Raw genomic sequence first — 55,582 nt, forward strand, 5'->3', positions numbered from 1 at the left:
CAGTCAGTGTAAGGGCCAACTGGGCATCAGAGAAAGCAGTCAGTGAAATGGCCCACTGTACAGCAGAGAGAGCAGTCAGTATGACAGCCCACTGCATCAGAGACAGCAGCCTGTGTAACAGCCCACTGCATCTGAGACAGCAGTCTGTGTAACAGCCTACTGTGCATCAGAGAGAGCAGACTGTGTAATGACCCACTGCACATGAAAGAAAGCAGTCAGTGTAATGGCCCACTGCATCAGAGAGAGCAGTCAGTGTAGTGGCCCACTGCACATCAGAGAGCAGTCAGTGTAATGGCCCACTGCACATCAGAGAAAGCAGTCAGTGTAACGACCCACTGCACATCAGAGAGAACAGTCAGTGTAATGGCCCACTGCGCATCAGAAAGAGCAGTCAGTGTAATGGCCCACTGCATCAGAGAGAGCAGTCAGTGTAATGGCCCACTGAGTCTGGGCAATGTCATTCAGTGACAATGGTGGGGAGTTTACAGCAGTGGAGTATTTTTGGCATGGCTTGAGTACAGGGAGTATTGGCTTGAGTCTGCTGGGCTATGGAGGGTTTTGCCTTGATCATGCTAGGGGACGGAGTGTTTTTATTTAGCCCCACTGGGGTTTGGAGGGTTTTTGGCTTGGTTCTGCTGGGGTATGGAGCATTTTTGGCTTAGTTCTCCTTGGGTATGGAGGGTTTTTGGCTTGGTTCTGCTGGGAAACTGAACGTTTTGGCTTAGTTCCCCTGGGGTACGGAGGGTTTTGGTTTTATTATTCTGGGGTAATGGTGGACTTAGACTTGGTTATGCTGGGGTGGGGTGGGCTTCACTAACTAGGGTTCCTCCCATCTAAATCCCCCTTAATTAAGGTGACTCACGCTTAATGGATATGGATGTGTGTGTGTGTGTGTGTGTGTGTGTGTGTGTGTATGTGTGTGTGTGTGTGTATGTGTGCGTTTGTGATTATGTGGAATATGATTGTATGTGTGTGTGTGTGTGTGTGTGTGTGTGTGTATGGGGGGGGGTGCCTGTATACATAACCCCTAGGTGAAGACAAAAATCAGGATGCAGTTCCTGGATCAGCTAGGAACATGGTGACTCACTCTGAAGGTAAATGTAACTAATAGCAACCTGAGCCTTCCTTTGACCCATGGCAATGAGGGTTTATACTTTGCATCTGTGTGTTCAAGATATTGAAGCATTACTGGAGATTAAATGTGTGGTAAGTATATATTATGTGTTTAAAATGCCAGAGAGAGGATATAGAAACAGTGTACTCTATTGTTTTCTTTACCCAGCTGGACTAACCTCACCCTTGGTATTGTAACTTAATCTCACTGAATTCTTACCTTTTAATACAAGCAAGGATCAATAAGACTACACTGCTGATGGAACATTGCTTCCAGCAGTGCTTCTGAATGTATTAACACACATCACATAAATATAAAACCTTATAACAACAAGAAAAATATCATTATCACTATCAGAATACATGATAGAATGAACTACACTGGCAGTATACTAAATTAAGTAATGCATGTCTTCTGAAGTAAATCATAATAAAGGAAAATATATAAGAAAAGAAAAATAAGGCTCTCAGGAGACAGCCTGTTCAGACTGTGCAAGTTCCCATAACATTTCCACAAACAATATTTATTTAACATTTGTTATAACATAATATAGCACATTTTACAACCAAAGTTCTCACAAATTGCTGTAAAGAGGCTTTCCAGGAAGGAAATTAAAAGTAAGAATATAAATATGAATTTATGTTATTTAATTACCAGGAATTATATATTACATATAATATATTAATATACTATATATCAATGTAGGAATTAAAAAATGATGGTCCAATCTGGGTAAAAAACAAGCAGAGACAAGACAAAGCAAAGCATTAATGTGACCCCCAAATTCGTTGGACCAATGACCCCTAGTCAGATTGCTATAAATGCATTAAAGGTTTCAGGTCCCCAGGTCTGCCATAATTTATTAGGATCATTAGCTGCTTCTCCAGGAAGTTCTACTGTTTAATGAATGTACAGTGCATTGACTGCAAATGTGCAAAGATTCAAACCAAAAATTACAGAGAACAGCATTCACAGAAAAACACCTAAAGTTATTATTTATATTAAGTAAAAGCTGCTGGATCTTAATGTCTACAAATTAGAGAGAGAATTAGCTTCTAATGAAACATGCATCCTTGTACACCTTGCCCCACCTTCTCCTTCAGGCATGTTGGTCCCTCCTCATAGTCCAGGTATATAAAACCCAGAGCCCAAGTGAACTTCTTACTCAAAGCAACTGTGGACAGTCAGTTCTCAACCCCCACGGTCACCATGGGGATGCCAGGGGAAATATCCACATGCATGCTGATATGGATGGCACTGGCTATTGGATTCGCCACTGCACAGACAGGTTGGTACATTCATTTACATTTAAAATTAACAGGAAACACTGTAAAGTTTGGCCAGAGCTAAAACTTCTATAAAGCAATCATCTCTAAATTAATATAAACTACAATATTTAGCAGTTTGCCTTGGTCGGCTCAGTGACATTTAAAGAGAATTGCAAGTGGCCGTCCATGGCACCATGCCTCTATTCTGTAATTATAGGCTGAATCATATTAAGATAACTTTTGCTTGTAAACGTGATACAGAATACAAATTGCTTTTAATTGATTTCATTCCCAGTTGCTCAGCAAGAAGCACGACTGAACCAACAGAGTGATGATGCTTACAGTGATGAAGTTTATCCTGAACTAACAACAACAGGTTTGTTCAAAACTTCCAATAATCACTGTGGAAAATGTTATTACACAACTGAGAAACAAATATTTAAGAATAAAACATAACACACACAAAAAAAAAAAAAATTCTTTGACTTCTCACCTGAGTTATTGAATTGTATGCCTCTGAAAAGTTCAACTTGTGGTCTACATGTTTCAGCTAGCCCCTCAGTTATTACAATCATCCCTTCAATTACGACGATACCAATAATCTCAGGTAAGGAGTTCTGAAAATGTACTCCTAAGCACAGCTGTTGGCAAAGGACTGCACAGTGAACATAAAAATGTCTTTGGTCTTCCTTGCATCAGGAGTGAGCCCTGCACACAATGGTCAGGTCTGCAGCACGTGGGGGAACTACCACTTCAAGACATTTGATGGGAATGTCTTCCAGCTCCCCTCCACCTGCAACTACATCCTGACCTCACTGTGCAAAGGCTCCTATGAGGACTTCAACATCCAGATGAGACGGCAGGTTTTGAACAATCTACCCACTATCAGCAAAATCACTATGAAGCTGGATGGAACAGTGGTGGAGCTCTTCAAGGGTTCTGTCAATATCAATGGAGAGAAGTGAGCACTTAGTCTTCAAAGTAAAACCATAATTTGATATATAATTGAAAATACCAATAGACTTTTTTGACATCATGCAGTGATCTTATTTGGTTCAGATTCCAGTTCCTGACATGTTTATAAATAGCTGGCAATAATATAAAAAGATAATGGTGGTAATATGGTAGATAATAATAATAGTTCATAGAAAATATGAATTTCTTTTTTTTTTACTATTTGTGCTACTAAGATCTTGCCTCTGTCTCGAGGCTGTGCCCATTTATGACCTCTACATCTTGCAGGGTCAAGCTGCCGTTCAGTCAGTCAGGAGTTGTGATTGAGCAGAGCCCCTCCTACATTAAGATCTCCTCACGGCTGGGGCTGGTTGTCATTTGGAATCAAGATGACTCCCTCTTGGTATGATACATTAAAGTCACTTCAGGCTGAGTTAAACTAAGGGACCAAATGTCCTATAGGACCCATTCAGAGGCCTTGGGGCTGGGAACAGGATATTTCCATCACAGTGGATTATTTATGATGTATGCAAGCATAATGAAAATGATAAGCAAATAAATGGAATCAAGATTACCGTCTCTGTAACAGCAGGTACAAACAAAGAAAAATTCCCTTGTAGTTAAATACTCAGCCAGTAAATTATTCAGTAACAGAACATGAATTCTAATGCACATTAGCCATGCTGAGAGTGAAGGCAAAAATAAACAGGCTAAACCTGTTTTCCTGTTTTCTATACAAGCTGTGAGTTATGTACTGTATGAAGTCTTGGAGTTTTAATATAGTTAAGCACACTGACAGACATAATGTCTAAGCTTGAATCTTAAACTGAATATCAGTGTACATCATACCTCTTAAGTAATAGTGTAAACACGATAATTTATCTTCAAATTATAAGTCATGGTTTATCATGTAGTTCTAATTGGGTTTTATGTACTGAAGGAAATTTCCACTTTTCCATACATTGCACATTTTTACACAGCTGGAGATTGACAACAAATACAGAAACCAGACCTGTGGGCTGTGTGGGGACTTCAATGGTGTACAGTTCTATGATGAGTTCATTAAAGATGGTAAGTCATTAGTGCACCTCTTTGACACAGTACAAAAGCATAAGAGGAAATGCTGGAGTAAGAATATGTATATTTTAATCAAAGTATGCAAAGATTCAAAGATTATTACCTCATAATAAAATTATTTTGAATTAGGATGCAGTGACTTTATCTTAGAATCTTAGAATATCTATATTTTATAATTTTGTTGGCAAAAGCAATATTTGCTTTTCAAAAGCGTGTATTTTTATCCAGGAATATATTGTTACCCAAAAATACTTTTCCACCTCTTTTAGAAATATCAATAAAACAAATCTTGATCTAGAGTATTCCATCTCCGCAGGCATACAATTAAATACTCTTGACTTTTCCAACATTTGGAGGATGGACAGTCCAACAGAAACATGTGATGAACCCACTTTGTTGCCTATGGAGAATTGTGGAGACCTGGTATCTAATTTTTGCATGATTTAACACACAGGACAGAGCATATGCATTAATTGAATGTTTAAATATGATTTCAGTCTGTGATCATTCTTGCTAAGGCTCATCCATTAATATATTCTCGTAATGATGTGGGTATTTCATCACTTCATGTCTCTTTGACTGGTCCTGTCACTCCTCTTGCAGAAACCAGTTTGTGAGCACCTGCTCTCTGGCCCTGCCTTCAGCAGCTGTCAAGACCTGGTGACCAGTGACCCCTTTGTTCAGGCCTGTGTGATGGACCTGTGTCACTGTGACAACAGCAGCAGCTCTTTTTGCCTTTGCAACACCATGTCAGAGTACTCCCGTCAGTGTGTGCATGCAGGCGGGAAGCCCCAGCAGTGGAGGACTGCCCAGTTCTGCTGTACGTGTCATATATACGTCTCATATATACAACTCACTCATACTCACACACACATACTCACACACACACACACACATACCACAGGTGTGTTTCCTAAGTTAATTAAGCACCTAACATTCCAGCATGCTTAGGGTCATGTACAAAATTGCTGGGTTGCTTATAATTATGTCTAGCATAGCTAGAAGACAAGAGTGAGAAGACATTGCTGCCTTTGAAAGGAGTGATTGGTCAGACAGATTTGTCATGTCATGAGCTTCATCTCAATCTGCTGATGTTTCACAAGGAACAATGTCTAAGGTATTAGCATGTAAATCCTAGGGATGAAGACATCTCTAGCAAAGGGCAGCTGTGGTTAGAAGCACACTCCCAAATCATGATTTCCATGAATTAGCTCAAAATGGAAGGCTAAATAGCTGTAACAACTCTAAATTAATTGAATCTAGGCTATGAGTAGTCAATTTCATCAAGAAAGGTCTTTCTCAGAGCAGGTTGCAGTACACATTACTACTACTGCTCATTACACGTAGCAACACACAAAGGCTATATGCTTTATGCAAAGGCAGCAGTGTAGCATAGTTGCAAAGACCAGGACTTTTAACCCAAAGGTTGCTGGTTCAATTCCACGCTGGGGCACTGCTGCTGTAGCTTTGGATAAGGTACATAACCCAGAATTTCCTCAGGAAATATTCAGCTGTATAAATGGATAACATGTATGATGAGATGTGACATGATGAGACGAATCATACCATGTTCTGGACAAATAGATGAGTGAATGTGTGGTGCACACCTAAAGAATCCTACAGGTCTGAGTGCTTGGATCCAACAGTGAAGCATTCTGGCAGTTCTGTAATGGTGTGGGGTGAATACTCCTGGCATGGTTTGGGTGCACTCATCCCGTTAGAAGACAATGTCAATGCTAAGCTCTACTACATAATTCTGAGTGATCACCCCTCACCCTATAGAGAAACATTTCTATCCTAATGGGAGCGTACTCTTCCATGATTACAGTGTCCCATCCACAGACCACGTGCAGTCACCCAGTGGTTTGATATGGATGACAACAATGCTATTCATATACCTTAGCCTTTTCAATCACCAGATCTTAACTTAATGAAACTGTTATGAGAGATTCATCAAGAGAGATCAACAATGAGGTGGAGGTGATCAACTTCCTCTCAAAAGAATAGTGCTGCATCCTTCCTGCAGAATTTCAAACACTGGTAGATCATGGTAGCATGGTGGGTATGAGCTAATCTAGTAGCATATGATGGCCCAACACCGTCCATTTTGGTGTTTCCATCATGGGGATGGATGTTTGACCTACATATGGTCTATATATTACAAAACATATTACAAAATGTTCTATATATTACAAAACATAGTATGTACAAAATATATTACTTATTTTGAGACCACAGACTGATTACAATAGGTATTCATGAAGCCTTCATTTATTTGTAATTATGGCAAAGTTAGCTATATTTATTATTCATTAGAAAATGAGTGCTAGCTTTGTCTCAAGTATTCACTTCCCGATGTTTTCAATATCATGCAGCTAAGTCCTGTCCCTTCAACATGGAATACCAGGAGTGTGGGATTCCATGTACAGATACTTGCTCAAACCCAGACCGGGGCCAGCTCTGCGAGGACCACTGCATTGATGGCTGCTTCTGTCCCCCAGGTATGGCATTTGATCCTGAGCAGCTGGAATGAAAAGCCCACTCCTGCACTTATTATACCCTTAGGTCCTTCTCAGCTTACATAATGTGATGCAAAATAGAAGAAAACATACACTGGATGACATAGAGGAATTTTAGAAAAATTGCTTGGCTATGAACACAAACATGAACAAACTGTGTGTGTCCTCGATAGCTGTTAGTCTAATGATGTCAAAGTCCTTGTTTTTTGACTGGTAAAGGGCGAGACTGCACTTTATATTTTAAACATTCTCTCTGTAAGGGACTGTTTTTGATGACATGGCACAGAGTGGGTGCATTCCAGTGCAACAATGCTCCTGTCGCTATAATGGTAAAATATACACCCCAGGTGAAACTTATACAACCTCCTGCAAGGAATGGTAAGCTACATGCAATCTCAAAATTGACCACAATATTCTACTACTATACAGAATCACTGAATTTTCCTTCGCATATACATTTTTTATGAATTGTGTTTCATCCAATGCTTTAAAGATTGTTGACATGTTCAGAGATTTGATAAATATTTTCTTGTTGTGGGTGGGCAGTATTTGGCTAAACGGAGCTGTTCTTTTAGCACATGTGCTGGAGGTGAGTGGAGCTGCCAAGACTTTGAGTGCCCTGGAACCTGCTCTGTTGAAGGAGGCTCACACATCACTACCTATGATGGGAAAGCCTACACATTCCATGGCCAGTGCACCTATGTTCTCTCTAAGGTAAGTGTCTATAATTACACAAAAAGCAATCAGACCATGTACGCTATATGGCCAAAAGTATGTGGACACCTGACCATCACACCTATATGAGCTTATTGGACATCCCATTCCAAAACCCTGGGCATTAATATGCCCCCCCGCCCCCTACTGCAGCTATAAAAGCCTCCACTCTTCTGGGAAGGCTTTCCACAAGATTTTGGATTGTGTCTGTGGGAATTTCTGCCCATTCAGCCAAAAGACCTAGATTCGTCCATCAGACTGCCAGATAGTGAAGTGTGATTCATCTCCAGTGGCGGCGTGCTTTGCACCATTTCAGCCATGCTCAGCTCCACGCAGCTGCTTGGCCATGGAAACCCATTTCATGAAGCTCCTGACGTACAGTTCTTGTGCTGATGTTGCAGCCAGAGACAGTTTGGAACTCTGTAGTGAGTGATTCAACAGAGGATAGGCGGTTTTTATGTGCTACGCGCTTCAACACTCACCGGCCCCGCTCTGCAAGTTTGCATGGTCTACCGCTTCGTGGCTGAGCTGTTGTTGCTCCTAGACACTTCCACTTGACAATAATAGCACTTACAGTTGATCAAGGCAGATCTAGCAGGGCAGAAATTTCACGAACTGACCTATGGTAAAGATGGCATCCTATGACAGTGCCACATTTAGTGTCACTGAGCTGTCCAGGTCAACCAGTTCTACTTCCAAGGTTTGGCTATGGAGATTACATGGCTATGTTCTTGATTTTATGCACCTGTTAATAATCGGTGTGTCTGAAACACCTGAACTCAATAATTAGGAGGGGTGTCCACATACTTTTGGCCATATAGTGTATCTAAGACATAGCAGTTATAGACTATATTTAAATCAATAAGAGGATTCTCATTACTTTATGAAGCTTGACTTTGCCATCTTAATACAACTCCCAGGGTCTTGAGTAGCTCAGTGGTTAAGTGGCACTTACCTTAGGAAGACTGAGCTCTATGGCTCTACAGCTCCACAGGTTTTCCACCAATCCCACAGTGGTGGAAAAAATTGGCTTTGTGTGTATGTTGGCAGTTAGGGATATTGTAGGTATGTTGTGAGTTGACGTTGTACACTCTCTGGCACCCTGAAATTCCCCAGGTAACTACAAGTTGCTGAGATGACATCAGCTGAGTAGTGCCTGTCCTCCAACAAGCATCCACTCCACTTTTGTGTGGACCTGTAGTGCAAAAAAGTGATTTGCTGTTTGAGGGCAGATGTTGTCGCAGTGAGACAAGTCTAGTTTACAACTGGTGCTTCCAGAATGGTATCATGAAAACTGGTGATTTCATAAAGGGAAAAAAAGCATTAAAAATCAGGATTTTTTTGTGATTTGCCCAGCATGGAAATAGACCCTGCAAGAAGTTTATTTCTATGGAACAGATGCAATTTTCTGCATAGTGTTTCATGGACTCAAAATTTTAGAAATTCCAAAGCTAAATAATTCACAAGATATCAGAATTTGTAACAGAACACTGTATCTCTTGGGAAGTTTGTAAGATGTCAGTACTAGTTCCTCCCTCCTTTGACCCCAGTAACTAAATGCCAAAATCATAAATGGCTTAAAGTTAGGTTGCCTTTCATTTTGTGCAAAGCTTCACTGCCTTATCTTTTCCCTCAGCAATGCAATGGGAGTGATTTTACTGTCCTGGCTGAGATTGTGAGCTGTGGGCTAACTGACACTGAGACGTGTTTGAAAACTGTTACTCTGGCCATCGCAGGAAGTGATGTAAGTTACCCTCATTGACCATGCATTAGTATTATTTTATTTCAGGGTTAAAAACCATTTCAGTAGTGTTGATGCTGCAGTGGGTTTAAGAAGAGGCAGTGGGCCCATTATTTTGACACTGAGGTCCAGTGAATTTATTAAGAAGAAGAAGAAGAAGAAGAAGAAGAAGAAGAAGAAGAATAAACTTTACTTATATAGCACTTCTACATACTCATACAAATTAGACATGAAAGCTGAAGTCAGGATCTACCCCTACATTTTTTACTTACAGTTGACTGTCTTTGATTTAATCTCAAGTGCCTCAGTCTTTGGAGAAGATTTTACACTAGGGAGGAGACTGAGCTTTCTTTACCCAGTAACACGAAGTTGAGTGGCCTTGCATTTTATTGTATGTTAAACTGGTTTAGGCCTACTGACAAAGGAGCCTGGTCTCAGGAAGGCTCATTTACATAAATGTAGGACATTCCGCCTCCTAAATAGAATTGACCCCAACTGTGGTAATGACTCCACTAATGACTTTGCCAAGGGGTAGCACATACAAAGAGAGGAATTGGGGATTAGGAGTCATTGGAATGACCATTCCTGTGGAAACCCCAACATTAATTTTTGTCTTTTCAGATACCAAATCTCCCATGGGAAAAAACAGCATGCTTGTTGTTGTCCATTTTGAAATAAACAGGCTAACCATCTCTCTCTGAGATGGCTATTATTGTGCTTGTGTTTCACACCTGTTGCTGTAGCTGACTGTAGCTAAACATTCACATTGAGGAATGTGCATTGAATGCTGTGCATTCAATGAACAAGCTTGTGTGAACTGAACATGGTACATTCTTTGTTTGTCAAAAAGCTGTTCATATGAAAATCAGCCAAATCAAAAGGCTTTGTGATTTGTTCTGAAGCATATAGAATGACATTAATTAGCTGGGTATTTTGGCTCTATAACCTTAAATATGTGGTGGTTCTAATATTTGAATCTGGCTCCAACTAAGAGAATACATATATTCTACATATTCTATATATAGTGCCCATAAGAAGTATGGACTGTTCGTTTTGTTAATCCAAAAGATGCTTAGAGAGATGGCAGACATATGGTGCGAAGTTATTAGATCTCACTGAGCATTTTGTTTCAGAACAGGAGAAGGCACAACTGTAAGCAAAATAATTTTACAGTATAAAATAATCATGGCAGTGGGTAAATTTGCATTATACCAGGCTTCTAAGAGGTTGCTGTATACTTATATTGTTCTCATTGCTTTAGATGTTTGTGTTTCTGTGACTGCCTGTGATGTTTGCTTACCATTACTGGACTAATGACACAGTCATATCATTAACTGAGTTTGGTTTGATCTTATCTTAAACCAGTTAAGAAACTGAACTGATGTATTATATTTTTCATTATATGGACAAAATCTCTGTTGTGTTTGATAGAATACTATTCTAATACAATGTAATGCAGACTATTTTTGCACTAGAGAAAATAGTCAAATACAAAGTTTTTTATGCTAAAACAGTGTGAAAACATTTATAATCCACAGATCTTCACGGTGCAGGCAAGTGGAAGTGTCTTTGTAAATAGGGTGTTTTCTCAGCTGCCACTTTCTATAGGTAAGCTGTCATGTTGTTTCTGCCATTTTGCTAATAATTAACAGAAATGAATGTCTTCTAACAGATAATGTATAATTCACAGCTCATGTGACTATATTCAAACCCTCCACCTTCTACATCATTATCCAAACCCCTCGTGGCCTTCAGCTGAAAATCCAACTGATACCAGTCATGCAGGTCTACATCACTGCCAGTCATTCCAACAAGGGAAGTACTTGTGGTATGTGTATAATCTATACCATCGTCAAAACTTTGTGGTATGTACATGTCTAAACCCCGAGATATGCACGTGGCATTAGTATACATCCTGTGGTAAAGTATATGGTCTACAGACACTGGTCTTTACTCTGTAGTAAATGTATGGCATTTCCACTAGTATATAATCCATGATATGTGTATGGTCTATACTCTGTTGTATGTATATGGTCTGTACTGTGTGGTATATGTATGGTTTACACCCCAGTCTTTACCCTGTGGTAAGTGTGTGGTATAAAGACTAAGGTATATGGTATATACTCATTCTGGTATGTTCTCACATCTTCAGTCTCTACATGCTGTGCATTGTGTAATATTCCTTCAGATCTTACACAGACTCTGTGTCTGTATCTGGTATCACTCCTTCCACAGGTCTCTGTGGAAACTTTAACGATGTGCAAGCTGATGACTTCAAGGCCAGTTCTGGACTCGTGGAGGGAACCGCTGCAGCTTTTGCTAATACCTGGAAGACACAAGCCAGCTGTCCTGAGGTGAAGAGCAGCTATGAGAACCCCTGCAGTCTGAGTGTGGAGAACGGTAAGGAGTGCCATCCACATTGACTCTTCATGCCTGAAAATTCAAATCCTCTGCTACTTCACTCAAATCTTTCACTTTGAGTGAGGGAGGTATGCCTTTGAATTTACATGACATGCATTTCTAAACAATATGTCAGTGATATAGTATGAAATAAAAGGTACAAAGCCCTGGGTTTCCCCTGAATCTTATCTCTCTATTTCACAGAGCAATATGCTCAGCACTGGTGCTCTATGCTGACAGATCCACAAGGAGTGTTTGCTCCATGCCATGCTGAGATAAGCCCAGGCGCCTATAAAGCAGTGAGTCTAGACAAAATTCTGATGACGGAATGCTTTAAGAAGAAAAAATATAGTCAAGTATGCCTTCAATGTAGTCATTAATTTCAAATTGTTTTTTTTTTTTAAATTGAAATTTTTATGTTTGAAGACCCTGACAATATTTTAGCACATGTGGCTGTTTCTGTTCCTCTTAGACCTGCATGTATGACAGCTGTAACTGTGAGAGGAGTGAGGACTGCATGTGTGCAGTCCTTGCCTCTTACGTCCATGCCTGCACAGCCAGGGGCATCAGCTTGCACGGGTGGCGAGAAACTGTCTGCAGTAAGTAAAACTTTCAGCCAAACCCTGAAACCCTATGGGAAGGTCAGGCCAGTTGACACTGAAAGTGAGACATCTATTCTTGGTTTTCTCAGGGAAATATGCTTCCACCTGTCCCAGCACCATGGTGTATGACTACAGTATGACCAGCTGCCAGCGTAGCTGCCGGTCGCTCAGTGATCCTGACTACACCTGTGAGGTAGATTTTGTACCTGTGGACGGGTGTGGCTGTGCACAGGGAACCTACATGAACCAAGAGGGCAAATGCGTTGCACCTGCAAGCTGTCCCTGCTACTACAAGGGGATAGAGGTGCCCCCTGGAGAGGTCATCAACAAGGATGGAACTATTTGGTAGGTACCTTTCCCTGTGTTAGCAACAGTACTAACATTTCTAAACTCCAGCTGACTCATAGCCACAGCAATATAAATTGTGTTTTTATAAAGAGGGTCGCCTGAGGTAGCCTGTGTGGAAAGTTCTTTGCATGATTACAGTGCATCAGTCCTAGACAGGAGACAGGGAATATGCTCTGAGTTTAAAGCCAAAAACTCAAAATTTCCATTCCTAAGGATTAACCATATCAAATGTCATATGTAGACAATATGACTTACTACTTACATGCAATTAGAGTGTTTGTTTATGTATGTATGTCTTTCAACACACGCACACACACATACATATATGTCATATATTCCATATATGTATGTAAGTGACATTGTGAATGATTTAGTAATTACAAAAGTAATGTAGCTGGTCAGCAGCAGTGTGAAGGTCACCAAGTATATGGTGTTATCCATCCATACATTTTTACATCTGTATATATATATATATATATATATATATATATATATATATATACATACATATATATGTGTGTGTGTGTGTGTGTGCGTGTACAGTGCCTTGAAAAAGTCTTCAGTCCTGTGACAGTGTCCTTCAGTCCTGACAGTGTACCTTGAGTTGTTGTCCTGCTGAAACACCTCCTCCGTAGTTAACACTTTCTAGAAAAGGGGATTAGGTTTTATCTCCATGTATTGTGCAACATTCATCTTCCGATCAATCTTGACCAGATTTCCAGTCCCAGCTGCTGAAAAGTACCTCCATAACATGATGCTACCACCACCTATTTCACTGTGGGGATGGTGTTTCTTGGCTGATGTGCAGAGTTTTCCCTTATGCCACACATATCGCTTATTGTGCGAGCCAAGCAGCCACTTTAGTCTCATCAGACCACAAGACTTGGTGTCGTAACTTTGTAGTATCTTCCACGTGATGTTTTGCAAAGTCTTTACAGGAAAGCTTGTGCTTTTTTCCAGAAAGGGCTTCTTCCTTGCCACTCTGCATAAAGGCCCTTTTTGTGCAATAGCTTGGAGATTGTTGACCCATGGAAATCATTTTCAGTTGCAGCCACTGACTTCTGCAGCTCAGTTAGAGTGCCAATTGGCAGTTTAGGGGGGCGGCCTAATTTCCTACACAGCTGGAGAGCATCAACAAATTGGATGAGTTTATATGAAAAGAACTTGCTCCTGAGGAAGGGCTAGCCTTATAATTAACTAATGTAACAAATTTTTTTTGTGCTGAAAAACTATTGATTTTAAGCTTTACTCACTAACCCCATGAATCATTTTTTAGAGTGTAGGTGCATAACTATCTGCCTATTCTGCATAAAGGCAGATAGGTATGCTAATTAAAGATTGCACAGTAATAAAATTATTTAAGTAAACAATTTGCAATCTTTTTTCATGACAAACTACCTTGAAAATCTAAAAAATAAAAAAATAAAAAATACAGATAAGACCAGTTGTGGGATTTTACCAGGTGTAAGATTTTGCTGGAAAACAGCTGGAAAACTTTATGCTTTATAACAATCCAATTATAAAGGTTTGCCCTAAGATATATACTGTGATATATTGGCCTTGTTAAGAGATATATTTTTAATATGTTTTATGACACTCACTTTGTAGCACTTGCAAGCAAGGGAAACTGAGTTGCATTGGACAAGTTTTACAGCACCATAGTGAGTATAATTCCCTTTTGCCTAACACTCTGTAAAACAATCTGCATGACTGTCATTGAATTGTTATGGCATATATGTAGAAATTTCTCCATGTATTTGCAAAATTTGCATTAAAATCTTCATTCCACTCACAGTGAACATGCAAGTATAGATTCAATATGGGTTCAATAGCAATAATGCTTACATAAATATTCAGCAACCTGAATACAAAACAATTCCATTAAATCAAAGTGTTCATGCAAATTCCAAATCAATAAGAACTTAAACACTGAAACACTGGAGGAGTGTTTGAAATGCTAATGAAATTTATGTATTAGGTCTAATTGTGTGTAGTTGTTGAATGTCACAACAATATTAGTGTAAAATACACCTAGAGCCGTAAGTGAAGCTGAAGAGGCAACATTATATGTGTGATTTTCAAATTTTCTAACAGTAATACAGATCTGTTAGTCATCTCCTGCCTTTTCCTGCAGCTTGCATTGCACCAATGGTATTCTTCAACTGCTCCAGTGCTAGTGCATCCGCCATAGGCTCCGAGTGCCAGAAAAGCTGCAATACACTTGACATGGAGTGTGTAAGTCCACCATTTACTTTCCAAGAGGAGTGACCTACAGCACATAGACCAATGCCAAAGACAGAGAAAATTAAATATGCACGTTTCATTCCAGTGATATTCTTCAATACAATTTAACAAATCTCCAGATAATACACTGCAGCTTTACATCTTTAGTAACAGTATAAAAGCATACTTGAAAAATTAAATAAGTCCTGCACTGTGAATGTTTCTGATGGTATGTTCCCTCATAGATCAGCACAGAGTGCCTCTCTGGCTGTGTGTGTCCCTCTGGGCTGGTGTCAGATGGGAGAGGGGGCTGTATAGCTCAGGCCTCCTGTCCTTGTGTCCACAATGGAGCTCAATATCAACCTGGAGACAAAATTAAAGTTGACTGCAACACCTGGTAAACTTGTCTTGTTTTGATGATTTAACAGATGTTGTGCAGATGTTGTCTTTTTAATATCAATAACAAAAACAATTTTAATATCATTTCACATTTTAAGTCCAAATTTGTATGTCTTTTTCATTGCAGCACCTGCAAGGACAGGAAATGGCAGTGCACATCTAACAAGTGCCATGGTACCTGTGCCATTTATGGAGATGGGCATTACATCACTTTTGATGAAAAAAGGTTTAGCTTCAATGGAGACTGTGAATACACACTCACTCAAGTATGTCTTCATATGTGTTACATATTATCCATTTAAATAGCTGGGTGTTGACTAATGCAATTCCTTGTTAAAAGACACAACATCAATACTTCAATATGGGCTGAATCTACAAATGTCTAGGCTAGGCCCCAGACTGTTGTGCCTGTCACATATGTTACATATCTATATTCCTGAAACCCAATTATCCAATTTGTGCAGGACTACTGTAGCAGCAACAATCTCAACGGCACCTTCAGAGTGATTACTGAGAACATTCCCTGTGGAACAACAGGAACCACATGTTCCAAGGCCATCAAGCTGTACCTAGGGGTGAGGCACACCAGCCAGCTCAAATGTCAGCTTATGTTCATTACTTATGCATGCATTGATGTATTAACAGAAAACTTTTCCAAAGTGGCACACAGAGAGCAGGAAGAGACACGTGTATAATGCAAACAGCTAGAATGTTACCAGTAGCATAGATAGATTTCTGCATCATTTCACACACAAACACTTATGTCAACCATGAATAGTGAAAGTCAAAGTCTTTTATTGCCATTTGCACAGATCACACAGGGTAACTGAGCATTGATATTCTTGAGGTATGCTCTGCTAACATGTAACATTAAAGACTAGTGATTGCACAACATAGAAGGCACTGAGTGCAAAGTAGTTTTTATGTTATAAGAAATTTAAATAAACTAGTGCAAAAAGTTTAATTTAAGCTAAAAAAAAACTGGTTAAAAAAGGAAAAAAAACAAAATGAATATCTATATACAAATGTGCAAATTGTGACATACATATGACAGACAATACAAACAATACAGTACAGTATAGTACAGAGTGTGCAGCATGTACATAAATACAACAGCAGTGAGTTGTTAGTGGGGTGAATGATGACAGTTGAGGAGTCTCATTGTCTGGGGGGAAAAAAAACAGTTTTTCAGTCTGTTTGTGTGTGCTTGTAAGCTCCTGAAGCACCTGCCCGATGGCAGTGTCTGGAACATATTGTGTGCAGGGTGAGTGCAGTCCTTGGTGATTTTGTGGGGCTTCCTCAGACACTGTTTCCTGTAGGTGTCCTGAAGGGCTGGGAGTTTGGTGCCAGTGATGAGCTTTGCTGATCTCGCCACTCTTTGTAAGTTCCTGCAGTCGCGGACAGAACAGCTGCTATACCAGGATGTGATGCAACCACACAGAATGCTCTCAATGGTGCATCAGTAGACGTTGTTGAGGATGCCTGAGGCCATGCCAAACTTCTTGAGCTTCTGCAGGAAGTACAGGCATTGATGAGCTACATCTGTGTGGAGGGACCAGTCATTGGAGATGTCATTGGAGATGTGTACTCCCAGGAATTTGAAGCAGGAGACTCTCTCTCCACCTCAGCTCCATTAATGTATAAGGGGGTGTGCCCTCCCCTCTGCACCCTCCTGTAGTCCACTATCATCTCCTTTGTTTTGCTGACATTTAGAAAAAAGTTGCTGCCGTAGCACCATGCAGCCTGCTCTCTGTAGGCTGTCTCATCATCATCAGAGATGAGGCCTACAATGGTGTCATCAGCAAACTTCACGATGATGTTGGTGCTGTGCCTCGCCACACAGTCGTGTGTAAACAGGGAGTATAGCAGGGGGCTGAGCACACATGCCTGTGGAGCCCCTGTACTGAAGGTGAGAATGGAGGATGTGAGGTTGCCTATTCTTACCACCTGGGGCCTCTCTGTTAGAAAGTCCAGGATCCAGTTGCACAGGTGGTTGTCCAACCTGAGAACCTGTAGTTTTGTGATGAGCTTGGTGGGGATGATGATATTAAAAGCTGAGCTGTAGTCAATGAATAGCATTGAATAGCATGTAGGCATTCCTTTTCTCCAGGTGGCTCAGGGCAGTGTGCAATGTCAAGGCAATGGCGTCTTTAGATCTATTGCTGCAGTAAGCGAACTGAAGGGGGTCCACAGAGATAATTAGAGAGGATCCTATGTGTGTTTTGACTATCCGCTCAAAGCACTTCATGATGACGGAGGTAAGTGCTACTGTGCGGTAGTCATTGAGGCAGGAAGTAGTGGGTTTTTCGGAGACCGGAACAATCATGGTCTTCTTGAAGCAAGAGGGTATCACGGACAGGCCCAAGGAGAGATTGAAGATGTCCATGAATACCTTTGCTAGTTGGCTGGCACATGCCCTCAGTACACAGCCATGGGTGCCATCAGGTCCAGGTGCTTTCATGGAGTTTACCTTTTTGAAGGACCTGCTCACATCTGCTGTTGTCAAGGCTAGTGGAGAGCTGTTTGGGTCAGCTAGGAGTCTCACTGCAGGAATGGTGTTGTTCACCTCAAAGCAAGCATAAAAGGTGTTGAGCTCATCTGGTAGTGAGGCAGATGATCCCAGAATGTTCCTTTTCCTCCCTTTGTAGTCCGTGATGGTGCGTAGCCCAGTCCACATGCGTCTAATGTCCAAACTTTGGTAGCACTCTGCCTCTGTAGTTTCTCTTTGCCTGTCTGATGGCTTCCTGGAGGTCATATCTGGATTTTCTGTAGGCCACAGTTGTAAGCTGCAGAATGTCCTCTCAGCATGGCTTAGACTTCACTGCTGACCCAAGGTTTTTGGTTGAGAAATGCACAGATGGTGATTTTAGGGACGACATCATCTGTGAACTTGCTGATGTAGCCGATGACGGAGTCTGTGTATTGATTGATGTCACCCTCTGCTGCGTCTCAGAACATCTGCCAGTCAGTTGTATTAAAACAGTCTTGTAGCATGTTGAAGGCCTCCTCACTCCACTTATGGACCGTTCTGTTAACTGGTTTTTCTTGTTTCAGTTTTTGTCTGTAAGCTGGCAGCAGTAGAATGCTAATGTGGTCAGATTTTCCAAAGGCAAGGCATGGGGAAATCAATGTGCTGGTGGAATTTCGGGAGAACTAACCTGTGTTTGTCCTGTTGAAGTCCACAGCAACAATGAAAGCAGCCTCAGGATGTGAATGAAATTTCGAGTATGTTGATAGTCTCATACAGTATATCAAAAGCAAGTGATTTGTCGGATTGCAGAGGAATGTAAATGATCGTAAGAATAATCATGCTGAATTCCCTCGGGAGATGGAATGGGCAAACTTTAATAGTTCCAAAACCAGACAGCAGTGTGCTTCTAGGACTGAGATGTCAGTGCCCCAACGGGAATTGATCATAAAACATACCCCTCCACCGTTGCTCTTTCTGGAGTCCAGTGTTCTGTCCTGGCGATGAACTGTGAATCCAAAGGGAGTGATGGCCAAATTTGGGACTGTCACATCAAGCTATGTCTCAGTGAATGCGAGTAGATTAAAGTTCGCAATGTCCCATTGAAATCTGATTCTAGCATGAAGTTCGTCCAACTTAATGTCCAGAGATTGAATGTTGGCTAGCAGGATACTGGGTAGACAAGGGTTAGAGCACCTTTTCCATGTTCGACTCCAGCTCGCATGCCTCTCCTGGTTCTCTTCCTCCGGCATCTTTGTAAACAAAGAGGGAGAGGGGGACAGGCAAGGCCTCCACAGTGTCAATGATTGAAAGTCAGACTTGAGTGAAGATTGTATCTCCAAAAGTGTTTGGTGATTGTACTGTATCAACACCAAAGCGATGGGTGCACATACATACAAAAACAACATAATGCAACAAAATAGAACATGAAAAACATCAGTTTTGTGCAGAGCTACCAGTGAAGCCATGGGTGCAACTGGAATTACTAGCCACTAGCTAGTAATTATTAAACTACATTGTCATCAGCACATAACAATATTTTTCCTTTCAGAACTCTGAGCTAATACTGACAGAAGGAAACTATCAAGTCATCCAGAGAGATGCAGGTGTTGAGGTTCCCTACCGGATACGTACCATGGGGATTTACTTGGTGATTGAAGCTAGCAATGGCCTGATCCTCATGTGGGACAAAAAGACCAGCATGTTCATCAAACTTAGCCCCAAATTTGAGGTAACTGAAGTTCCATCAGTGGCTCAGGTTATTCTGTATTAAATAGCTCAGCACGGCCCATTACAGGCAGATGTTTTTTTCAATTACACCCAGGGCCATGTCTGTGGTCTGTGTGGAAACTATGATGGCAATGGGAACAACGACTTCACCACCAGAAGCCAAGCAGAAGTGACTGATGTCCAGGAGTTTGGGAACAGCTGGAAGCTTTCTCCCAGCTGCCCTGATGCAGAGTACACTAAAGACCCCTGCACATCAAACCCCTACAGGCAGGCCTGGGCACAGAAACAATGTGCCATCATAAATAGTGTGGTGTTCAACACCTGCCACTCACAGGTAACCAGAGCTCAGCAACAGCTTATGGGTCTCCACCAGGCTCACAATTTCTCATTTGTCCTCTGTAAATGCACTAGATATTGTACAGCCACTTCAGCAGAATGTAAATGGTGAGCAGTATTATTTTGTGCCCTGAGAAATAATTCCAACAATACTAAGCAGTCTGGGATGCAATTTGAAACTGTCTAATTTTTTTGTCATTAGGTGGATCCCACTCCATACTATGAGAACTGTGTGAGAGACTCGTGTGCCTGTGACAGTGGTGGAGACTGTGAGTGTTTCTGCACAGCTGTGGCAGCATATGCACAGGCTTGCAATGAGGCTGGAGCCTGCATTACCTGGAGAAGCCCACAAATCTGCCGTGAGTCACAGCAGTACTCTTTTGCCACACATTAAATTGACTATCCAAAGAAAATGGAGTTCACTCTTTATGTGCATTCTACTGTGGACATAAGCATGCATAAGGAGCCCCCACCCGCACTCCCAAGATAAGCGGCCAGTTCAGACAAAGGTTGAATAAGTTGTGCACTGCAGTGGCCATTGTGTGTAACAACAACATTTTTGGTAACTAGACAGTCAAAGTCCAGTGAAAACTAGATTTTTGTGCATTTCCTGAAGAAAATGTGATGTGTGGTTGCCTGCTTGCATTATTCACCATACGTGATATTCGAGTTGCCGTCTCCTTCCTCCCCTCCCATTGTGTCTGGTGTTGGAGCCTGACACGGAGCAGTAACTAGACACCAACTATCTCTGGCTCCATTTAAGATATGTAAATGTAGAGGTGCAAAAAACATTTTTATTCAAATGCGGAAGTAAAATCCTCCTACTGTTCTCATGTATAATTTTGAATGGGGGTAAAATTTGAGCAACTTTTCTAAACCATCATCACAGCACTGAACCGAAGACATTGTGAGAATCTGCACAGGTTGTCCTCTATTGTGGTGTATAATTTATGCATGTAGAGCCAGAATTCATGGATATTCATGGATATATAGCTGTTTAAAAACATATTTTTCAAATGCGGAAGTGAAGTCCTAAGTATCAGTGCATTGGGCTTGCCGTCTTCTCTTCCCCCTTCCTTCAAACACGCTCTGTCTCTTTTTTTTCCATTTTCCATTTTCTCCCCAATTTGGAATGGCCAATTCACCGATTCTGGAATGTCCAATTTGTCATCACTGATGTTCGGTCCCGTTGCACAACCCCCACTGTCAATCCAGGACAGCATGGAGAAGCACGTGCCCTCTTCCGAGACACGTGATGTCAACCGCTATTCTTTTCGCACTGTGGTCCACAAAGCTAGCACAGAGGTGAATCGTAGGAAGACATTTCGTTTGCAGCTTTGGCACATGAACCACAGACGCCCAATCGATGAGCAAGGGTCGCTGTTGCTAATGGGACAGAAGCCCTTGACATACCCACCCCTATCCCTGGCAAAATGTAACCAGTGTGTTCTGCCTGTGCGCTCCCGGTCACTGTCGGCTAGTGACACGGTCGGGTTCAAACCTGGACCGTAGCGACATGCTCTGTCTGTTGTGGTGGAGCCTGACACAGAGCAGTAAATTCACAGCATGTCTCTCTGTTTGGCTCTGTTGCAGCAATTTAAATATCAAATGTTAATTTGGTTAGAGTGAGACTGAATAAATGCTTAAATCTCAAAAAAAAAAACCATTCATCACAGCGCTGAAGACATTGTGAGAATCTGCACGTGTACCTCTGTTTTGATGTATAATTTATGCCTGTAGAGAACGCATGGAGAATACAGATGTTTAAAAAGTTTGTAACAGAAGAGTGAGGGCCTTCAGTAAAATTATAGCATTTTTAAAAAAATATGTTGCATTAAAGCTAGAAGAAGAACAAATAATAATAATACTAATAATAATAAATATAGCCGCAAGTGGCGATTACGGGGTCCAAGCAGATCAGCCGAAAATTAAGAATAAGAATAAGAATAAGAAATACTTTATTAATCCCGAAGGAAAATTGAATGGGTGATGGCTGCCATTGTTCCTGAGTCATCAACTTGTCCTTGAAGACTTTATCAGGACCTTTGACCAAGATACAGTATACAAAATTCTAACTTTATTAGGGAATTGGTTTAGGAGATATGGCCATTCCTTTGCTATAGTGCCACCCATTCATGGATTTACACCAAAATGATCACCTTAAGCCTATTGTCCTATAGATATCAGTTCTCATGTAAATGTGACAGGTAATGTAAATGTTAAATAGGTCAATTTTTTAACCATTGTGAAATACATGTATTATATGCAAGAATGTTTGCCGTTAGAAGAACCCAAATGGTTTTTGCCATCTCAGGTCAGTGGAAGTTAGACCTGAGTCTAAGTGTCTGGGTCAATGAATGTTGATGTGGGTGTAGCCATCTGGAATGTAGCAAAGTGTAGTTTTTGACTGGGGGAGTGGTGGAAAGAGATTTTGCCATGTAATTTTCATACAGATTGCTATTTGACACATCAAAAACAATCCTGCAAAGTGTCATGATGATAGGCTATAGTTAAGTCAGTTTAAGGGCTCCTGAAATTTCATTTGACATTTGACCCACTCATACACTCACACCTATGGGCAATATAGCATGTCCAATTGATATTACCTGAATGTGTTTGGACTGTTGTAGAAAATCAGAATACTCAGAGGAAACCCACATGAACACAGGTACAAGGTATAAACTGAACGCAGATGCACCCCGAACTTGAAACCTCCATATTGTTAGGCAGTAGTGCTACCCATCTGCGCCACTGTACTGCCTCCCACTACATATATGTCAAGCTTAAACATAAGCAGTGCCACAAAAAGCAATGTGCCTTCTTGGGACATTTCAATAAGAAGTGCCAACACTGTTGGAGGAGTGCAATGTTTGGGTATTTGAAAAAATCCAACATGGTGGGAAAAATGACATACCATAGAACATACCATATTAGCTGAATACAATAACATGTCCCTGATTAGAAAAGGACCCCCCATTTTTCAACATCTTTTTTTGGCAAAAGACTTTTTGGAGATCAAATCTTAATTTTAAAGAAAATAATTTCATTTGACATGAATGCTGATCTTTTAAATAAATTGTCACATTTAAATAAAAAGAAATCACATTTGAATGAATAAGTTATTTAAATAAAAATAAAAATAAACTGGTCTACTGGGATTTCCAATACCAGTGAAAAATCTCAGATAAATGGTGCCATCTGCTGTTGATAATGTATAACGACATTAAAAAGTCTAGTCATCCCATGCAAGACAACCCCACTTTTCAGTCCTTGAAGTAGAATAAAAAAACCCTATCTTTCGTTCAGGCCAATATGGAAAGTCCAAGTGTTTCTTCAACACTATTTAGTGTATTAGTTGTGGCAGTAGGGTAAAAGGTGCAGGAGTGCTACAAACTGATTGTATCTTAGCAGCCATGCCATTTGGACATTGAACTATGTGTTCAGTACCCAGTTAGGACCTGACGCGTAATGATGTAATGATCTACAAGAAATTGGTCGCGATATCTGATTTTCTTTGTGTGGTCTGTGCCTTGTGATGTCCATTGGAACAAAATGTGATTAACATGTATATACATGGACACATGGGTGTTTAAACATGTTTTTCAGTATAGCACCCCAGTGACCAAATTTCACTAAACTCAATGTGTTCCACCCAGGCCTCATGGTAAGCATGTCTAAACAAGTTTTATGCTAATGAACAAACGCATTGCAGAGATATCGCCACTCTTCCTTTATGGCTCCTTCACGGGCAAATTTGTGGGTACACTGAGGCCACAGTGTTCAACCTGGCAACTATCCTTTAACAACTTTGAAAGACAATGATCCAAAGATGTAATACACAAAACCACATTGTGCCAAGCTCATCTGGCCAATCGGGGTAATTTTTTTTTACCTGAGTAGTGGGTGACCATAGGAACCTATCTACCAAGTTTGGTAACTCAAGCATCTATAGTTGTTGCTGTGCAAACACTTTTAGGGCAGAAAAAAAGAAAAATCAGAACAAACACAATAGGGTTCCAGCACTACGTGCTTGGACCCCTAATAAGCCACACAAGAACAGTAGTGTGCTTGCCCTTTGGGCAACCACACTAATAAACATACAAAACCAAATTTCTATTTGACATATGTTGAATTTTATATTTCAATCAATTTACATTGATAACCCTCCATAATTAGTGCATAAATTTAAAGTCGAACATTTACCTGTTTAAACATGGCACAATATTCTCTCTTTCATCTGATACTTGGAGGCACAGCTGTCAAGACACATTCTTTAATGAACATTCAACTCAACTGGTGTAGTGAACAAAATAGGAAATATTCTTACCAAAATGTGTTACACTATTACACTGTTATTTGACAAGGAAAATCAGCATGGCAATTCAGATACCTATTTGACAATAACATTCCCTATGGTCTAAATGGTAGCTCCAGACAGTGTACTTATTAGTATTTCTGACCACTTTGCCAGCCAGGTAGATAGTCTCACAAAAGGCTGATGTTGGCTTCTTTTTCACAGTGATTTGCTCAGCTGGCTGCTTATTTGAAGCTTCTTATTCAGATGCTTTGTTTTTCTGTGATAAACCAATCCAAACTACTGTTGGATAGAAGACATGTTTTATTGAAACAAACATGAGATTTGTATTTTTTAGCAATTCAATTTTTGATTTAGAATGAAATTGTCTACACATATCTATGTATTAAAATACACACCACTACACTCACCCTGTTTGATAAATCTGATAGTATATCCACGTCACTTATTTAAATGCCCTTGTCAGATTTTTGCGGCAGCAAAGCACAAAGCCAAATTTGCCCATTAATAACTTGAAACAGTTATCTTTTAAAGTCACAGAGACCACTGCTGCTCAAGCCAGGTCAGATGTTCTGGCATCAGAACACCACATATTACATTGCCACAATCTCCATAACTATACCAAACATCAAGTTTGTCTGATTAACACTGACTCTTCAACAGCATGCTCCAGGTCCAGATCATGGTATATAGTATGAACAATTAAAGAATGAAAAAGAAAGATGTATGGAACCATGAATTGATGAGTTTCCAGTAAAATGCCCCGAGTGAAGCTAATTATGATAACAGATTCAGAATGGGAAAATGCATGGCACTGACTTTCCCCTTCCACACAGCTCTCTTCTGTGATTTCTATAACCCCCCTGACCAATGTGAGTGGCACTACAAGCCCTGTGGAGTTCCCTGCCTAAAGACCTGCAGGAACCCAACAGGCAACTGCTCCAATCATATTCCAGCACTTGAAGGTAAAATTTTACTTCTCTAATCAGATTCCACCACTGAAAAGGAAAGGGTAAAAACCCACTTCTCTGATCAAATTCCAGCTCAACTGTAACAATTCACTTTTCAATTAGCTTTCAGGAACCAAAGGTAACAATTCACTTTCCATTCAACTTCAAGAACTTAAGGGAAAAATTCACCCCTCTAATAAGCATTTGATTCAACATCAGACCAAAAACTTAAGGGACATCATGAGATGAGATGAGATATGATGTAATAATTTTCATATGGGATTTATTTTGATGCCCATAAAAACACCAACATGTACTTACATGATTTAACACTGAGAATTCCTGAAACATCCATGTTAGAGTACCATGTATTTCCCCCCCTGTATTTCAAAGTTTTTATCAGGTGGGGTCACATTGTTTATACAAAAAGAAAAGGATATTAGCATCTACAATATAACAGTTAAAATGAAAGCATGAAATGAAAATGTTGGCATAATCACTTTAGATTTTAGAAAAAACACATTTTCTTCTGTCTCCGCTACAAAGACATGAAACTGCTATAAAAGTAGGTTGAGATGTACATATCAGATGATGAATGGGGACATAACAAACATTACAAAAATGTGACATATAAAAAATGAAGTGAACTGATGATATACAATCACATGTTGTGCATTGACACTGTGGTTTATTTTTATTCGTATAGCCATCTGAATTGTTGAACATTGACACTGATGCTGTGTAAAATGTGAAATAATCATAAATATTGTTAAATTTTATATTCTCCTTACCACCCTCAATGCTTACACAGCATGTATGCTGAAATTATCACATTTCAAACTGGACACAGACTAATGAAGAATTCCTGCTTTTGTCTCTTTTAAAGGGTGCTATCCAATATGTCCTCCAGCCCAGCCATTTTTAGATGAAGCCAAAATGAAGTGTGTGGCAAGGGAACAGTGCAGCTGCTATGATGGAGAGGGAAGGCCTTACATGAACGGACAAAGAGTTCCTTCCACAGAGAATTGCTACACATGGTATGGTCTTTTTATGTAATGCAATGTCATTATACATTCCCTATAGACCATTCCTTATACTTCTCTGTTGTGTCCTAATGTTTTACATATAAAATGCAATGCAATGAAATATTATAATGTAATTATCCTTTTTTTTTTACAGCTACTGTACATTGACAGAAGTACACTGCAGCTATGACATTAATGGTGAAGATAACCTCCAACAACATTTTAGAGCAAACTTACGTACACATACGCTAATCAGAAATGACTGGCAGCATATTTAAATGAATTCGTTTCAAGAAAAGTAAACTGAATTCTTTTGATTTTGCAGCATGTTCCTGTACATACAAAGGGAACATATATGACTATGGAAGTACAATTTACAACACTACTGATGGAGATGGCAGCTGTATCACTGCTGTCTGTGGAGAGAATGGGACAGTTCACAGAGATATGTATCCTTGTGGAACCCCAACCCCAACAATACTGACTTCATCACCACCCCAGACCAAAACATCTGGCAGCACCACACAGAGTTTACCCACAGCACAACAAACATCAGTCTTTGTCTTCTCAACATCTGGTAAGTTCCACAGTGATTTTAAAACTTACAGTTATTTTGCCACTCGAAAATCTATGTATATCTCAAATATACCAATTATGTTAGTGTTCCAATGATATTTGGGGCTGTGAAGTCTACAATACAGCAGCACAGTCACCGATCACAAAATTCTTCACTCTGTCAATAACTTAGTCACAAGTCCCTCAGTAGCTGTAGCAGCTGTAGCCATAAGTACCATACAAAATCTGTAGCAGCACTCTCTGTGACAAACTATGGTTAACTACAATTACAACAATAAAGAATTTCAAGAAACACCTTTACAGAAGCTCACATACAACAGTTCAATCTACTTCACTCCAATTGTTAACGAAATATTGAACTCAGTACATTACAATAGTTCCTCAACAATTTATCAACTCTTTTTCAGTTTCTACTGAGACAACAACAATGCCATCAACTCCAAAACAGGTAACATCTTCACCATCTGAAAAAACATCAACATTTACTACAGCTGAAATCACAACACAAGAAAAAAGAATGACAGCATCAACAAGACAACCCAAGAAAATTACTACAGGTCCATCGTCCATAAAAGTAACCACAAAAACCACAACATCTACATCACAACCTTTACCACCAGCATCAATTCCCATTGTGACAACTGCAAAAGTATCGCCAGTACTAACCTCTTCCGGACCATCAGTGGCTACTGAGACAACTGCTAAGCCATCAACGCAAGGACAAGAAACATCTTCACCGCGTGAAAGACCACAAACAGTTCGTACAACTGAACTCACAAGACCAGAAAAAATTGTGACAGAACCAACAAGACCACCCAAAGAAGTTACTTCTGCCCCTACAACTTCATCAACAGCAGTAATCACAGGAACCACAACATCAAAATCACAACCTTTACCATCAGTGTCAACAACCATCGGTACAACTACTACAGTATCACCAGTAGGAACCTCCTACCAACCTTCAGTGTCTACTGTGACAACAGCTGTGCCAATAAGTCCAAGAGAGGTAATGTCTTCACCGTCTCAAGAAACATCAATAGCCATGACAACTGAAACCACAGAAACCACAACTACATCAAAAGTAGTTCCATCAGCATCAACACCCATTGTGACAACTGCAAAAGTATCGCCAGTACTAACCTCTTCCGGACCATCAGTGGCTACTGAGACAACTGCTAAGCTATCAACGCAAGGACAAGAAACATCTTCACCGCGTGAAAGACCACAAACAGTTCGTACAGCTGAAATCACAACACCAGCAAGAATTGTGACAGAATCAACAGCACGACCCAAAGAGATTACTTCTTTTCCTGCAACTTCATCCACAACAGTAATTACAGAAAGCACAATGTCTACATCACAGTCACCTCCATCAGCATCAACTCCCATTGTGACAACTGAAAAAATATCTCCAGTAGTAACATCTTCCCGATCCTCAGTGTCTACTGAGACAACAGCTGTGCCATCAACTCACAGAGTGGTAACATCTACACCACCTGAAATACCATCAACACGTAGCACAGCTGAAATCACAACACCAGAAAAAATTGTGACAGAATCAACAAGATCACCCAAGGTAGTTACAACTGGCCCAACAACTTCATCCACAACAGTAATTACAGAAAGCACAATGTCTACATCACAGGCACTTCCATCAGCATCAACTCCCGTTGTGACAACTACAACAGTATCGCCAGTAGTAACCTCTTCCCGACCCTCAGTGTCTACTGAGAAAACAGCTGTGCCATCAACTCAACGAGTGGTAACATCTTCACCACCTGAAATACCATCAACACTTAGTACAGCAGAAATCACAACACCAGAAAAAATTGTGACAGAATCAACCAGATCACCCAAGGTAGTTACAACTGGCCTAACGACTTCATCCACAACAGTAATCACAGAAAGCACAACGTCTACATCACAGGCACTTCCATCAGCATCAACTCCCATGGTGACAACTACAACAGTATCTCCAGTAATAATCTCTTCCCGACCTTCATTGTCTACTGAGACAACAGCTGTGCCAATAAGTCCAAGAGAGGAAACGTCTGCACCGACTCAAGAAACATCAATAGCCATGACAGCTGAAATCACAACATCAGAAAAAATGGTGACAGAATCAACAGAACCACCAAAAGAGATTACTTCTTCTACTGCAACTTCATCCACAACATTAATCATAGAAACAAAAGCATCTACATCACAGTCAGTTCCATCAGCATCAACTCCCATTGTGACAACTGCAAAAATATCTCCAGTAGTAACCTCTTCCCCACCCTCAGTGTCTACTGAGACAACAGCTGTGCCATCAACTCATGGAGTGGTAACATCTACACCGCCTGTAATACCATCAACACTTAGCACAGCTGAAATCGCAACACCAGAAAAAATTGTGACAGAATCAACCAGATCTCCCAAGGTAGTTACAACTGGCCCAACAACTTCATCCACAACAGTAATCACAGAAAGCACAATGTCTACATCACAGGCACTTCCATCAGCATCAACTCCCATAGTGACAACTACAACAGTATCACCAGTAGTAACCTCTTCACAACCTTCAATGTCTACTGAGACAACAGCTGTGCCATCAACTCAACTGGTGGAAACATCTTCAGCACTTGAAATACCATCAACACTTAGCACAGCTGAAATCACAACACCAGAAAAAATTGTGACAGAATCAACCAGATCACCCAAGGTAGTTACAACTGGCCCAACAACTTCATCCACAACAGTAATCACAGAAAGCACAATGTCTACATCACAGGCACTTCCATCAGCATCAACTCCCATAGTGACAACTACAACAGTATCACCAGTAGTAACCTCTTCCCAACCTTCAATGTCTACTGAGACAACAGCTGTGCCATCAACTCCACTGGTGGAAACATCTTCAGCACTTGAAATACCATCAACACTTAGCACAGCTGAAATCACAACACCAGAAAAAATTGTGACAGAATCAACCAGATCTCCCAAGGTAGTTACAACTGGCCCAACAACTTCATCCACAACAGTAATCACAGAAAGCACAATGTCTACATCACAGGCACTTCCATCAGCATCAACTCCCATTGTCACAACTGCAAAAATATCTCCAGTAGTAACCTCTTCCCAACCTTCAGTGTCTACTGAGACAACAGCTGTGCCATCAACTCCACTGGTGGAAACATCTTCAGCACTTGAAATACCATCAACACTTAGCACAGCTGAAATCACAACACCAGAAAAAATTGTGACAGAATCAACAAGATCTCCCAAGGTCATTTCAACTGGCCCAACAACTTCATCCACAACAGTAATTACAGAAAGCACAATGTCTACATCACAGGCACTTCCATCAGCATCAACTCCCATTGTGACAACTACAACAGTATCTCCAGTAATAACCTCTTCCCGACCTTCAATGTCTACTGAGACAACAGCTGTGCCATCAACTCACGGAGTGGTAACATCTACACCGTATGAAATACCACCAACGGTTAGCACAGCTGAAATCACAACACCAGAAAAAATTGCGATAGAATCAACAAGATCACCCAAGTTCAGTACAACTGGACCAACAACTTCATCCACAACAGTAATCACAGAAAGCACAACGTCTACATCACAGGCACTTCCATCAGCACCAACTCCCATTGTGACAACGACAACAGTATCACCAGTAGTAACCTCCTCCCAACCTTCAATGTCTACTGAGACAACAGCTGTGCCATCAACTCAACTGGTGAAAACATCTTCAGCACTTGAAATACCATCAAAACGTATCACAGCTGAAATCACAACACCAGAAAAAATTGTGACAGAATCAACAAGATCACCCAAGGTAGTTACAACTGTCCCAACTACTTCATCCACAACAGTAATCACAGAAAGCACAATGTCTACATCACAGGCACTTCCATCAGCATCAACTCCCATAGTGACAACTACAACAGTATCACCAGTAGTAACCTCTTCACAACCTTCAATGTCTACTGAGACAACAGCTGTGCCATCAACTCAACTGGTGGAAACATCTTCAGCACTTGAAATACCATCAACACTTAGCACAGCTGAAATCACAACACCAGAAAAAATTGTGACAGAATCAACCAGATCACCCAAGGTAGTTACAACTGGCCCAACAACTTCATCCACAACAGTAATCACAGAAAGCACAATGTCTACATCACAGGCACTTCCATCAGCATCAACTCCCATAGTGACAACTACAACAGTATCACCAGTAGTAACCTCTTCCCAACCTTCAATGTCTACTGAGACAACAGCTGTGCCATCAACTCCACTGGTGGAAACATCTTCAGCACTTGAAATACCATCAACACTTAGCACAGCTGAAATCACAACACCAGAAAAAATTGTGACAGAATCAACCAGATCTCCCAAGGTAGTTACAACTGGCCCAACAACTTCATCCACAACAGTAATCACAGAAAGCACAATGTCTACATCACAGGCACTTCCATCAGCATCAACTCCCATTGTCACAACTGCAAAAAATATCTCCAGTAGTAACCTCTTCCCGACCCTCAGTGTCTACTGAGACAACAGCTGTGCCATCAACTCAACGAGTGGAAACATCTTCAGCACTTGAAATACCATCAACACTTAGCACAGCTGAAATCACAACACCAGAAAAAATTGTGACAGAATCAACCAGATCTCCCAAGGTAGTTACAACTGGCCCAACAACTTCATCCACAACAGTAATTACAGAAAGCACAATGTCTACATCACAGGCACTTCCATCAGCATCAACTCCCATTGTGACAACTACAACAGTATCTCCAGTAATAACCTCTTCCCGACCTTCAATGTCTACTGAGACAACAGCTGTGCCATCAACTCACGGAGTGGTAACATCTACACCGTATGAAATACCACCAACGGTTAGCACAGCTGAAATCACAACACCAGAAAAAATTGCGATAGAATCAACAAGATCACCCAAGTTCAGTACAACTGGACCAACAACTTCATCCACAACAGTAATCACAGAAAGCACAACGTCTACATCACAGGCACTTCCATCAGCACCAACTCCCATTGTGACAACGACAACAGTATCACCAGTAGTAACCTCCTCCCAACCTTCAATGTCTACTGAGACAACAGCTGTGCCATCAACTCAACTGGTGAAAACATCTTCAGCACTTGAAATACCATCAAAACGTATCACAGCTGAAATCACAACACCAGAAAAAATTGTGACAGAATCAACAAGATCACCCAAGGTAGTTACAACTGTCCCAACTACTTCATCCACAACAGTAATCACAGAAAGCACAATGTCTACATCACAGGCACTTCCATCAGCATCAACTACCATTGTGACAACTACAACAGTATTTCCAGTGATAACCTCTTCCCGACTTTCATTGTCTACTGAGACAACAGCTGTGCCAATAAGTCCAAGAGAGGTAACGTCTTCACAGTCTCAAGAAACATCAATAGCCATTACACCTGAAATCACAACATCAGGAAAAATTATGACAGAATCAACCGAACCACCAAAGAGATTACTTCTTCTGCTGCAACTTCATCCACAACATTAATCATAGAAACAACAGCATCTACATCACAGGCACTTCCATCAGCATCAACTCCCATTGTGACAACTGCAAAAATATCTCCAGTAGTAACCTCTTCCCGACCCTCAGTGTCTACTGAGACAACAGCTGTGCCATCAACTCAACGAGTGGTAACATCTACACCGCCTGTAATACCATCAACACTTAGCACAGCTGAAATCACAACACCAGAAAAAATTGTGACAGAATCAACCAGATCTTCCAAGGTAGTTACAACTGGCCCAACAACTTCATCCACAACAGTAATCACAGAAAGCACAATGTCTACATCACAGGCACTTCCATCAGCATCAACTCCCATAGTGACAACTACAACAGTATCACCAGTAGTAACCTCTTCCCAACCTTCAATGTCTACTGAGACAACAGCTGTGCCATCAACTCCACTGGTGGAAACATCTTCAGCACTTGAAATACCATCAACACTTAGTACAACTGAAATCACAACACCAGAAAAAACTGTAACAGAATCAACAAGATCACCCAAGGTAGTTACAACTGGTCCAACAACTTCATCCACAACAGCAGTCACAGAAACCAGAGCATCTACATCACAGGCACGTCCATCAGCATCAACTCCCATTGTCACAACTGCAAAAATATCTCCAGTAGTAACCTCTTCCCGACCCTCAGTGTCTACTGAGACAACAGCCGTGCCATCAACTCAACGAGTGGAAACATCTTCACCACCTGAAATACCATCAACACTTAGTACAGCTGAAATCACAACACCAGAAAAAATTGTGACAGAATCAACCAGATCACCCAAGGTAGTTACAACTGGTCTAACGACTTCATCCACAACAGTAATCACAGAAAGCACAATGTCTACATCACAGGCACTTCCATCAGCATCAACTCCCATTGTGACAACTACAACAGTATCTCCAGTAATAATCTCTTCCCGACCTTCATTGTCTACTGAGACAACAGCTGTGCCAATAAGTCCAAGAGAGGAAACGTCTGCACCGACTCAAGAAACATCAATAGCCATGACAGCTGAAATCACAACATCAGAAAAAATGGTGACAGAATCAACAGAACCACCAAAAGAGATTACTTCTTCTGCTGCAACTTCATCCACAACATTAATCATAGAAACAACAGCATCTACATCACAGTCAGTTCCATCAGCATCAACTCCCATTGTGACAACTGCAAAAATATCTGCAGTAGTAACCTCTTCCCGACCCTCAGTGTCTACTGAGACAACAGCTGTGCCATCAACTCATGGAGTGGTAACATCTACACCGCCTGTAATACCATCAACACTTGGCACAGCTGAAATCACAACACCAGAAAAAATTGTGACAGAATCAACCAGATCTCCCAAGGTAGTTACAACTGGCCCAACAACTTCATCCACAACAGTAATCACAGAAAGCACAATGTCTACATCACAGGCACTTCCATCAGCATCAACTCCCATAGTGACAACTACAACAGTATCACCAGTAGTAACCTCTTCCCAACCTTCAATGTCTACTGAGACAACAGCTGTGCCAATAACTCCACTGGTGGAAACATCTTCAGCACTTGAAATACCATCAACACTTAGCACAGCTGAAATCACAACACCAGAAAAAATTGTGACAGAATCAACCAGATCACCCAAGGTAGTTACAACTGGCCCAACAACTTCATCCACAACAGTAATCACAGAAAGCACAATGTCTACATCACAGGCACTTCCATCAGCATCAACTCCCATTGTCACAACTGCAAAAATATCTCCAGTAGTAACCTCTTCCCGACCTTCAGTGTCTACTGAGACAACAGCTGTGCTATCCACTCAACTAGTGGAAACATCTTTACCACCTGAAATACCATCAACACTTAGTACAGCAGAAATCACAACACCAGAAAAAATTGTGACAGAATCAACAAGATCTCCCAAGGTCATTTCAACTGGCCCAACAACTTCATCCACAACAGTAATTACAGAAAGCACAATGTCTACATCACAGGCACTTCCATCAGCATCAACTCCCATTGTGACAATTGCAAAATTATCTCCAGCAGTAACCTCTTCCCGACCCTCAGTGTCTACTGAGACAACAGCTGTGCCAATAAGTCCAAGAGAGGAAACGTCTGCACCGACTCAAGAAACATCAATAGCCATGACAGCTGAAATCACAACATCAGAAAAAATGGTGACAGAATCAACAGAACCACCAAAAGAGATTACTTCTTCTACTGCAACTTCATCCACAACATTAATCATAGAAACAACAGCATCTACATCACAGTCAGTTCCATCAGCATCAACTCCCATTGTGACAACTGCAAAAATATCTGCAGTAGTAACCTCTTCCCGACCCTCAGTGTCTACTGAGACAACAGCTGTGCCATCAACTCATGGAGTGGTAACATCTACACCGCCTGTAATACCATCAACACTTAGCACAGCTGAAATCGCAACACCAGAAAAAATTGTGACAGAATCAACCAGATCTCCCAAGGTAGTTACAACTGGCCCAACAACTTCATCCACAACAGTAATCACAGAAAGCACAATGTCTACATCACAGGCACTTCCATCAGCATCAACTCCCATAGTGACAACTACAACAGTATCACCAGTAGTAACCTCTTCCCAACCTTCAATGTCTACTGAGACAACAGCTGTGCCATCAACTCAACTGGTGGAAACATCTTCAGCACTTGAAATACCATCAACACTTAGCACAGCTGAAATTACAACACCAGAAAAAATTGTGACAGAATCAACCAGATCTCCCAAGGTAGTTACAACTGGCCCAACAACTTCATCCACAACAGTAATCACAGAAAGCACAATGTCTACATCACAGGCACTTCCATCAGCATCAACTCCCATGGTGACAACTGCTACAGTATCTCCAGTAGTAACCTCTTCCCGACCCTCAGTGTCTACTGAGACAATAGCTGTGCCAGTAAGTCCAAGAGAGGTAACGTCTGCACCGACTCAAGAAACATCAATAGCCATGACAGCTGAAATCACAACATCAAAACAAATGATGACTGAAACAAGAAAACCACCCAAAGAGATAACTTCTTCTCCTGCAACTTCATCCACAACAGTAATCACAGAAACCACAGCATCTACATCACAGTCCCAGTCCCCTCTATCAGCATCAACTCCCATAGTGACAACTACAACAGTATCACCAGTAGTAACCTCTTCCCAACCTTCAATGTCTACTGAGACAACAGCTGTGCCATCAACTCAACTGGTGGAAACATCTTCAGCACTTGAAATATCATCAACACTTAGCACAGCTGAAATCACAACATCAGAGAAAATTGTGACAGAATCAACAAGATCACCCAAGTTCATTACAACTGGACCAACAACTTCATCCACAACAGTAATCACAGAAAGCACAATGTCTACATCACAGGCACTTCCATCAGCATCAACTCCCATGGTGACAAATGCTACAGTATTTCCAGTAGTAACCTCTTCCCGACGCTCAGTGTCTACTGAGACAACAGCTGTGCCAGTAAGTCCAAGAGAGGTAACGTCTGCACTGACTCAAGAAACATCAATAGCCATGACAGCTGAAATCACAACATCAAAAAAAATGATGACTGAAACAAGAAGACCACCCAAAGAGATAACTTCTTCTCCTGCAACTTCATCCACAACAGTAATCACAGAAACCACAGCATCTACATCACAGTCCCAGTCCCCTCTATCAGCATCAACTCCCATTGTGACAACTGCAAAAATATCTCCAGTAGTAACCTCCTCCCAACCTTCAGTGTCTACTGAGACAACAGCTGTGCCATCAACTCATGGAGTGGTAACATCTACACCGCCTGTAATACCATCAACACTTAGCACAGCTGAAATCACAACACCAGAAAAAATTGTGACAGAATCAACCAGATCTCCCAAGGTAGCTACAACTGGCCCAACAACTTCATCCACAACAGTAATCACAGAAAGCACAATGTCTACATCACAAGCACTTCCATCAGCATCAACTCCCATAGTGACAACTACAACAGTATCACCAGTAGTAACCTCTTCCCAACCTTCAATGTCTACTGAGACAACAGCTGTGCCATCAACTCAACTGGTGGAAACATCTTCAGCACTTGAAATACCATCAACACTTAGCACAGCTGAAATTACAACACCAGAAAAAATTGTGACAGAATCAACCAGATCTCCCAAGGTAGTTACAACTGGCCCAACAACTTCATCCACAACAGTAATCACAGAAAGCACAATGTCTACATCACAGGCACTTCCATCAGCATCAACTCCCATAGTGACAACTACAACAGTATCACCAGTAGTAACCTCTTCCCAACCTTCAATGTCTACTGAGACAACAGCTGTGCCAATAACTCCACTGGTGGAAACATCTTCAGCACTTGAAATACCATCGACACTTAGCACAGCTGAAATCACAACACCAGAAAAAATTGTGACAGAATCAACCAGATCACCCAAGGTAGTTACAACTGGCCCAACAACTTCATCCACAACAGTAATCACAGAAAGCACAATGTCTACATCACAGGCACTTCCATCAGCATCAACTCCCATTGTCACAACTGCAAAAATATCTCCAGTAGTAACCTCTTCCCGACCTTCAGTGTCTACTGAGACAACAGCTGTGCTATCCACTCAACTAGTGGAAACATCTTTACCACCTGAAATACCATCAACACTTAGTACAGCAGAAATCACAACACCAGAGAAAAGTGTGACAGAATCAACAAGATCTCCCAAGGTCATTTCAACTGGCCCAACAACTTCATCCACAACAGTAATTACAGAAAGCAAAACGTCTACATCACAGGCACTTCCATCAGCATCAACTCCCATTGTGACAATTGCAAAATTATCTCCAGCAGTAACTTCTTCCCGACCCTCAGTGTCTACTGAGACAACAGCTGTGCCATCAACTCACGGAGTGGTAACATCTACACAACCTGAAATACCATCAACACTTAGCACAGCTGAAATCACAACACCAGAAAAAATTGTGACAGTATCAACAAGATCACCCAAGGTCCTTACAACTGGCCCAACAACTTCATCCACAACAGTAATCACAGAAAGCACAATGTCTACATCACAGGCACTTCCATCAGCATCAACTCCCATTGTGACAACTACAACAGTATCTCCAGTAATAACCTCTTCCCGACCTTCAATGTCTACTGAGACAACAGCTGTGCCAATAAGTCCAAGAGAGGAAACGTCTGCACCGACTCAAGAAACATCAATAGCCATGACAGCTGAAATCACAACATCAGAAAAAATGGTGACAGAATCAACAGAACCACCAAAAGAGATTACTTCTTCTACTGCAACTTCATCCACAACATTAATCATAGAAACAACAGCATCTACATCACAGTCAGTTCCATCAGCATCAACTCCCATTGTGACAACTGCAAAAATATCTGCAGTAGTAACCTCTTCCCGACCCTCAGTGTCTACTGAGACAACAGCTGTGCCATCAACTCATGGAGTGGTAACATCTACACCGCCTGTAATACCATCAACAGTTAGCACAGCTGAAATCGCAACACCAGAAAAAATTGTGACAGAATCAACCAGATCTCCCAAGGTAGTTACAACTGGCCCAACAACTTCATCCACAACAGTAATCACAGAAAGCACAATGTCTACATCACAGGCACTTCCATCAGCATCAACTCCCATAGTGACAACTACAACAGTATCACCAGTAGTAACCTCTTCCCAACCTTCAATGTCTACTGAGACAACAGCTGTGCCATCAACTCAACTGGTGGAAACATCTTCAGCACTTGAAAAACCATCAACACTTAGCACAGCTGAAATTACAACACCAGAAAAAATTGTGACAGAATCAACCAGATCTTCCAAGGTAGTTACAACTGGCCCAACAACTTCATCCACAACAGTAATCACAGAAAGCACAATGTCTACATCACAGGCACTTCCATCAGCATCAACTCCCATGGTGACAACTGCTACAGTATCTCCAGTAGTAACCTCTTCCCGACCCTCAGTGTCTACTGAGACAACAGCTGTGCCAGTAAGTCCAAGAGAGGTAACGTCTGCACCGACTCAAGAAACATCAATAGCCATGACAGCTGAAATCACAACATCAAAACAAATGATGACTGAAACAAGAAGACCACCCAAAGAGATAACTTCTTCTCCTGCAACTTCATCCACAACAGTAATCACAGAAACCACAGCATCTACATCACAGTCCCAGTCCCCTCTATCAGCATCAACTCCCATTGTGACAACTGCAAAAATATCACCAGTAGTAACCTCCTCCCAACCTTCAGTGTCTACTGAGACAACAGCTGTGCCATCCACTCAACTGGTGGAAACATCTTCAACACTTGAAATACCATCAACACTTAGCACAGCTGAAATCACAACACCAGAAAAAATTGTGACAGAATTAACAAGATCACCCAAGGTAGTTACAACTGTCCCAACAACTTCATCCACAACAGTAATCACAGAAAGCACAATGTCTACATCACAGGCACTTCCATCAGCATCAACTCCCATAGTGACAACTACAACAGTATCACCAGTAGTAACCTCTTCCCAACCTTCAATGTCTACTGAGACAACAGCTGTGCCATCAACTCAACTGGTGGAAACATCTTCAGCACTTGAAATACCATCAACACTTAGCACAGCTGAAATCACAACACCAGAGAAAATTGTGACAGAATCAACAAGATCACCCAAGTTCATTACAACTGGACCAAGAACTTCATCCACAACAGTAATCACAGAAAGCACAATGTCTACATCACAGGCACTTCCATCAGCATCAACTCCCATTGTGACAACTACAACAGTATCGCCAGTAGTAACCTCTTCTCGATCCTCAGTGTCTACGGAGACAACAGCTGTGCCAATTACTCCAAGAGAGTTAACGCCTTCACGATCTCAAGAAACATCAATAGCCACAACAACTGAAATCATAACACCAGAGACAACTTTTACAGAATCATCAAGACCATCCATAGAAGTTACTTCTACCCTTTCAACTTCCTCCACAACAGCATTCACACCAAAACTATTTTCAACTTTCATTGCTCCAATCACACAAACATTGCCTGTAGTGACAGGTGTACTACCTACATCACCGAAACAATCAACAGGTCCACAGGTTTTCAAAACAACTGCTGCATCCACAATCCAGACCCCTAGAGTATTCCCAACAGTAACATCTTCAAGACCTTTTGTTTCAACTGAGACAGCATTTATTCCATCGACAGCAAGAGAAGTAACATCTTCAACCTATGAAACATCAAAAACTACTACAGGTGAAATCACAACTGCTGAGATTATTGTGAGCACAAGTCCCTTACATTGTGTTTGCAAGTATCAAAGTAAAGATTTTTCACGGGGTAAGGCACATTTTCACACTTTTATAGCAGTTATATGTTGTAATACTTTCAATATTAAATTATACTTTACAGTATCTTAATGATTTTTCTCTAATATCCTATCATGCTCCACTTTTTCATTTAAAGACAACTCATGCTAATTTAATTGGTAGAATTTGGCTTGTTTTCATTTTATTTGCTTTTCTCATTTCTTCTGCATCTCTGATTGGACATAGGCATCTCTTGGTCAGGGCTTTGTGTTGCTTATTTTTGAAAAACAATCTCTCATAACATTTACTGTTTATTTTGTAGGGTCATTAATATATAATGAAACAGATGGTGATGGCTGGTGTTTCACTGCTTACTGCACTGCCAAGTGTAAAATAGAGAAGCAGCCAAAACCCTGCCATACCACATTACTACCACCGCTGTCTTCATCTATTACCAATGTGAAACTGACCACATCAGGTCCTATTCTAACACCCACAACAGCAAGTACACAGTCTCCATCCACCGTGAATACAACATCAACTACAACAACCAGCTCACAACCTACACCATCTGGCCCAGACTGTGACAACATACATCCACCACGAAAGGTAAATAAAAACAATAATTAACTAAAATCTAATCTTTTTCAAATCCTCCCCTCTTCTGTGCACACACTGTAAGGGGCATGAGTTAAGTGTGTAAATGCTCTAAATTTCTAAATTATTATTATGGCAGAGTGGTGAGTCTTGGAGGCTTGGGAATTGTACCATAGCATCATGCAGTAATGGCAGTACTACCATAAAGCCAGTGCAGTGCAAACCTGTGATCATGCCTGACTGTGAAAATGACCGTCCCCCAGTTAAGGTGTATGATGAGACTGGATGCTGCTTCCATTATGAATGCGAATGTAAGTTTTTCATTCATTCTGTCTTACATTACATTATATACATTTAGCAGATGATCTTATCAAGAGTGACTTCCAGCACAATAGAATGTAAGTGTATCCATTCAAGCTGAATGAGTAACAGTGTCAGACCAGGCTAAAACACTCCCAGACCATTGAGTGTGAGTATAACACTATTCAAACCCTACCGTAAGTTAACTGTGCAACGTGACTAGACAAGTCACGCATACTACCATATCAATCACTAGATCACAGAATCCAAAATACATAGCAATACTACATGTAAAATAAACAGCAGCTACTACAAGTCTTGAAAATAAAAGCTCCCTGTGGTTTTAACTTTAATTTAAGTTTATTAGTGCTGTATTGATGATGTAGTCATCATTAAGGTATACCTTTGGATGACTGTAGTTACAGTACATCAAGATTATTATGCAATCATAATACTATGTACTATTGTATTATACAATAACTTATTGTTACATTTTTATTTTACTGTCATTGTACAGGTTCATGTGATGGATGGGGGCACACTCACTATGTGACCTTCGATGGAAAATATTACACCTTTCAGGAAAACTGCACTTACATTCTGGTCCAAGAGATCATTTCCAAACATGACAACTTCAGAATCCTCACTGATAACTCCTACTGTGATGTCCCTTATAGCATAGGATGCCACCAGGCTTTGATTGTGTCTTACAAAGCTTATGAAATTGTTCTTACCCAGAAGATAACTCCAAATGCAACCGAAAATGTGGTAACTACCATTTACAAAGATCACAGTACCGATCTGGCATTGCTCCCTAATTTATTGCTGCAGTGACTATAGGTGGTTCCAAAATGGGATCACATAAAGGAGATAAAACATAATATAGTATCATGAATTATGAATATACAACACTAATATGTTGTTTATAACATTACATGTAGAAAAGTTATTTAAATGCATATGTCTTATTTCATTAGGTGTACATCAACCAGAAGCAAATCTTCCCAGCCTACTCTAATGGTGACCTCATCATCATCAGTACTGGAACTGAAATAGTCCTGGAAATCCCTGGTATCCAGGCACAAGTGACATTCAAAGGCACAACATTCAGCATCAACCTGCCATATTCCCTCTTCTACAACAACACAGAGGGGCTCTGTGGTGAGGATAATCTATGGATGCAAGATAATAACATTTTCATCTGAAACTGTTTTAGGAATTAAGAATAACATTCTTCATTTTCAACTCTCTCATACCAACTGTTCTTAAAAGTCTCAAGATTTTTAAAAAATATTAATAGTGTGTTCAGTAAGTTGGACCAATATCAAGTTATCAAATTAATTAGTTTCTATCCACATAAAAAATGTATGGTTAATAAAATTTGCATGCAAACCTTCAAGTAATAATAGTCTGGAAAAGTACTTACATCAAGGCATGGTTCAAACACAGCAATGGCTTCTCTGGTAACCACTATCATAGGGTACAATCTCTCTATATGGTGGAAAACTACTTGCCATATTAAACCAGGCCATACTACATCCTGCTTGGGTCAAAGACTGTGCACTGAAAATGGAGCTAAATGAATTGTTAAAATGGTGAAAAATCCTTAGTGAATGGGCTGTGGTCCTCCCTTTAACCTCTACCAGCCTTACCATCTTGTGAAGTAAATAAATACATGCAGGATAATATTAACAAGTGCATAAGGTAAAGATATTTGTGTGCCAACCATGGCTTGCTAGGAAGTGAGCTGTCCATGCAAATATTAAATTGACTTTTTGGTATGTAACTAATGGCTTTTGTAGTACAAATGCTCAAGCTGAACTCAAGTGGTGATGGCTGTTTTTTTGAAAAGTGGTGAGAACTTCACCATAGTCCATTTTTGCAGGATTAAAAAAAAAAGTCAAATTCCATTACAGTTAATGTACCCACTGTTGCCATGCTATTTCTTCCCTTGTATGTTATCACTTTGCTCTTTATAACTTCTGTCCTTGTGAGCCAGTTTCTACCTTACCGGGTAACCACAGTTAGTAGATCCACAAGGGAACACAATTAGACAACTGTTGCAGGCAAACTATCCACTATCCACTATTCTGTCTACTTTTTCTCACTGTGAACTTAAGTATTCATGCAGTAGGACATCTGAAATAAATATTTATTGAACTGAATATCTGATGGTTTTGCCAAATAAAGCACCTTCCTTCATAATTTCATAAGTTGTATGTATGCAATGTGTACATGTATGTTAGAATTCCTAACTTTGGAAATATAGGTTTAAACTGCAATCTATATCAATGCAGTTGACTGTTGTGAAAAATGTGATTTTTGTAATGAGAAATGTGATTTCCCATGTGATTTGGGTGAATATCCTACCTGTACACACTGAGTCTAATTTAATGCATAAGGTACTTTGGTGTTCCAGATTTACACACGGGATCATATTTCTGTAACACTTAGCAAGGTAGCTACATTGAAGCTGCCGCCAAATATGTCCATCTGTTGAACCATTACAGGAACTCATTCTAACAGTTTGAACTATATTTTTCCTTTTCCCTGTCATTCTTGTGAAGGTACATGTGACAATAAACAGGAAAATGACTGCCAGTTGCCAAATCGCCAGGTTCAATCTTCATGCTCTCACACAGCCCCCCATTGGTACATTCCTGACCAGAAGAATCCCCATTGTTTAACACCACCTACAGTTCCACCTCATACAACATCGGTGGCCCCTGTAACAACTCCAACTCCAACTCCCTGCATGTCAGCACTCTGCGAAATCATGCACAGCAAGTAAGAGTCATAATTCCAAACAATTATGGAAATAAATATTATATTATAGATATCAGTTTGTCTTCATATTTTTCTGTTTGAAAACAACTACACTACAATTGATCTCTTGCTACATTTTTATAGCTTAGTGGATTTCCAAGAAGCATTTTCTGTATTATATTTGTATGAGGCATAGTAGAATTAAACAAACATTTTCTTCTATATGTGTTAAACATAGCAATATGCAGATTGTTCATTTGAAGTGGTTTGCTGTTTTCTCTGTTATAGGGTCTTTGAGAAGTGCTGGAAGGTCATCCCGCCTCAGGCCTTCTATGCTGCGTGTAACTCTGATGATTGCCAAAATAAGATTTCCTGCTCCAGTTTAGAAGCCTATGCGTCCAAGTGTGCAAGTGCTGGAATATGCATTGACTGGAGAAACTCGACAAGTGGAATATGTGGTAAACATGTTTATGAAAATAAAACTGTGAAATTTCTCCATACTGCCAATTTCAGAATTGAGGAGGGAGGTTAGCCCTCATTTAATTATGGGTCAATGTTAAGGAGAGATGTCATTTAAATGTGTGGGTAAATTGGTTCAACCTAAACAGTGATCAGCAGATTCAAGTACAGCAGATTTAGGTACAACAGGTTCTGGTAGAGATGGCATGTCCAGCAGTGTACACGCTGTGGCCCTCCCTCAAGATTCAGAAGCAAGATTGTCTCTACATGATCCGCAGGTGTCTACATGGCTATGCATTGGCAGAACAGTATTAACTTCATCTTAACTTCTTTTCTCATCTAGAGTATAAATGCCCTGATACTAAGGTGTACAGGTCATGTGGCCCTCCAGTGCAGCCCACCTGCAACACCAGGTAAGGCTAAGATTTTAAGCATCCTCCCTTTGACCTTCCTCTGTCTGTAATCCTTTGCAATCATCTGTATCTCATCTGATGAATGTAACAATGAAGTGAAACCAAACTGAATTTGTTATAGTGCATTTTTGCAATTGAGGCTAAGCTCTGTACATATAGCATAATGGATTCTCGAGAAGGAATAAAAAAAAAAAAAAAACAGAAAACCCAAATCAAACTGAGAAATTATTTCCTGACCTCCAGAAGAGACAGTCAAGAGACGCCTGGAAATTAGTGGAAATGTTAATATAGGGATAATACAGAAAAGGCATCAGTTAGTCGCAACAGTTCCATTCTATAGCCAGTGCAGTAGACAGGGGATAGCATGGTGGTCTTGGGCAGAGTGGGAGACCTCCACCTATGACAGTAGATGAAGGGTCAAAACACTTAATCATTTTCAGATATTAATGTATTATTTTACTTTCCTAGTCTTGTTCTGCAATGTACCATTTAGACTGATTTTTTTAAATTAGCTTGTGAAACCTGAAAAGTATTCTTTACCAGAAAGACTGGTGACAAATTACTGTACCAAAGATGATATTTTGAGTGGAAATCACATTTTCAAAAAGAAAAAACTGCAAGGATGCCCGTCATAAATGTCAAAATACAAACATATTTTTACGTGTTCTATAAGGTTGATGATTGTATTGAAGTTCCACACACATATTTACAAGAAATATCTTCAGGCAATCATTATGCATTTAACCAAACTTAGACAAACTGATCCCATCCATGTCTATAAAAATCTCACTTACCACAACCTTTCTGCATCAGCAGTTCACAGCATCCCTCCTCCATGCCATCTCTCCTGTTTCTTTTCCCTAAGTCAGGTCTCACCAACCTTGACCCATGGCCAGGTGTAATCCTTTCATCAGACTCCAAGTCACATACACTCAGTGACCACTTCATTAGGTACACCTGTACACCTGCTCGTTGATGCAAATATCTAATCAGCCAATCATCTGGCAGCAACTCAATGCATAAAATCATGAAGACATAGTCAAGAGGTTCAGTTGCTGTTCAGACCAAACATCAGAAGGGTAGGAAATCTGATTTAAGTGACTTTGACCATAGGATGATTTGATGGTGCCAGGCGGGGTGGTTTGAGTATCTCAGAAACTGCTGATCTCCTGGGATTTTCACACACAACAGTCTCTAGAGTGTATAGAAGATGGTGCGAAAAAAAACATCCAGCAAGCGGCAGTTCCGTGGGTGAAAACGCTTTGTTAACGACAGAGGTCAGAGGAGAACGGCCAGACTTACTGGAAGGTGACAGTAACCCAAATAACCACACATTACAACAGTGCTATGCAGAAAAGCATTTCTGAATACATGTTGAACATTGGGCTACAGCAGCAGAAGACCCATCCGGGTACCACTCCCGTCAGCCAGGAACAGCAAACTCAGGCTACAGTGGGCACAGGCTCACCAAAACTGGATGGTAGATGATTGGAAAAACATTGCCTGGTCTGATGAATCTCGATTTCTGCTGCGACATGCAGAAGGTAGGGTCAGAATTTGGCGTAAACAACATGAATCCATGGATCCATCCTCCCTTGTGTCAATGGTTCAGGCTGGAGGTGGTGGTGTAATGGTGTGGGGAACATTTTCTTGGCACACATTAGGCACCTTAATACCAATTGAGCATCGTTTAAATACCACAGCCTACCTGAATGTTGCTGCTGACCATGTGCATCCCTTTATGACCATGGTCTATCCATCTTCCAATGGCTACTTCCAGCAGGATAATGCGCCATGCCACAAAGCACACGTCATCACAAACTGGTTCCAGGAACATGACAATGAGTTCAATGTACTCCAATGGCCTCCACAGTGATGCTATCATGATGCTATCATATCAACATCTCTTAGAGAGGTGTACCTAATAAAGTAGTCACTGAGTATACATGTACCACCACACCGATATCAATAGCAAACTCTATGATTACAATGTATGGCCATCAAATCTAATAATGTATTTATTTTATTATTCTGTGTAATATTCATTATCTGACCGAAACACAAATAATAACACTTCTGTGATCACAATACAGGTATAATGAGAAGTACATGAATCTCCTTCAGACTCAGCAGATAAACAGCATTGGAATGAAGGAGGGGTGCTTCTGTCCTTCTGGGACAATCCTGTTTAACTCATACATAGACACATGTGTCACCTCCTGTGGTAAGCATTGATTTATATGGATTAACTTTCATAAATGATTTAAAGATTTACTTTTCATATTTTGCCTCCTTAATTCCATTCACACTATATGCGATCAACTTATTGGGCTTATATGATTAATCTGAAAACATACACTGACTGCCATTCTCACCCTTGTTCTTTTCTTTTCAGACTGCACTGGACCTGATGGGAAGCCCAAAATGGTAATACATTATTGTGCTGGCTCGTTTGTCTTGGATCACTGTCATTGCAGGGAAATGTGTTTTAAGCATGCACTGGCATGCTGTGTTTTCCCTGCAGGCTGGGGAAACATGGCAGAGTAACTGTCAGCAGTGTGAGTGTGATGCTGACTCAAACGGTGTCCAGTGCAAGCCTGTAGACTGTCCCATCCATACAAACATTACCTGTGACAAACAAGGTCAAGTGATGCTGAATGAGACAGTGGATTGCTGCCAGCAAAGCAAATGTGGTAAGTGATTTAAGGTGTCAGTGATTCCTCAATGATCAAAGCTTGAATGAATGAAGTGTTTTTTCCTCATTAGTCCATGCCCTGTGGTCTGTACAGGGATAGTCTATAAAAATAGAAAAAATCATCATGTTAGAAGTATAAGGATCCTTGAAAGAGAGTATTTCAGCTTTCCTATGAAAGTAAACATAAACTCAGTTTATCTCCTAGTCAGCATTACCAGTCAAGAGTAAAGTATAAATTAAGCTTAAACATACTGTGTGATTTCCCCTCATTTCTTTTACTTTTTCTCAAACAGTGTGTGATGTGAAACTCTGCCCACTGTCAAACATGTCCTGCCCAGTAGGATTTACTCCAGAAATACACATTCAAGAAGGAAGCTGCTGCCCTGGTTACAAATGCCGTAAGCCTCCATTCATGATGTGGTCTGATCAGTGGTAGCCACAGCCATTATTATATGTTAAGGGATAACATCATCCAAATTAGCTCAACCTTGTGGCATATTGGTGCTATTAATGAATACAGTTCATTTGTTTTGATGAACAGACAGCACACTGATGCTTTTCCAAAAGAGGTAGGAACACCTTCTGCCTAAGTGAAGTTTTAATGTGAAAAGCATGGTGAAAAGATGAAGGTGAAAGCTTGGTAGGAGTACAAATATCCTTCCTCTCTGGCTACATTGCTGTACCCATAGCTAGCTAAGCTTCATAAGGCAGGGAAATATGGACAAAACTACACTCTGTCCATCGCTGAATACATGATTAATATTACTGTGTGTGGGAACAACATCATCCATTACAATCTCATATGCCATTAGCTGCTACTTACAAATTTTAAAATGTTTGAGGAAAATAGCAAGTACTGTACAAAAACAGGGAATTTCCTACTTGCTAAACAACAAAATGGACCTAATGTGTAGTAAAATTTCCTTGTCACTGATATTGCATTGTCTGTGATGTGTTAGTTGTAATGTGATTACTTTATAGTAAAAGCATTGACCTTGACAATGACCTCAGTCCTACATACAAGCATCAGTACTGCTTATGGAATTAAGAAATGCTATCACTGCTCTTCAGATATTCTGCATGCACACAGTACGCACACCATTCGCCAGTGTACAATAAGCTTATTTTGCATTGTTGTGCTTCTCTACAGAGCCCAAATCTGTTTGTGTCTTCAATAACACAGAATATCAGGTAAGAATCAACAAGATACTCTATGAAATTTCCAGGACAACCTTGAAGCGAAAATTTAATGTTTGAATATTTTTACAATAAGCATTTTTACATGAGTTGTTTGTTAGTCTTCTCTGGAATTCTACCAGTACCGTGTGCAAGCAAAGGGAAGCAAGCCTTTATATGGAGGTTTAACACATGGCTACAAACCTGGTGTAGGAAAGAGGGGTACAGGTTTATGTGGCACTGGGACTCCTTTTGGAACAGGGGTGACCTGTACAAGTGGGACGGGTTACACCTGAACCAGAGGGGTACAGCTGCACTGGGACAGCGTATGCTTAGGGTAGCAGAAGGTTATTTAAACTAGGGCTTGGGAGGGCAGGGAGGTTATACAGTGGGATGGGTAGGGATAGACAGACTGCCAGAATAGAACACAACATGGCTAAATATTTTGTCAGTAGTGAGGGAGCCATGATTGTAAATCAGTCAGAGCAGCACTGTAATAGAGGTGGTTTTGAGCAGCTGGGGATAGGGGGAAAGGACAGGAAGTACACACGTGGTACCCTGAAATTCCTCTGTTTAAATGCTAGAAGCATAAAAAATGAAATTTTGGATCTAGAAATTGTCATGAGTAACAGTAATTATGATGTTGCTGGGATTACAGAGATGTGGCTTGGTGCAGGGGATGGTGATGAGTATAATGTAGAGGGATACAAGCTGCTAAGAAAAGATAGAATCAATAGAAGAGGAGGAGGCGTAGCTCTCTATGTAAAGAATAATCTTAATATTCAGGAAATTCCAGGAATGGAGCCCCTTGGTGTTAGTGAAGACATATAGATTAAAATATTGGGGGAAAATGAAAACGGTCTGAATGTTGGAGTATGTTATAGGCCACCAGCCTCAGACAGCAGTGTTAACAGTATGTGCCTTGATAACATTAAACTAGCATGTCAGGAGGGTGAGACAATAGTAATGGAGGACTTCAATTACCCTTCAATTCATTGGGGAGCTGTGTCAGGTCAAGGTAAATTTGAAGAAGAGTTTTTAGATGTTGTAAATGACTGTTTTTTACAGTCTGTTACTCACCCTACAAGAGAGAACACAATTCTAGATCTGGTTCTGTGTAATAATCCTGATAGAATCGGCAGTACTGAGGTAAGGGAACCACTCGGAGCAAGTGACCATAGTGCAGTTACATTTGATGTTTTTTGGCAAGTTACGTCTGCATTCTCCAATGCTAGAGTTTTCAACTTTAGACGAGCTGACTTTATTAAGATTTTATAAGACTTTATACAAGGAATATAAACTGGGTACCTCTTCTAGATGGTAAAACTGTGAAAGAAATGTGGTGCGTACTTAAAACGATTATTCTGGATGTACAGCGTAAATTCATTCTGCAAGTGAGAAAAGGGAAGCTGAAAAAGAAGAACAGTGGATGAATAAGTTCTTACGGGACAGTTTGAAACAAAAAAGGAAATTATTTAGAATATATAAGTTGGAGCTTACAGTTACAGCTCAGAGAGTTACAGAGAATAATAAGATTGAATACAGTAATATGCGAGCTCAAGTTAAGAAAAAAATAAGGGAAGCTAAAAGGCGTTTTGAAACACAGATGCAAAGAGCAACTCTAAATGCTTTTTTCAATACTACAGTCATAAAAGGATAGTTAAGGATGAAATAAGAGGTAGAAACAATAAGGATGGAGTTATGGTTTATGATAACAAAGCTATTGCTGATACCCTAAATAGTTACTTTGGGGAGAGTTTCACTAGTGGTTTTCACATATGCCTTCAGGTGCATTCAATTCTCAGTCTTATGAAGGAAAATGATTTAAATGATGCAGAAGTACTAGATAAACTTCAAAAAATTAAAACAAATAAGGCAGCATGCCCTGATGGAATATATCCAAGAGTTCTCAGGGAACTAGCGGAAGTGGTTTACAAGCCTCTGACAGTTATTTTTAAGCAATCCCTTAAAACTGGAGAAATACCAGATGACTGGAGACATGGCAGTGTAGTACCTATCTACAAGAAAGGAGACCGGACTGATCCAGGAAATTATAGGCCCATCAGCTTAACTTGTATCGCATGCAAAATACTGGAATCCATCATTAGCGATAATTTGGAATTATTCCTTGAACAAAATGGTGTCTTAAATGATAGCCAACATGGTTTTTGCAGAGGGAGGTCATGTTTAACAAACCTCCTGGACTTCTTTGAGGAAGCTACAGCATGTTTGGACTCAAACCAAGCTTATGATATTATCTATTTGGACTTTCAAAAGGCATTTGACAAAGTACCGCATGAGAGACTCATATTGAAAATGAAATCTGCAGGAATTACAGGAGCTATCACTGAGTGGGTTCGAAGTTGGTTGTCTAGTAGAAAGCAGACTGTAACTGTGGGAGGAACTGTTTCACAGCAGGGTCCTGAACAAAGTGGAGTCCCGCAGGGATCGGTTTTGGGGCCTTTGCTATTTCTTATATACATAAATGATCTTGATGCAGACGTTAGTAGTAAATTAGTAAAATTTGCAGATGATACAAAACTAGGGGCCAACAGTATAGAATCAACTAAGGTAATACAGGAAGACCTAAACAGCATCCAAAAGTGGGCAGATACCTGGCAGATGACATTCAATGTAGATAAATGTGAAGTCTTGCATGTGGGAAATAAGAACCTTAAACAAGACTACTTCATGAGGGGAAAAAAACTAGAATGTGCTCAATTTGAAAAAGACTTGGGAGTAATAGTTGACCCAAGCTTAACAGGATCTAGGCGGTGTGCTGTAGCAGTCAAAAAGGCCAACAGGATGCTGGGATATATAGCCAAAAGTATTGATTATAAATCTAAGGAGGTTATAATGAAATTATACAATGCTTTAGTCAGACCTCACTTGGAATACTGTGTGCAGTTCTGGGTATTGCACTATAAGAAAGATATTGAGGTTCTTGAAAAGGTTCAAAGAAGGGCAATTAAATTAGTTCCTGGCATGAAATATAAAAGCTACGAGGAAAGACTCAAGTTACTTAACTATTTAGACTTGGCGAGAGGAGGCTTAGGGGTGATTTCATTTAAGTTTTTAAATATATAAAAGGACGCAATAAGGTTAACTACAGTACATTTTTAGGTTGAGTTCAGTCTGTAGAACAAGGGGACATAAATGAAAACTAGTTAAGTTCCACACTGATATAAAGAAATTTTATTTTACACAAAGAGTTATCAATACATGGAATAGGTTGCCAGGTCATGTAGTTGAAGCAGAGACCCTTGCTGTGTTCAAGGCCAGACTTGATGCAGTTTTGGATACTCCTTAACTGAAATGGCGAGCTTAGTTGGGCGGAATGGCCTGTTCTCATCATAATATGTTCTTATGTTCTTATTCTAATATCTTCCTCTGTGTGAGGGGGTTCAGTTTCCAAATGTGGTGTCCTCTTCCAGCCAGGAGCTAGCATTTCCACAGATGGCTGCAGGCAGTGCCAGTGTGGAGACAGCGCTGCCTCAGACTCTCCACTGCATGCCATTGAGTGCCATCCAACCCCCTGTGATACTCACTGCCAACTGGTAAGTACTTGTGCCATCCAAAACCTACAAAAGGCAAATTTGACATTTCATAACAGCATACACTGCTGCTAATCTTTTCGTACAGAGTAAATGTTTTGTTCTGTGATATTACTTTATATGATACAGTCAGGGAAAGCAACAACAGTTTAACTGCATTCAGCAGTTTTTCTGCATCCCCTGGGTCCACACTGTAGAGGTCAGAAGATCAAGTTTAGCATTGCCGCAATGCTTGTATGTAGTCTGCAGTTTTGACACTTTTGTGAGTCTGTAAGTGTTCAGACAGTTCCTCCTTTTGAGGTCTCCTAAAGATCTCAGAGATCTTGTATTCTTGTTGTCTATCAGAATTTTCAGAATTTACAGTGTCAGACCGAACACAATAATGTTTTAGTATACTTTTTCTTAAACACACTCCTTGAACAAGAATCAGATGCACCAATAGACTAATATTAAGCTGTAAAACTTCAGAAAAATCTGCTCTTTTTAAAACTCAGTGAGAAATGTTGTGTTCATGTGTTGTACAGGGCTTTGAGTACCAGGTGGTTTCTGGGCAGTGCTGTGGAAAGTGTGTGCAGAAGAGCTGTGTCATTGCACTGCCAGACAACACAACACACCTCATCCAGGTGATTGACTGATCCTCTATCCCGACTGATTACATACACTATATGGACAAAAGTATTTGGCCACACCTGTTTTTCATGGTTTGGGCTAGGCCCCTTATCTCCAGTGAAGGGCAATCTTAATGCTTCAGCATACCAAGACATTTTGGACAATGCTATGCTTCCAACTTTGTGGCAACTATACTAACTTCTATTCCAACATGACTGCAAGGACTATAAAGACATGGTTTGATGAGATCGGTGTGGAAGAACTTGACTGGCCTGCACAGAGCCCTGACCTCAACCCCATCGAGCACCTTTGGGATGAACTGGAACGGAGATTGCGAGCCAGGCCTTCTTGTCCAATATCAGTGCCTGACCTCATAAATGCTCTACAGAATGAATGGGCACAAATTCCCAGAAACACTCCAAAATCTTGTGGAAAGCCTTCCAAGAAGAGTGGAAGCTGTTATAGCTGCAAAAGGGGGACCAACTCCATATTGAAGTATATGTATTTGAATACAATGTCATTACAGTCCCTGTTGGTGTAATGGTCAGGCGTCCGAATACTTTTGTCCATATACTTTTGTCCTATACTAAAACACTGAAATAACCTCGACAGAATCATGGAAAGTGGAGGACATTTGCATGAATTGAATGTAATTTTCACTTTTCAATGTTGCAGCCTGGTCAGATCTGGCCTCTTCCTGATGATAAGTGTGTAAAATATAAATGTGAGGAGATAGAGGACCAGCTAGTACCTGTGGAGGTGAAAACGGTCTGCCCTGAGTTCCACCCAAAGGAATGCATCCCTGTGAGTGTCTGTCCAGTGACACCATGTCATAATGCCATTTATGCTCCCAGGGTGAGCTGGTACATAACAGAACATTTATCACAAATCAGAAGTTTATCTGTACACATGTCCTTTTATAGGAGTAAGAAGTACATGCATTAAATGATTTCAATAATGCTGAATAATCCTGTGAAATGCATAACAATGACCTTTAAAGTAGCTATTCATTGTGGTGTCAGAAAGTTAACTGTTCATTTATTTAGTGAAACGGGCTAAACTGTTGCATGTGTTTATTATGAAAATGTACCACTGCACAGCATTCATAATCAAGTCTTTATTTTATAACAGGGAACTGAGAAAACGGATTCAGATGGCTGCTGCCAAACCTGTAAGAAAACAAAATGTTACTCTCATCATTTTTGTGCTGTATTCTAAATTCGCTTTAATTGAAGCAAGAATAAATGGCACTTTTTGGTAAAATGCTCACTTTATGCTCAAATGCACACAATCTAGTAAGGAGTACGCAAATCACCATGAGATGCACCTCAGACAAGTTTTCATTCAAAAGTTCGGCTTTGTACTCATAGGCAGTGGTCCCAATATATCACAAATACAAACTGTAAAACAAAATGAAATTTGATCTGATTTAGAATACAATTCATTTTCCACTTCTTTTGCTTTTCACACGTGGGAACCTTACCCTATTAATCTTTGCATTTACATGTACAGACTTTTGGCAGTGATGGTGGCACATTCATAATGTCTTCCAGCAGAATGGAGCAAGTTATGTTCCTCCACCACAGGCTTCTGATCAATGTCAGCCAATGCTACAGCTCAGCCCGAACGAGTGTCTAATCACCTGAAACCCTTTCTGCCTGTCCATTCATGTGATCATTGTTAGCTTGTTGTTTCTATTTTTGGAATTAACATTAGCTGACAGACTAATGTCAATGATTTGTCACAAATTACAATGTAATGATGTATAGGATTTGATGAACTTTACTGGGTCCCTACACCTATTGTAAATATACCTCTACAGTCTACAGTACTTTTGTGCCTTTTTGCCACCTCCCTTCATTATTTTACTACTTTTTGGTTTGATAAAGTGCAGTGTCGTTATTTAAAATTCTATTCTTTGAACAGAGGGACCACATTATAATGAGGATAGCCTTACAGTCAGGCCCCCTTGATACCTCAAAATGTGCATTATAAATTGGCAAAAAGTCTCTCAGATATGATCATTATATTTTATTGACCCTTATCACATCCTTTAATAGGCACTACACATCATAACTGTAATGTTCAGAAGAACAGCACCCACCTGATCAGCAATGGCTGCCACTCCACTGTGCCAGTGGAAATCACTTCATGCCAAGGCACCTGTGGGACCTCCTCCATGTGAGTGTCTGAACAGCTTCTAATTTTTCCTGCTAACAAAGGAAACAAATATCAAACATGAATATGCATATGGACACATATACCACTATATTTACTTGCAGGTGCAGTAGCATTTTACAGGTGTTTTATTGTGTCAATGAAAGACTTTAGCCATATTGGAGGAGATGTTTCCAAGAGGTCCTTTATCTACCAATTTCAGGTACTCAGCTAAGGAAGATGCCCTGATACACTCCTGCTCCTGCTGTCAGGAGATGTCCACCAGTAGAAAGGAGGTGGAGATGGCCTGCCCTGATGGGACAAAAATCAAGCACTCTTACATCTACATTGAAACATGTGCCTGCCACATCACAGAATGTGGCATGCAGATTTCACCCACCTCAAAAGCCTTTGGGCAAAGACGAAGGCGCAAATGAATGAAAATTCAAAACTCTCCAGGTCTTAGCTGAAAGCATGAAATATGGACAATTTTCAAATCTCTTAGAATTAGATATAAAATATTGCATGTTTTTGCTTGCATGTCTATATAAAGAGTAAAATATATTTTCATTTTTTAACATCATTGAAACCACAACTGGATTAGTTCACTGCAAGGCACAGAATGTTTGCATGGAATGGGTGAAAAAACATGAAGGAACTTAAGTGTTATCATCTTTGCTATTGTTATCTGCTCTATGTGTTACACCCACATCTATATAGCATGTACAGTACAGTACAGAGTCTATTTCTGTTCTTTCCTGTAATTTTCTGTCAATAAATTTTAGCAATTGAGAAGTCCTATCCATCCTTAATTTCATACGCACTTACAGCTTCACTATGCCTTCACCTGCCTAGTTTCAGGGATTCACTATTAAGGGATACTTGCTGGGAAAATTCAAGTGTACTACTAAAAGTCAAGTGTACTGTTCAAAGGTACAACTCCAATGTTCTAACCACTGACTAAAATGACCATGTTTCCTAACCACCTCAACACACCACTGCTTCTGCAACAAGTGACCTCTGCAGCTGGATGTATTAAACACAAATTTAATCTAACTACAGTAACAAATACTGCTACAGTACCCATGAGGAGCTGAAGCATGTAAAAAAAACATGTCACACTGTAACCCAATGCTGTAATACACTTTTCT

At 40.4% G+C, this 55,582-nt stretch overlaps 1 protein-coding gene across 1 annotated transcript; it reads left to right on the top strand.

Annotated features, from left to right (window-relative positions):
- Nucleotides 1–2,323: 2,323 nt before the first annotated feature.
- On the top strand, nucleotides 2,324–54,868 carry LOC118781702 (mucin-5B-like). Its single transcript, XM_036534700.1, has 48 exons — nucleotides 2,324–2,402; nucleotides 2,933–2,989; nucleotides 3,082–3,343; nucleotides 3,625–3,739; nucleotides 4,317–4,436; nucleotides 5,017–5,233; nucleotides 6,789–6,914; nucleotides 7,193–7,310; nucleotides 7,508–7,646; nucleotides 9,283–9,390; nucleotides 10,926–10,995; nucleotides 11,078–11,215; nucleotides 11,623–11,787; nucleotides 11,992–12,086; nucleotides 12,260–12,386; nucleotides 12,479–12,734; nucleotides 14,346–14,398; nucleotides 14,872–14,972; nucleotides 15,206–15,357; nucleotides 15,487–15,625; nucleotides 15,824–15,934; nucleotides 19,379–19,558; nucleotides 19,652–19,891; nucleotides 20,096–20,252; nucleotides 25,045–25,173; nucleotides 26,045–26,200; nucleotides 26,509–26,760; nucleotides 28,373–28,521; nucleotides 38,944–39,180; nucleotides 39,712–39,736; nucleotides 40,028–40,120; nucleotides 40,184–40,314; nucleotides 40,442–40,613; nucleotides 41,120–41,370; nucleotides 41,580–41,763; nucleotides 43,170–43,389; nucleotides 43,657–43,826; nucleotides 44,171–44,240; nucleotides 46,334–46,464; nucleotides 46,636–46,667; nucleotides 46,765–46,933; nucleotides 48,086–48,126; nucleotides 51,546–51,668; nucleotides 52,190–52,288; nucleotides 52,950–53,078; nucleotides 53,406–53,445; nucleotides 54,335–54,455; nucleotides 54,655–54,868. The coding sequence occupies exons 1-48, from the start codon at nucleotides 2,324–2,326 to the stop codon at nucleotides 54,866–54,868; spliced, it is 6,663 nt and encodes a 2,220-aa protein (XP_036390593.1).
- The last annotated feature ends 714 nt before the right edge of the window (nucleotides 54,869–55,582 follow it).

The sequence above is a fragment of the Megalops cyprinoides genome, chromosome 8, assembly GCF_013368585.1.
Source record: "Megalops cyprinoides isolate fMegCyp1 chromosome 8, fMegCyp1.pri, whole genome shotgun sequence".
Classification (NCBI taxonomy): Eukaryota; Metazoa; Chordata; class Actinopteri; order Elopiformes; family Megalopidae; genus Megalops; species Megalops cyprinoides.

Coding starts and splice junctions, on each gene's coding strand:
- LOC118781702 (XM_036534700.1), top strand. CDS start 2,324: ATGGGGATGCCAGGGGAAATATCCACATGCATGCTGATATGGATGGCA. Junction 6,915..7,192: donor TGGCTGCTTCTGTCCCCCAG/GTATGGCATTTG, acceptor TCTCTCTGTAAG/GGACTGTTTTTGATGACATG. Junction 15,626..15,823: donor GTGAATACACACTCACTCAA/GTATGTCTTCAT, acceptor CAATTTGTGCAG/GACTACTGTAGCAGCAACAA.